The sequence below is a fragment of the Sceloporus occidentalis genome, unplaced genomic scaffold (genome assembly GCF_023333645.1).
Source record: "Sceloporus occidentalis isolate IW3139 unplaced genomic scaffold, rSceOcc1.0.p SCAF_50, whole genome shotgun sequence".
Taxonomy (NCBI): domain Eukaryota; kingdom Metazoa; phylum Chordata; class Lepidosauria; order Squamata; family Phrynosomatidae; genus Sceloporus; species Sceloporus occidentalis.
Window position 1 is genome coordinate 750,572 of NW_028317030.1, and position 56,965 is coordinate 807,536.

Here is a 56,965-nt window from a genome sequence, read left to right on the forward strand (position 1 = left end):
GCTTCTAGAAGGCCATGGAACTCTAATAGCCATACTTTAATGCTTACGAAGATTCTACCTGCTGCTTAAGAAATTAATGTACTAAATTAATATATCACTAAATGGTTAAGTTACTACCAAATATTTAGTGCAATACGGGATCCTATACTGGATCCTACAATCTCTTATACACCAAGTGAAAATTTAGAAATAGAGATAGTGATACATCAACAAGATCCTAAGAACGATAAATTGGTAAAGATGGCCTCAAGAAAGCAAGATCCGAAGTGAAACCGAACAAAGGAAGGAAAAAAAGATTACTACCTTATTCTCCCCTCAGGGTCTAAGAAAAACAGAGGAATCCTTATGCCTCTCAGATGTTACCATAGACGAATCCGGAAGACAATCTCTTAGCCCTAGTCACCAATTGACGCATCAGATCACTAAAGAATATCTGCAACAATGTATGGAAAAGCAGCTCAACCAATTTAAAGAAGAATTATTGAAAGTACATAATGATTGGATAATCGAATTAAAAAAATTGAATGAAAGATTTAAATTAAACGAACAAAAATATGTGCATCTAGAATTTGAGTTAAAATCCGTAAAAGAAGATCTTATTCAAAAAGAAAATACCATACGTGCTTTAGAAATTTTTTTTATAGATTCTGAAGATGGATCATGTAGGAAAAATCTAAAAGTCAGAGGTATGCCTGAAGAGATCAAACAAGACTCCATTAGAGGCTTTTTGAAAGATCTATTTAAGGATATGGGCATTTCTGATGCAGAAAGAGTAAATCGAACGAGTCCATAGGACTACTAAGCCTAAATCAATTACAGATGCTCAACCAAGAGATATAATCATTCGCTTTTCCACTTTTTATATGCGTCAAAAAGTAATGAGGGCATCAAGTACCTATACCTCCAAAGAAGCTAAATTTCAACACCTCCTCTTCTTTCAGGATTTATCACTAGACACTAGACAAAAGAGAAGGGTATTTAAAGATATTACAAAGTCCCTTCGAGATAGAAATATTAGCTATATTTGGGGCTTTCCAGTAAAATTGATAATAAAGATAGGAAATCGAGTAGTTATTCTGTCATCGGTGGAAGAGGCTAAGCAATGGCTAAATGATAACCCTCTTTAAATAAGAAAGAAGAATTGAGTAGAAAGAAAGGGAAAGAAGATAAAGACAGAAGAAAGAGAAAAAAGAAAACTTTGGTAGTCGGACATCAGTGATATTTATTGAGAATTTTTTTTTCTCTCTCTCTCGACGTGCACATATATTCCTCTGCTCATATATTTAACATTGAATTATAGTTAGACACTTTATTAATTCACTAAGAACTGTAATTCTTCTGGAGAACCTGAGATTCCATGTAAAGGAAGAAGGAAAGGGCAAAGATGCCGCTAGGAACAAGATTAAGGCAGATGCCGCTCAAGTGGAAGCTTTCAGGGCCACCCTGTCTAAACTTGGAGCTGTTTATATCAACGATGCCTTTGGAACTGCTCCCAGAGCCCACAGTTTCATGTTTGGTATAAACCTGCCAGAGAGGGCTGCTGTTTTCTTAATGAAGAAGGAGCTTGATTACTTTGCCAAGGCCTTGGAGTACCCAGAGAGACCTTTCCTGGCCATCCTTGGAGGGGCCAAGGTTAAGGACAAGATTCAGCTGATCAATAACATGCTGGATCACGTGAACGAAATGATTATTGGATGAAAAATGGCCTTCACCTTCTTGAAAGTTTTGAACTATATGGAGATCGGTACTTCTTTGTATGATGATGAAGGCGCTAAAATTGTGAAAGACTCGCGGCCAACATCCGTTCAGACCCCCTAATATCAGGATTCCCTTTGCCCAACGGTAGCACTAGCAAACTCGGATTATTCGCTGATGACATTCTGGCCTCCGTGACTTCCCCGGAACGTTCCCTCCCCTCCCTCTTTTCTCAATTGTCCCTCTACTCCAAGGTCTCCTATCACACAATCAATATCTCCAAAACGCAGGCAATGTGTCTCCATCTGGACCCCGGTCGCAAGGCCCATCTCTCTTTGACTTACAAATTCGAGTGGAGGTCCTCTTACCTCTCATACCTGGGCATTAAATTGCCCAAATCTTAACACGACCTCAACAACCTCAACATCGTAAAAGTATGGGACTCTTTAAGGCGTGACATCATCAGGTGGCGTAGCTTTGAGCTGTCTTGGCTGGGTAAGGTGAATGCCTTGAAAATGACAGCTCTCCCTAAATTACTATATGTGCTTGGGACAATTCCAGTTAAACCCCCCCCGAGGTCTCTTACACTCTATCCAAAAATTATTTGTTTCCTTTAAATGTGTCAAAAGCAGATCCAGAATAGCAAACCGAACCCGCTTCGTATCTCGCCTACAGGGCAGCCTGGGTGTCCCTCACATAGAATCCTACCACAAAGCTTGCATACTATCGCAGACACTCCCATTCCTCTCACACATCCACCCACCAACCTGGATATCCCAGGAAAATGGCATTATTTCCCCATTCACGATAGACCAACTTTTATGGTTGCGTCGGAACAAGCGCCCACGTCTCCCTTCTCTGCCCCCAACGACTAGACACACCATTGACACATGGGACAGGTCCCCTCCCTACACTGACTCACCCGCTTCATCCCCCTGCGGACTCTGGAATTATTCATTCCGGGTCTACAGATCTCCCACTGGGTTCACCCTGATTTTTGCACGATAGGCGACCTATACGTGAACGGGGTACTGTCCCCCTTCTCGCATCTTATTTCCACGCACGACATTCCACGACATGACTTTTTTAAATATCTCCAAATCCGCCACCTGCTCGGCTCGCTGCCCTCTCCTGTATGTCATTCTTCCCTGGTCCTCCACCAGCTATTCTCCCTGCGCGAATCGGCATCCAGGTTCCCAAAGGCAATTTCCATATGGTATTCCCTTTTAATCGCCCGCTTCTCCGCCCGTAAACTGCCTCATATGCTCGCCTGGGAGAGGGAGCTGCACACAGAGATTTCCTTGGAGTCATGGCTGGAGGCGGAGGAGGCAATGCGGGGGGTCACCCACTGCAACAATCACATAGAGCTCCAGAAGAAGCTCAGTTGCCGCTGGTATCTCACCCCGGTCCGTCTCTCACACACTTGGGACAATCAATCCAGGCTTTGCTGGGGGGGATGCGGTCAAATAGGCTCCATGCTTCAGATATGGTGGAGCTGTCCAGTGCTGGAGCCACTCTGGAGGGAAATGTTCGCTCTGCTGCGCCGCATTTTTCACTGCCCCTTTGACTTTCTTCCGGAATTAGCCCTGATCCATTTTTCCTGACCCCATTCCCCAGCCAACTCGCAAACCCCTCATACACATTCTCTTAGCCACTAAATTGTGCATAGCCAGACAATGGAAATCGGATTCCCCCCCCACCTCCACCGAAATTGTCTCTATTATTGAAAAGCACAGAATCTTAGAGAAAATGTCCTGCACTACACATTCATACTTGAAACCCTTGGCTTACCAGCCAGATCCTCTCTGAATACTGCTGATTCTATGTCCCGTGCCTCCCTCCTGTCTGTTCTTAGTACTGTGTTTATTGTGCACTTAGATGTATATATTGCCCTGTATGTTCGTTAGTGTACACATTTAGATTTATTTCCCTTGTGTATTAACGGTTTACAGCAGAACTGATGGGCTCCCAGTAATCTGGTCACAATAATAATAATCATAAATATAAAAATCTAGAATAAATTGGCATCTCTATTTTGCAATGTATAAATGTCTTCTAGCTGCATGGTAGGGCATGCTTTATTAAATGTCTGTGCGCAGCCAACTGTAACATTAAGTACTGATGCAGGAGAAACATTAGGTTTAAGTCTGAGTGTCTGAAAGCCCACCTACGTGTCAAATGTAGGCTTCTGATGCCACATATGCAAAGTCCAGAATTCTGACCAATAGATTCCAATAAGCGAGCTCTCATTTAGGTCTAACAGGCTCTACAATCATCCCTTTCCATCAGGAAAGCCAGTTGTAGCTTCATGTGCTTCATCTGAGTGTAAAAAACATTGATCACCCCCTCCCTACCCCAAACATACACTGGTGCCTTCAACAGCCACTCTAAAGGCATTCTACAGAAGGCACAGCTCACTGGTGTCATCGCAAGGCAGGACTGCACACAGATAGCATCAACACACAAGATTGGGGTAAGTAATAGCCCCTGGCATGTCTTGTCATTGATTTGTTTAATTAATTCATAAACCTGTTGATATAAGCAGCTGGTTTTTATTTAGCATGCAAGCAGAATGTTGTGTTATTAGGGAATCAAATCAAGTAATTTAAGTTTAGATATTCTAGACATTACAATTGGAAGAACCAGTAAATTATAGAAGTTACTTCTGGATCAAATGATTTTCATTAAAATAATAGAAATGTATTAAGTCACACAGGGATCTGCTACTGTGTGTTGGTGAATTATGTTGTCAATGGGTGCGAATGTTGTCTAGAACATAAAAATTCTATAGTATATTATAATAAAAGATGTTTTTAGGGATTTAAAAATGATACTTTGCCAACAATTAACAACTTTTCTAAGGATGCAGGATATGTTCATGTAGGAATTTAACCAAAATAGAGCATATCATGTACAGCCTTTAAAAAATTATTATTATTGCAATCATAATAAGACATCTGTTGAGTTCCAACATAGTACAGATCCATGAAATGTTTAGGATTTGTGTTATGTAGAGTAAAACATAACTCTTTATCTCTTACACACTGAGAGGTTTAAACTAAAACACATTTCTATAAAGGTAAAAGTAAGGATGAGTTATTCTTCTGCCTCCAAACATCAGATGATGAACTAGGAGCAGTAAATATAAGGACACTTAGAACATCAGCATAGAGTCTGGCACTGAAAGGTCTGCTAATAAAGCAAGGGAGAGCTATGATACAATTAAAGCATAGTTCGTATTTTACATAAAATATTTATAACACATAAATATATAAAGAATAAATACATAACAGATCACACCAATGTTTTGCTTTTTAAAAGTGTATATTTTGATTTGCACACTCAAGCTGGATTATCATTTACTGTTGATCATGAGCCCTGAGACCACAGGTACAGGACATATATTTTGCAACGTTAAAGGTTTAGAAGTTTTACTTTACAGAGAGGGTGGTACATAAATGTCTCCCATCAGAAGTGGTAGAGGCTAATACAATAAGGGAATGAAAAAAGTTTGCAGTCACCATATATTTCCTTTATTAAAGGGACACTTCAGTGCCCTATACAGCACCATCAAGTACTTTAAAATGCATTTATTAACCTGTAGGGGAAAAAATAAAAGGACTTCCCTTTGGCACTCTCCCCCCTCCCATGGTATAGTTTTAAAGATTTCATTAGGACGTACTGGTATGCCCTGACTTTGTTGCAGGGACATTTCCCTGCCACGACACAGGAAATCAGGCTGTCTATTCACAGCCTGGACTCCCTCCTGCCAGCAGACGACCAGCATTGCTGGCTTCCCGCTGAGTGATTGTTTGTAACAGCACCTTAATGCCATTACAGGTGTCAGGGTTTGTCTAGACCCTGCTGGGATCCCAGATCTCCCACTTCTGGCTAATTGCATGCACTGCAATCAGCAACCAAGTCAATGGAGCCTTGCTTGCTGATCAAAGAGGGAAGAGAGTGAGACAACACCACAGGGGAAAAAGTGAAGAAAAAAAAAAAAAGGAATTTGTTTTTTTATAAAACATAAACAAAATAAATATGTATACGGGCTATGTTTATAACCAGGGGATGTTGCTGAACATACATAGGGTCATTGTTCATCTTTGGCACCTACTCTGTAGAAAGAATTCTAAATCAATTATAAGTTTTTTTTTTTACACACTAGCACTCACAATTATAATGTTTAACATGTTTCTATGGTTTTTAATGAAAGCCTATTTTTATGAAAAAAGAGTGTATAATTTGTGCGGGTACATCAAACAATCAAGAGGAATCTTGATTGAACCCACATATGGAAAAAAATGTAAAGACTTTAGGGTTCTAAAAACCTTTGGTACTGAAGGGGTTAGCATTGCCATATAGAATCAGCTCAGTGTGGTGTTTGAGCAGGGAAAGTCATCCAAAATATCATGACTGACAACAATTCTTGAATGGTCTGGATCTGTAATGAAAATCTTAAGGATCAAGTATACTAAACATGGAATCCATCTATCCATCAGTACCCTGTAGGATTTGAAGTACTGATAAGCAGGCAGGATCGGTTTGAGGGTTTTGGTCACCTGTAGGTGTTTCTGTAGGAAGATGTCTTGAAATACTTAAAGTATACTTGAAACATGATGTCAGGGTCCACTCTCTGCTGCCTGAACCATGTCTGAATTATACTTTGGGCTAATACTCCTGCTACCACCAGGGGCCACCCTCTTCCCTCTGGAGTGATCTGAACCTGATTATCAGGTACAGCTGCGCCTCATGAACTGAGTGAAGCCCTTCCTTAATAAGACCTGCCCTGCCTATCAGTCAGGGCCTTGGTATTGACGTTGCAAGGACTGCTTTGCTCTGAGCCGCTACCCGAACCCGAACCCGAGCCTGTGCCTGAACCCGAGCCTGTACCCGTGCCTGAGCCGGTACTCGTGCATGATCCAGTACCCGAGCATAAGCCTGTACCCGTGCATGAACCTGTACACGTGCCTTGCCCGGTAGTACTCCATTCCCGTCCGCCCTGCCAGTGGGCCTCGCCTGTACCTGAACCCGCTTGTGGGTTTACCTGCCAGTGGGCCCGCACCCGAGCCTGTACCTGTGCCTGAACCTGCCTGTGGGCTTACCTGCCAGTGGGCCCGCACCCGAGCCTGCGTCTGTACCTGCACCCGAGCCTGCGTCTGTACCTGCACCCGAGCCTGCGCCTGTAGCTGCACCCGAGCCTGCGCCTGTAGCTGCACCCGAGCCTGCGCCTGTAGCTGCACCCGAGCCTGCTCCTGTAGCTGCACCCGAGCCTGTACCTGCTCCCGAGCCTGTAGCTGCACCCGAGTCTGTACCTGCCTCAGCTCCCGTCTCTTTGCCTCAGCTCCCGTCTCTTTGCCTCAGCTCCTGAGCCTGTACCTGCCTCAGCTCCTGTCTCTGCCTTTCCAGTCCTGCTACTCTCTGTACCTATCTCTCTGTCACCATGCATAAAGGGGTACAGACAGAGTTCCCCGTATCCCCTGCACATGGACTCCAACCCGACCTGCTAGCCCGGGTCCTGACACATGACATGGCAGTAAAAGCACCTATTATTGCTTATATGTTATGAAATCACAAAAACTTGGAGTCAGATTTTTTAAAAATGTTGCCCATGTTTTGTACAGAATGAGAATTTTTATTTATTTATTGTAATCACTATTCTGGTGGCTCGGGCACATACATCTCTGCCGGCTGTGGCTTGATTCTTCTACTAAATATGATGAGAGATGATCCGGACAGTCTTTGCTGACGGCTTTATGTTTTTTCCCTCCCATGATGAGCGATAAAGCGGACGCAAAATATATTATTAAAAACGGCATAACGTCCGCAGTTCTTCGTAACGAGGGGAAAGAGTGACAAAGGGCATTCTGTTCTCATCTAAGATGGCCGCACGCATCGCGAGGCCCCGGATAGCCTATACGAGTGACGGAACAACGCACGTACCCGGCATCCATATCGCAACCGTCTTTAAAAATCGGTATACGCAACGAGGAGCATCTGCTTTGATTTACTACATTCTCCTGAAGAAGCTGGGACAAACCGGCGAAACGCGTTGAGAGACTTTTTTGGAGGTTGTATCAACCTTCCTTACTTGTACTGGGCTCGTTTGCATGACCCTCTTGTTATGCCTCCATGTCCTGTCAGTGTTTTTAGTATTTTTGATGTATGCAGCTGGAAGATACTGCACTATTGCTGCTTTTACTTTTATAGATTTCAAGAAAATATATTAAAAAAAAAAACCTTTTTACAAAATTTGAAGAGCTTGATAAGATAAAAGAGCTAAAACGCATAAAAATCTGCTGCACAAAAATATTATATTATGAAAAAAACTGTTTCTAAAAACAGTACAGAATATTGTTGAAAATTTATTTTTACCCGGTAAAGAAATGGTGCTATTGGAGTTCCCCTTTAATAATAGTCACACTGTACATGAATCCTACCTACTTAATACATACGCCTCGGCAATCGTTATTTTGATACTATATGGTCATTTGCAAAAAAAAAGAAAAAACTAAAACCCTCAAGATTAAAAATTAGATTTTACTAGCTAACTTCTATCTAGAAACTTGTCCTTGCACCAGGTATGGGAATGTGTACGTTATTCTAGTGGCAACGTGCCTTTGTATTAGTTATTTTTTTTAAACAAATAACCCTTACACCAACATGCCTTCATCACACTATTAACCCTTTCCTTTCACAATTCTCTTCAGGGCACTACAGCAGGGCAACTAACTGACTGTAGTCTCACCCCACATTACAACACATTCCTCTGGTTGCCAGCCTGGACCTATATGACACAAAGAACCCACGAAGGCCATCCGGTAAATTAGTGAAGATGGATGAAGGAGACATGGCAAGCCAAATAGAGAAAGGGATTTTATTCATTCCCTGGTGAGATTCGATGCCCTTGCTGGAAGGGTTTATTGAGCCTGTATTATGCTACTGCTTATTGGAGTTTTAAACGGCTTCTAAAAACCCATTATTTGCATTCAGAATTTTTCCAATTTTAAAATCTCCAGCCCACCAAGTTCTCCACTCGATCTACAATGAAACCATCCTTACGCAACCAGTCCCTTCACGTCTGTCTCTTTTATCCCTCTATATCCTTCTTCTCCATCTGCACCCGTACATCTTATGTTTTCAGGTTATATTTATTTCCTCCTTCATTGTAATATCGCTAAAATATAATTATATTTATAAAAAAATTTAATAAAATAATTAAATTGCATCTGAGCTGTTGGGACATATATATGGGTCTTCCTGCTAGAAATGGTTGATTTTTTATTGCAGCGGACATAACTGTGCCTCATTGTAAGTGGAATTATGTTTACTATACAACAGGAAAAAGGTACATTCTGTGCTATTTATGGGGAAAAATAGGCTTTTCACTTAGATAACAAATGGCTATTGTATTCTCACTGACCTTTCATTTTGTTAAGCTGCTAAATCATATTTAGCTGGCCGGCGCACAGTCTATTATCAGCGTAGCTGCTTTTGTCCTGATATGTTTTATTTTCGATATATATGAAATTCGAAGGTAAAGAATATTAATAAAACAAATAACACATAATGTGAATAGAGCGCATGTCTGATAAATTGCAATATATTCATAGTAGTTTTTTTAAAAATTTTGATATTCTACGGCTGCGGTGGCTTTGGTTTTTAAATATAGGAATAAACATATTTTTATCAGATAAACATATTTTGGCGGTCCTGTAGAACTTAAATCTATTTTTTTTAAAAATATGGGCAGATTAGACGAGGTTTGTATCTGCTTATTATTATTAGAGCTGATTTATAGAGCGCCGAGAATTTCCACAGCACTTCTTACATTACGTACATCGAAAGTCTAGAACTGACAAAGACAAAACGATATATTAAGCAGAGGGCCCAGCTCACAAGCTGATAATCTAGAGGCTAAAAATAGCTATTTTTGGAGCATTCTAAAAAATATATTCCATTGTTTTTTATGTAGTTGTTCTTTGTTTAATAATAATAATAATATATTTTCCGTTGCTATGCTCCTGCATAGCAACCATCCACATGCTATCTCGCTGGATACTCTCCCAACAATTAAGATTCAAGATTTTCCCAACATAAACCTTTTTAGCTAAAAAAAAAAAAAAGATCTGGAATACTGTAGTTCTTGTACAAAATCAGGGATGTCCCACAAAAACGGGAGCTCTTGGGATCCATGCTATAAAAGCAACATGCGCAGCCAGCTTGATATTTCTATGTGAGTCCTGCACGCATGTGCGTTTACTATTAAGTAATACAACTGAACAAACTACAACACCCAGAATTCTATTCTCTCGCGAGAATCCGGTAGATCGCGCTGTCTTATTTTGTATCGCTCCCTGTTCTAGTGGCTGCAATGTATGACCACGCCTCTCTTCCGGGAATATTCAAATCACCCAATCGAGTGAGAGAGTTGGGAAATCCAGGGGCAATGGGGAAAATCAGGGTTTGAGAGACGCAGCAGCGGAGAATTTGAAAACAAAATGGCAACTACAGGAGGAGAAGAGGAGAATTCGAAGGGGTTAAAGCGGTGAGTCCCGGGGCGGGTATAGTGTTTTTTTGTATTAGTGGGGTGTGTTTACTGAGGTGTCGGGCACCCCATGGGAAATGTGTACTTGTCAGGGCCGGACTGGCCCACCGGGATACCGGGAAATTTTCCGGTGGGTCGGCAAACTAACATTGAAAACAGCCGCTGAGCGGCTGCGAGCGGGATTGGAAGCCTCCTCCGGCGCCAGGGACGGGCTGGGCAGGGGGACAATTGCCTCCCATGATATGCCTTTTAACCCCCTAAATGCTAGAGTGGCGTATAGGGGCTACAAGGCATTTCTGGAGGCAGAGTGGCATATAGGGGGTTAAAATACATATCATGGGGCAGAGTGGCATATAGGAGGGTATAAGGCATATCAGGGAGGCAGAGTGGCATATAGGGGGGCATAAGGCTTTTCTGGAGGCAGAGTGCCCGATGATATGCCTTTTAACCCCCTATATGCCACTATGCCTCCAGAAATGCCTTATACCCCCCTATATGCCACTCTGTCCCATGATATGCCTTTTAACCCCCTATATGGCAGAGTGGCATATAGGGGGTTAAAAGGCATATCAGGGGGCAAGCCTGGGGCAGATGTGCATAACTGGAAGCAGACCGAGAAAAAAGAGCAAGAAGGGGGAGAAACAGAGAGTGGCCAATTTTGAATAAATGTTGTTGTTGTGTGTTTTTCCCCAATAATTTCTGTAAACTGTTGGGCTTTTCTGAGGTATCTCATGCGTCTTACTGGTGCTGTCATACGGGAACACATTGTCAAAGCCACCCAGCAGGGCCGATGGACACGTCTTCTACTCATTCAACGGTAGTTTCTTGTTAAAAAGTAAATACAAAATATATGATGTTTTCAGTACTTTGAAACATGAGACCTTTTTCAAGCTGATTCTGTATCAAGAGATCCTCCAGGCACATTAATGCATATAACTGCAGGATCCCTTTAAATGTTAGTGGGGGGGGTATATTTCCATATACATTTTGCTCACTCCCCAGCTCAATCAATTTCCTGCCACTGGCTGTTTCCACCAGCCCAATGAGAATAGTCGGACCGCAGAGGAGGAGCAAAATAGCTCCATGCATTCTTCTCGAAATTCCCCCCCCCCAAAAAAGTTAATTGCACTCTCTAGTATGTAAAGCAAAACGCCTTAGCAGATCTGCCTTTTTTATTCTTTCCTTTCTTTTTAAAACACAAGAACCTTAGAGAAGCCTTTTCAGTTTCTATGGCAACAGCCCATCAGTGCCTGCTTTTGTTGAGACAATATTTTACTAGATTGAAGTATTATTTATCGGACGCGTTTGATCACTGAACAGCACTGCGAATGATTGAGTATTTAAATTATACATACTGTGTTCAATGTGACGCGTTCACACCCCGCCGAGACGGTTTCTATGAATTCCACGAGGAAGAAAATGCTTGATGCACGTCATGTATTATTCGTCTTCCTGGTGAATTCAGTGGTTCCAAAAATCAAACGATGCGGGGATAAGGATAGCGTGTTAATCGTACGGAGATAAGACACATAGCCTGAAACACACAAACACGCTACTCCTTCGGATCTGTGCATAACGAAAAGCACAATTGCCATCGCCTTTAAATGACACAAATGGGAATTTACAGCCCTTTTTATCTCAATACATTTTCTTAAACATCAAATATTCTTTAGTGTGGGAAAAAATACTTTATAATTCACCCCCCAAGCTATAACAGCGGTGGGGTGTCACTGGCTGTGCACAATGCTCTATTGTAAGCCCAAGACTCGTCGGGAATGTGTATGGGCCGCGTATGTTTTTTTGTGCCCGTCGTATCGCACGCCATATTAATGCCGCCTCAAAAACTCACGGCTCTCTTGTAAGACTTTCTTTAAACCTCTTTTCTTTAATCTTCTTATTTTTAGATTGCTAGCCTTAGTCGTATAAGCGTAAATGTAATGTTATAGTTTGTATTGTACGAATGGGTGCTTCAAATGCTGATTTTCTTTCAGATTTGAACTTTAAATTTAGAAAATTTGGGATAAAATTGTCCGTTTTCTAATTCTATCTGCTAAAAATGTGAAACGGGCGGTATATTGAATCTAATGAAGTATTTTACAAAAAGATGGCCCAAAATAATTGGGTGGGGTCCATTTATTTATTTATTTTTTTATTCAAACTTTTATTTTAAAGTGTATAAATAAATTGTAATTTTTAGTGTTTATTTTGTATTCCGTATTTGTTTATAAATATATATGAAATATAAAAGTATTTATAAATGTTCCTTAATTGCTTTGTTTGCTGGCGTTCTAAGCTTTCTTCCTTAGGTATGCCAGTTTTTCCTCCCCTGTAATCTTTGTACCAACCCAAGTTTTAATTTCTTCTTTATAGTGATGCCCTCTACAGTATTGTTATCTGCAATGAGACTTCCCTCCGAAGCCAACCGGTCATCTATAACCCCGACTTTTTTGTGGAGAATCCCGAGGTCTTTACTGAGCTAGTGGTCAGCAATATCACCCGGTTAATAGACCTTCCCGGGACGGAGTTTGCGCAGCTCATGGGAGACGTCGAGCCTAAACTTCCGGGAAGCGCTGGAACCGCCGCCACCTTCTTCAGGTCTCTTAATTTCCTCAAACGTAAAGGTTCGTAGAGAACATTGTTCTCATTCGGGAAATTTTAACTAAATGTTCTAGTTTGCCATTTGAGCACACTGATTTTTTTTTTTTTAAATAAAATACCTAAAGAAAAGGAATCTGAAAAAAGCTGCATTTCATTTATTACCATAAAAATATTGTTCCATGCTAAACATCGGTCTACTCTGTATGTCTTCAGAGATGAACCATGTTTTTCTGGTCTAGCTCCTGACAGGTTATTTAATTTCTCGGATGTATGCGGTAACATTCTGGATACACAACTACCTAACATTCCCTGAGAGCTCTGTGTAGATGGCAAATTGGGTGTAACATTAACTGATGCAGTCACCAATATTGCTGATTTTTTTTTTTTTTTTTTTCTACACTTTATTTTTTTTTTTTTTTTTTTTTTTTTTTTTTTTTATGGTTTTTTTTTTTTTGTTTAAAGTAATTTATTGGCATTTAAACACAAATAAAAAACAGAGCAATAGACGGCAAAACCAAAGTGTTAACAGCAGGAAACAGAGACGCATAAACAGTGCACCATTACCATGTTACAGAACTGCAGGCAAATGCAGATTAAAGCCACATCAACGCATCAATGGATACAGAACCTGACTCCCAGACCCCAGGGGGTACCGGGTGCATACAGTAAGCCAGCACAAGGTAAGGCAAGGCTAGCAACCTACTGACAAACACTTCACACAATAGAGGGAAGGAAAAGGGGACGGGAAGGACGAAGAGAAAAAGAAGAAAGAGACCAAAGAGACAGAACAGAGAGAAAGAAGAGAGGCAGGACCGACTAGGCCAGGTTACCATCGGAGTATTGCTTGAACCGGGCGGGAGCCCGGAAACGTAGAAAGCCAAGGCTGCCAAATGGACTCGAACTTGGTAACAGTATCACAGAGCTTGGCGGTGATCTTCTCCATACAGATGAGATGCCAAATATTAGCCTGGATTTCGCCAAAGGTCGGTGGGACACCCTTCCACCTCCTGGCAATAGCTTGTTTGATCGCAGCGCAGATCCTATGAATAAGTTGCTGGTTTGGAGCGGACAAGGCGTCTCCCGGAACATCCATCAAAAGAAGCGCCACCTCAGGTGTTAAGCGGACATCGGTAGCTAACACCCTCGACAGCTGGAGCGAAAAGGAAGACCATAAAGGTTGGACTACACCACAAGCCCACCACGCATGAAAATAAGTGCCTCGTTCGCCGCAGCCCCTAAAGCAGCAATCACCTGAACCTCTAACCATACGAGACAGTTGCACGGGAGAAGTGTACCATCTCGCAACGACTTTATAAGCCCGTTCCTTAACCAGCGTGTTGATCGTGAGTTTGTGCAAAGTCGTCGCCGCCGAGTCCCAGACATCGTCAGGGTAAGTAGAGAGCAGGTCAGCATGCCACTGGGAACGATATAAAGGAGGAGAGGCGGAGGTAACAGAGACAAAGCTGGAGTAGAGCGCTGAAATCGATCCTTTAAGTCGTTTCCGAGCCATAAAGCGCCGTTCAAACACTGTAGGAGCCGATATCTTGCCTTTAGCCAGCAGGGAGCGGATAAAATGACGAAGTTGTAGATAGCGAAACGTTTCCACAATAGGAATATGCTTGGAGTCCTGGAGCGTGGCAAAAGAAAGCATCCGGCCATCTCGCACAAGGTCCCCAAGAGTAATTAAGCCCGCTTCCGACCACCAGTGGAACGACAGCCGGTGCATTCCCTCCGGGAAGAGGGGGTTGGACAACAGCGGCGTGAGAGGGGACAGAGGCCCCGCTAGGCGAAGACGGAATCTCCAGGTCCGCCAGAGACGGAGCGCTGCCAGCACAACCACCGATGTGGGAGAGCCAAGTGCCAGCGGGTTATCCTGCCACAGTATCTGACCGAGGGGCTGATTTGGTAAGTACGACCGCTCAATATCTACCCACGGGAGGGTGTTTGCAGGTAATGACCAAGCCTCCAATTGCGACAGACGAGACGCCACATAGTAGAGGAAGAAGTCCGGGACAGCTAGACCTCCAAGGTGTTTAGGCTTGTACATAGTAGACCGGTTGACACGCGCCCTCCTATTGGCCCAAACAAATTGAAAAACAGCAGATTGAAAGGCCCCAATGTCATCCTTCAGAACTGGAATGGGAAGCGCCCGAAAAAGATATAAAAGCCGGGGTAACAAGTTCATCTTGATGGCGTAGATGCGCCCTAGCCACGATATGTTGTACCGGGACCACACACGTAACTCCGCGCAGCGTTCTCAAGAGAGGCGGGTAGTTGGCATGATACAGCGTGTCAAAATCCTTGGTCAGACGGATGCCCAGGTAAGTGATGGAGGACGGCTGCCATGCAAATTTAAAATTAGCAGCAATGAGCTGTTGAACAGAAGGCTCTAAATTGACATCCAGCGCCTCACATTTAGCGTCATTTATCTTGTACCCGGAGATGCGGGAAAAGTCCGTCAGAAGGCGAAAAAGGTTGGGGAGTGAAATCTGGGGATTCGTTAACGTGAGCAAAATGTCATCGGCAAACAAACTTAATTTATACTGCACTCCGTGGACTACAATCCCTTGAACATCTGGACTGGCCCTAATAGCTGCCGCGAGAGGTTCCAGGCACAGGGCAAACAGGAGCGGAGACAAAGGGCAACCCTGACGCGTGCCATTTTTGATATTCAGCACTGAAGACTCACAACCCATCAGGGCCACCGTCGCCGTAGGAGAGCTGTAGAGTGCCCGGACTCCAGCCAGAAAGCTGCCTTGAAAGCCAAATCGATGCATCACCTCCCACATATACGTCCAGTCAGTTCTGTCGAAGGCTTTCTCAGCGTCCAACGCCAACAGCATAGATCCCTGAGTGGAGGCCTTGGCAGCCCCAAGCAAATCAATTGTGCGCCGAATATTGTCAGGGGCCTCTCTGCCTGGAATGAAACCGACCTGGTCTGGGTGGATTAGGGAGGAGATAACCGAACTTAAACGGGAAGAAAGCAATTTAGCGTAGAGTTTAATGTCCGAATTAATGAGGGAGATGGGGCGATAGCTCCCACACGCAGAGGGGTCTTTACCATCCTTGTGTATGACCACAATTTTAGCTCGCAACATTTCAGTCGACGGGGGTTCACCTCTGAGGAAACGCTGAAAGAGTGCCAGCAGGCGAGGAGTAAGCAGGGACCGGAACGTTTTATAATATGAACCTGGGAGCCCATCGGGGCCCGGAGCCTTGGAGGACTTGAGAGTGGCGATCAGCGCTTGGACTTCTCTCTCCGATATAGGAGCGTTAAGTACCTCAAGTTGAGCAGGCGAGAGACGCGGGAGCGCCACCGAGTCCAAGAAGCCGTGCAGAGGACGGTGATCTCGGAGATTGTGAGGAGCCTTGTTGCCATCATATAAGTCCTGATAAAAGGAGGCAAATTGATCAGCGATGTCTTTCGGGTGCACCCAACATTTCTTATGGGAATCAATAATCCTGGAAACGTTCTGAAGTTTCCGCTGAGCTCTCAGGCGTCTAGCTAACATGGCGTCAGGTTTGTTCGCTTTGTCAAAAAATTTTTGTTTGGTAAGATTCAGGGAATATAGAACATCTTGGCTCAACAGAAGGTTCAGCTCCCCCCTTGTCCGTATGATATCATGCAGTATCGAGTTATCAAGCAGCTGTTTGTGCCGGGCTTCCAGGGCTTCCAACTGAGACGTAAGGGACTCAATCTCAGCTTGCCGCAGTTTTCGGCGCCGTGCTTTAAGTTTGAGGAAGGAGCCTCTGATATAAGCTTTATGCGTCTGCCAGACTAAAAGAGGATCAACACCCGGGTTCTCATTAAAGCCGAAAAACTCCGACAAGTCCTTTGTGATCTCCGAGACCACCGACGGATCCGTCAGCAAAAACTCGTCAAGCCGCCACTGTCTTGCGCCTCTATGACAATCCGTGAGCTGCAGAACACACTCAACCGCACCATGATCAGACCAAATGATAGGATGGATCCGCGCCTCATGAAGGGAACGAGCCATGTGTTGACCAACAAAAATATAATCTATCCTCGAATATGTCCGATGGGGGTGGGAAAAAAAAGAATAATCAAGAGCTTTAGGATGTAGCAATCTCCAAACGTCAACCAGCGCCACTGTCTTGGCAAAGTCCTTAAGGCGACCAGAGTTTGGCGGGGCATGGGAAAGAGGAGAGTCGCTCTTCCTGTCCAGATAGCCATCCCAGAGCGTGTTAAAGTCCCCACCAACGATGAGATTGTGTTTGCGGTACGGCAACAGGAGATCCGTGATGTGTGAATAGAAGTCAGCAGCCGCCGTAGAAGGAGCATAGACATTCAGAATGGCTGTAGGATTATTGTGAAGGAGCCCCAGGATCAGGATGTATCTGCCCCACTTGTCCCTGTGTACAGACTGCATTTGAAATCCCAGAGAGGAGCGAAAAAACACACTGACCCCATTTTTCTTTTGACTTGGATGCACGGCGTGAAAGTGGGATCCATAGGACTTGTCCCAGTAGGCAGGTAAGTGAGCACTACGCAGGTGAGTTTCCTGAAGGAGCAAGATGTCCCCGTGTAGTTTACGGTAGTAACGCATCGCAGCTCTACGCTTCTGGGGCGAATTCAAACCGTTGACGTTCTGAGATATAACCCGAAGAGTACTAGCCATGACAGCTGACATCGAGGCACCGCATGATGAGGCTATAGAGGAGTGGTGAGATCACAGCCAGTCGCGTCCTAGAAAAAAAGAAGAAGAAAAGAGAGAGAAAGCAGAGCGAAGAGAGGGTAGGGGGGGAAAGGGAAAAACAAGACATAGAGACATATACAGCGCACAACCAACATAATAATGGAACACAGAGACACTGGTCTCCTGAAAAGGTACCATAGGAAGCACATAAAACCAGTGGAGCGCTGCTCTGACTAAGCATATGGTGAAGTGTGAAAAACATAAGTGTACGTCAGGCAGAGCGTGGACCAACTCAGGTCAAGGGGGGTGTAAGGAAAGGAACCTCAAAATGGAACCTCCAGCCCGTCTGGGAGTAGAGTCACCTGACATGGGCAGTTAGTCAGTGCCTAAATCTATATGGCCCGTGGCCAGAGCGGAACAGGGGAAATAAGCCAGACGCTTCATAACCGTTGCCCAGTTTAATGACCAACCAGGCGGCATCATGTGTAAAAATAAAATCATAAATCAAAATAACAGAACGTGTGTGATGGTGTATCGATATAGCGAAAACACAATATAAACGACGCAGAAAAGAAAAATACGCGAAACGGAGCGGACAAAGAGCCGAACGAGTCTATACGGAGAACTGCTGAACCCCTGCGGTGGGGTCAGCACGGCACCCAGGCAAAGCCAGGCCCGGCGAACCAGGCACAGCAACACTATAAAACCTCAACATGGTGGAGCCGCTGCCGTGAAGAGGTGATCGCCTTGCAGTCCAGGTCGCCGACGGTTGCGGGGCCCCGCAGAAACAGACGAAGTCCCGGCAAACGAAACCCAAGCGGCATGGCAAAACAGCCGGAGTGCAAAAACGTAGAAAAATAATAAAAACACGAAAACCAAAGTTAGTCATCCGGTGACCTGTCCATGGGAGCGGTGACTTGTTCGCGCCTCCTCGGTGTCGATGGAACTTCGAACCATTCTCCCGCTGGAAGGGATCCCGGGTCCTGGCGGCTTCTCTTCCGGCTCACAGGCAAGGGCTGCAGATCCAGATAATGTAAAAGCTCACCAGCCTCCGACATGTCCTTAATAGTGTAGCTTTTGTCACCTGCTGCCGCTTGAAGGGCGAAGGGGAAGCGCCAACGGTAGGTGATACTCTGGGCCCGCAGGTGGTCCGTGAGGGGTTTCAGGGCCTTACGCCGCATCAATGTCCGCGGGGACAGATCTGCAAAGATTTGAACCTCCAGGTTGTCAATCGAGAGCTTGGTGCCTCTGGCCGCTTTCATGACCTCTTCCTTGACCGCATAATCCCGGAGCTTCACAATGATATCACGAGGCTTGTCGGAGGGCCTAGGCCTAGGCCTCAAAGCTCTATGCGCCCGATCTACGATGACCTCGTCGGTAGACTTGTTCGGTAGGAGTTGTTGGAGGATAATGCCTAACACAACCTCGGCATCTTGGTAGGCTTCAGGAACGCCGCGAATCCTAAAATTAGCTCTGCGCGACCTGTTCTCCAAGTCCTCATGAGCCTCCTGCAAGTCCTGAACCTCGTGGCGCAGCGCGTCTATGTCAGCCTCCATTGCCCTCTTGTCACGCTGCATGGCAGATTGGGCCCTCTCCAGGTGGTCCGTACGCGTGCCAATATCAGTGATGTCCTTCTTCAGATCTCGGATCTCGTCCCTGATGTGGGCCATCAAATCCCGCTTAACAGACAGGACGAGGTCTTTGAGCTCATCTATGTCACGCTTCGAGCAGGCCACAGCATCTCCATCCAGGTCCTGACTTTGGGCCGCCATTGGGGAAAGAGCGGGAGCTTCAAGGTAAGTCGCCTTTTTCTGAAAAATGTCCGGCACAACTTTCTTTTTAGCGGACCTGCGGACACCTCCCGGCATTCCCACACACAATCCTGCCAAAAAAGCTGGAAAATGTCAGGTGAAACTCTGCTTTTAAATGCTTAAAACAGGGCGGCTTGGAGGAGCAGAATCGCTGCACAGCCATTTCGGAGTCCAGCCAGCCACGCCCCCCTCTACACTTTATTTTTAAATGTTATGTTTGTATGTTGATATCCATCACCTACGGTTTTGTTCCCCGAGCATCAACAATTGTTTTACTATAAGATATGCACAATGACCAAACCTTTTCACGGGTTGGGGGCACCTGAAGTATGGGGGTGGACTATAAAAATTATTTTCTTTCAACTTTTCCTACAACTTTTGTTTCCTGTGTGCATTATGCTCAATTTTATAGCATTAAAACGGTTGTGACTATTACCTATCACCAACTGATTATACATGTTAGGCCAAATCTTTCTTATGAGTAGGGTTATAGGTAAAGAACAATATTGAAGGGAAACATCAGGCAGTCTTCAGAAACTTAAGTTGCCATGGTGATTTGTGACAATTTAATATTTTGCACCAGACTTAAACTGATAAGCCTCTGTGTCTTAAAGAGGATGTCATTCTTCCCAAAACCTACATCTTACAGTACAAACTATACAAAATATATATTATAAACACACACAGTTCACAAGGTGTGCATTTGTCTCTTTAATAAATAGTATCGGCACCCTGACTGGTCTGCGGCTACGCAGTCCCATACTCCACAAGCTGCGATGCTCTGCGTGTTCTGACACCTTTCTATTAGGGCTGCAACTAACGATTATTTTAATAATCGATTAGTTGGCCGATTATTTTGTCGATTAATCGATTAATCGGATAAAAAAAATAATTATTTTAAATTGAAGAAAAATTGCAATAAAAAACGTACAATTTACACTTTCATCTCTTTATCACAATGGCCTCTCTCTATTCACCTTCTTATTTTACTGACATAATAATAAAAGCTACAAGAACACAAACACTGTGTTTCTCAAACTAGGTTTTAATACAAAGTTATTAGTAAATATTAATTCATATGTTAACTATTTTTCATATTTAATAAAAACTGAGAAAAAAGCCTTGTTTAAATTTTTTTATTTACCAAACTGCCTCCAGTTATGCACATCTGGCCCCCAGCTTGCCACTCTGCCCCCATATATGCCTTATACCTCTTATATGCCAGATTCCACTGTGCCCCTGATATGCCTTATACTCCTTATATGCCAGTGATATGCAACTGAGCCCCCTGATATACCTTTTACCCCCAGATTTGTTTTATGCCCCCCTGATATGCCTAATATCGATGTCTTATACCCCCTAAATGCCCTAAAAATTCATAATACCCCCCATACACCACTATAACTCACCCATACACCACTCTGGCTCCTCCCCCTCCCATACACCACTCTGGCTCCTCCCCTCCCATACACCACTCTGGCTCCTCCCCCTCCCATACACCACTCTGCCTCCTCCCCCGCCCATACATCACTTTGGCTCCTCCCCTCCCATACATCACTTTGCCTCCTCCCCCTCCCATATACCACTCTGCCTCCTCCCCCCTCCCATACTCCACTCTGCCTCCTCCCATACACCACTCTGGCTCTTCCCCCTCCCATACTCCACTCTGGCTCCTCCCATACTCCACTTTGCCTCCTCCCATACATCACGTTGGCTCCTCCCCCTCCCATACATCACTTTGCCTCCTCCCCCCTCCCATACTCCACTCTGCCTCCTGTGAACCTCCGTTTCTGATAAGACACCAGGGAGCCGGGTAGAGAGGCAGAGTGGCGTATGAGAGGGGGAGGAGCCAGAGTGGTGTATTGGAGGGTGGCTCCCATACACCGCTCTGCCTCTCTACCCGGCTCCGTTACTGAAGGCACTTTCACTGCAGCTTCATAGAAGCCGCAGTGTAAGTGAAGGGCAGTAACGGAGTCTGTCTGTGCGATGCAGACCCTCACCGGCTATCAGAGAGGATGATTCTCTGTCAGCCGGTGGGGGTCTGCATCGCACAGACAGACTCCGTTACTCACCTTCACTTACACTGAGGCTTCTATGAAGCTGCAGGGAAAGTGCCGGTCAGTAACGGTGCCGGGCAGAGCAGTGTATGGGAGGGGGGAGGAGGCAGATGGGAGGGGGAGAGAGACGGAAGTGAGAGACCGGCCGACAGTGAGGGGAATCCAGGTCTCCTGCAGCGTTGCGGGGGATCTGGATTCCGGTGTTATAATCCGATCTCTGTTTGAGGTCGGATTATATAAGGAGAGGAGTTTTTCAGAGCATTTGCTCTGAAAAAAACCTCTTTTTATAATCGATAAAAATCGATCCGATTAATCGATGATGAAATTCGTTGACAACGATTTTCATTATCGATTATTATCGATTTTATCGATTAGTTGTTTCAGCCCTACTTTCTATCAATACCAGCATTAACCTTTTCAGTAGTTTGAGCTCAGGTCACACAGGCCAGCCTTCGCCCGGTTCACCGCTTTTCCTTCATTGAGCCACTTTTGATAGATACTGACCACTGCAGACCGGGAACTCCCCACAAGAGCTGCAGTTTTGGAGATGGTCTGACCCAGTCGTCTCGCCATAACAATTTGGCCCTTGTCAAAGTCCAATTTTTCTTCCTTCTAACACCTCAACTTTGGGGACGAAATGTTCACTTGCTGCCTAATATATCCCCCACTGACAGCTGCCATGATAACAAGATTATCAGTGTCATTCACTTCACCTGTCAGTGCTCAGAATGTTATGGCTGATCGGTGTATATTGTGTGTGTATATATAAGAATTGTAACTTTCTTTTCTCTAAAGCTGTGATTTCTCCCCATCACGTTATCTCTGTTCTGTTAAGTTGCTGATAGATGTTGATAGGATCTGACAGCCTTTGTGAAGCCAGCAAAGTGCTCCCTTTGAAAATAATCATGTGTGATGTAAAGTTGATCTCAGGCAAAATGATTTAATTGCTTTGTGAAAGTGACATATACGCTTCTAAAGAGTTCCAATCAGGATTCTATCATTATTCAGTTGTTTTGATCCATGAAGTCATCTGCTGAATATATCTATGTAGATAGCAGGTGTTTGGATATTTAACGCATCATAGCTTTCCTTTCAACTAATAAGTGGTTCCTAAAACTGTCCAACTGTAAAGAAACTGAATATGTATAATTTATGAGGCATACAAATTAAAAACATAAACTGATGATTATCGTGACCCAATATGAACATGTTCAACTTCTCAAAAGCTGCTGTATGATGACAAGGTGTCACCTCTGTCTTCATCCTTAAATATCAATGGCGAGAAACTGGTTCTTATTGAAATCAATGGGAATGAGCGTGCAGGGGTAGGGGTTGAGGGGCAAAACAAATAAATGGGGGGAGGGGTGGGCAAATTTTACGATGAATCAGTCTATGCATACACATGCAAAAATGTTAATTATTCACGATGAGGACTTGAGTGTCACTTTAATTGATCAGGATTAGCTCAGGGTTGTTGTTTTTTTTGGGGGGGGGTTCAAATGGAGAATATCCCCTAAATTTCACAAAACCACCTCAAAGTAAAAAATATACTATTTCTTCATTCCTTACACAACATTATTTTATACAGTGCTGAAATTAATGCACAAAGTAAAATGCTTCCGTGGGATGTGCCCTTTAAAAAGTAGTTTAAAATGCCTCTTCAAGCGTGAATGGAAGGCAGACTATATCATTAAATGGTGCGTTCTTGTTAGACATGGGCCGCAAATTAAGTAAACCCCCTTATATTTAAATTTTTTTTAATAATACTTCCTTTTTTCTGCTTGTTCTCATGCTTTCATTATTTATGGCTGATCCACCTAACAAAGCTGTTTCCCTGCATAAAAAGGTGTATTTGGAGCACCCCTCACAGAAGAAGGCATCGCTCAGATATATCAACTCATTGAGTATCTGCACAAACGTAAGTATGGGGTATGGATTAACACTTTCAGTGTCCACAAAGTAATTCACTGTCTTTCTCGAAATCAAGCAATGAAAGAAAAATCCCAACCAAAACAAAGCCTTCAAACAATATATCACTGTATAACAATACCTGCCAAGTGTCCCTGATTAGAAGGAAGTCTTTCTTCCCACGATGTCACCTGTTTTCTGGTATGAGTGTATTCTAGTGCTCTGCAGTGTTAAGTCACGGTAATGCATAAAAAAGATATTTTTTATGCCTCACTTATATAATTATACCGACGGTCCAAAGACTAGCTAAAACCCTGGCCTTAGCCACACTAACCTCACTCCAAAAACAAAAGTGACTCTTTGGCTGGTTCCAGTCTGGAGGTGTATGTGATACGTATGGTCTGTTTGGACCGAACAGAGAGGATGCAGAATGAAGGGTGGCCAGGAATTACTTCATTGCCTCTTGTCAACATGTAACGTTATTATATAATGTATGTCTGTGTACGGGGCATGCAACTGACTTTATTGCTATAACCATACATTGCGTATGTTTTGGCAGATCTGCGCACCGAAGGCTTATTTCGTATCCCTGGAAACAGCAATCGACAGCAAATACTGAAGGACGCTCTCAACAATGGGATTGATATTGATGTGGAATCTGGGGAGTTTCATCCTAATGATAAAGCTACGTTACTGAAAATGTTTTTGGGGCGAATTACCAGAACCTCTACTGACACACAAGCATTATCACGCTCATCTGAAAATAGCCGGTAAGATGGAATGTACCTTTTTATTTTATATAGAAACATTTTATCATGATTTAAGATGACTGCCCCGAGACTTCATTAATGTAACACAAACCATATATCTTTCCTGAGTGAGATGCTTTGTGTTAAAGCATCTCACTCAGGAAAGATATATGGTTTGTGATAGTATCTCTTGTTTAATTGACCTTATTGATCCTTTTTAAATAAGAAACAACATAAAGCACTTACCTGACACATAAAAGAATGCCCTGCACCAGCCCTTCTCCTACATGACTCGACATGTCTTGCCACTGATTGGCTGCAGGAAGCAGCCAATCAGGGACAGGAAAATGCTCCTACTGAAATCAATGGCAGTGCTTAGCTCACGTGTGCACAGGGATCTGAACGGCCCCCTGCATACGGCCTGCACCGAAGGTGTGTGTAACACATGCAAACATATCAGGTGGGTTAAAGGGGCAAAAGCATATGGGGGGATTCTGCAGAATCCCTCCACGCATTTGCAGAACATATATATTCCACATCACTTAAGATTTGTTTTGCTTTTTTTTTTTTTTTTTTTATATATGCTTTCATCCTTACAAATAATAAACATGTTACATGATGGGTTTGTATCCCTATAACCATTTCTTTCCCCTTTTAGACCTAATGCGTTTTGATGACAAGGGCAACAGGACCGGAGCGCCGGATAAAGAGAAACAAATCGAGGCTTTACAACTCCTTTTTTTGCTCCTTCCGTCACCAATCTTCTCAAGCTCCTTCTGGATCTTCTCTATCAGACGGCAAAAAACGACCGCAATAAGATGTCTGCGTACAATTTGGCTCTGATGTTTGCGCCTCATATCGTATGGCCTAAAAATGTAAGTTCTCATGTGTTCATCCCCGAGCTCGGTGCCAGAGGTGACAGGTCTCTTATTAAAGGTCCTTTGATTTCTACATGATTACTCATTTAAGATTTCAGATTTCTCAGGAAAAAAAACATTGCACATTATTTTACATACTTATTCCTGTGTCAATACATTATTTAGAAAAAAAGCTTATACTTATGGATGTACGGGTACATCTTCAAAGGGTGTGGAGAGATTACCTTTAGGACATACTTGTCTTATGTTTCACTGTATGACGGGTCAGGACAGCCTAGACTCACCCTGTCAGCAGAAGCCAGCACCCATCATGTGGGCAATTGGACATTCCCTTCCGGTTGGTCACTAGAGGACAGGATAGATCTTGATTGGTCCGCCTGCTGGCTGATGCAGGTCTAAGGAGCCTTGCTTGCTGATCAGTGTGATCAGTGCAGACAAGATCAAAGGGAAAAGAGCGAGAAGCAATGTTTCTCCATCTTCCTGCAAATTACGGTATATTGCTTATTTAATTCTGTATTCTATAGATTTGTGTTTACGCTGAAGTTTTTTGACGCCCCTGGTTTTGGCTGGATGAATGTTATAAATATATATATATATGTTTTGTTTTTTTTTGTAATACCCAATAGTGAAAGTTGGGATTTTGTAAAGTGAGCAGCTATTTAGCCATCTTCCAGGGATTCATCCATGGGAAAACAAGCCTTTTGAAAACCATGACATTGTAGTATTGATGCCATTTATAATTTTTCCTTTTTATTTTTTTTATATATTTTTCATTTTTGCTTTTATTGTTTCTCCTCTTTTCAGCTCACCGCAAATGACTTGCAAGAACATATAATAAAGCTAAACAATGGTGTGACCTTTATGATCAAACGTTCACAGAAACTTTTTAAGGTAAGCCTTAGTGTTCTCTTTTAAAAAGGTTTTGATAGTTGCTTTCACTAAAATGTATAATTCTAATGTGTGAAACAGTTTAGTGAAGGTCACACGTAACAATGCTTATAGCAACGTAACCCTGGGTACTCCTTTTAAAATTGTATTGTCTGGCAGTTCTGCTTGCCTTCCTTTCACTGTATCTTTACATTTCTCCCTGCTTTCTGAGTGTGATTGTTGGCAAGATTCATTCAAAACCTCTAGTGGATGAAAAGATCGGTGGCCGAGCCATAATTAATAATTTTCTGCCCGGAAGTACTTTTTCTCCTAACCCACCCTTACAAGGGCTCCCTGAACCAATCAGCAACATAACAATAGGAGCGAGATAACCAAACAGAGGGATAATACTTTACAGCTTGAGAAAAGGAATTTAAGGTCCCAATTTTTTCCCAATGGTATACACAGGGTGCGACAAATAATGGGCACCAGGTCACCATGGCGACTAGAAGTCACTTCCTGTCGCCCGGTAATGGTGGGCCACTGAGATGGGTTTAGGTGATGTAGCAACAGGCGATGGGGGTAGTGTGCTGTAGTGTTGGTCAGTGTGTGTGTATGTGTATAGTGTTCATGTGTGTAAGCATGTGTGTTGTGTATGTTACTGTATGAGGAGTGTGTGTGTGAATTAATGTATGGTGTTAGCATGCGTGTGCATGAGCCTATGTTAGTGTGTGTAACTGTAAGGTTAGTGTATGCTTGTTGCAATTTAATATTGGTTAATTAACTTTAATCTACTATATTAGTCTAATTGAGTTATTAATTTTGCATATTGATAAATTCATGTTCAGTGGATTAAGATAAATATATATTTCACAAACCTAATATATTGATTAGCGTTTTTATCAAAACATTTTTTCTATTTATTGCATATAGTTTGAGAGATCTCTTTTATCTTTATAATGGGACATTCTTTCTTAATTATGATCTTTATACAACTTTTAACACAGGTGAGATGAGTGACCAAATGTCATAACTCATTTAATATTGTTTTCAGGGACTTTAGCACTTAATTATGTTTTTCCTCAGCTTCCTGATTACAAGATACATAACTGGTAATAAATGTGCGCATGGATTACTGGCTGTCACAATTGCAGACAGCTTTTAAATTGCAGCGGAGATGGGGACGAATTCCTCCCCTTCTGCTAATAAAAGCTGTAGGTCATTTGTGAACTCAGTCATGGTAACATAATGGGTTTATTTTTTTTTTAGTTTTTTTCCCCTATTTTTTAGAGGGTTTATATGACAGTATATAATATATATCTGTTATCGGGTGTGTGATGTGTGTGTGGTTTTTTTTTTTTTTTTTTCCTGTTTGTGCAGGGAGAGAGAGAAACAATGTAGGCATGAATATAATTTTGACCGATATAGAATCCAAGCAAATAACAGCGACGTTAGGCAGAATAGCTCTGTTAATAGACTTGCCTAACAGACAGTGCTGTTACAAGAGTCACTACAAGATGGGTGCACGCACCGTGGTCCTTCAGAGACTAAAGACATAAAGTTCAACACAGATAGCAGGGAAACACGGGTCCTACAAACAATGGCTACTCTTTTTAACAATGATCCAAACTTTGTACCAAGGAAAAGCCATGTTTTCTACCTATACCTATTAAAGTCTTTTGTAAGTACTTTTAATATGGACTTTTTAATTTCTGTATAACTTGAAAAGCACCTCACTTGTTTAAATTGTGCAACTGCAGAGATGTTCAGGAATGCCCTCCCCCTCTTCTGCTTTTTGCAATTCTAGCCAATTTAGGCTGCTTGATGCAGCCAATCACTGTGTAGGAAAGTGCACCCTTCCAAATTTAATAAGCATGCCATGCAAGGTTCTTATTTGACCTGCTTGGAAATATTTGGCAAGCGCATATGCAGGCGGTGTACGAAGAGTAGTCACTTCTGTATGCTCAGATCTAAGCAGAAGAAGCGTAACTGTTGGCTTTAATACATATTCATTACAGTGGATATGAAGTTTGGAGTGTTACAAAGATGTTTTAAACGTATCCCTGGGCAGGATATTTTTGACGGTGTTTTAATTTACCATGTGTTGTGTTTTCAGGCACCAGCGTACATAAGAGAATATGCTAGACTTTACTTCACCAGGAGCAAAACACCGGCTTCTAAGGTAAAGCTTTTCACGATCCACATTTACGAATAGAACAAGATGAAAAAGTCAAGCAGCAATAATGGGTCATAGAAATGAAACAGTTAAAAAAAAATCTAAACGGCCTTTGACAATTATGAAACTGGCTGCCCAAAGGCGGACGTAGCTCCCTATGGGCCTCGGTAGAAGTGGATAGCTTGGGTTCTAGCTATAACATTGGAAGGAATCTGCTGTCAGCTGCACTGGGTATGATGGCAAGACCCTCCTTCCTCAATCATACACGTTATCCTGGGATTACGCTCGCTTTTCCTTACATATGTTTTTATGTACCCTCAGGGCGATCTGGATTTGCTGTCTGCTCAAACCCCCAGTGATGTTCATTTTCTGAAATACCCAAGACGCAGCAGGTTGGCATCATCTCCTTCATCCTTTTCCACTCAACAAGAAAAGACTCGGCAGCACACAGAAGAAGCCTTAAAGGATCTGTTCAGACATGTGCACAGCATGCCAGATTCTGCCAAAAAGAAGAGGTTAATTAGACAGGTATGGAACTGTTCACAAGCTGGCATTTTGGCTATTGTAATCTTGTTTATAATCAAATAAAATTCTGAATTTATTTGCTTACTAATGACAGCGATAGTCACATAACATTTGATACGCATCATCTAGAAAATGGTATAGCTTCAGAAGGTTTTAGTTTATATTTCTGGAGCAATAAAATCATCCTTGATGTCTACCATCGATTTCTTCGATTGGAAATGAATTGGGTTCAGCCTTAACATGAAAGCGGAAAAAAGGAAGATGAAAACCATTCTTATTCCACGGAGCCTACTAATTGTTATTTAGTTAATTAATGAAACATGCATAGAAGACGCAAGTAGGCTCCTAATCAGCGTTTCTGTATTAACCAGCTCTCGTTGCAGGGAGGGCAGTGGTCCCTGAGATATCAAGATTTTTAATAAAGTATCCTTGGACATGCTGATTTTAAAGATAGATCTTAATTATAATCACTACTAAAACAAACCTATTTATACATTCAATTGCGAACATTTTCCCTGGGAAAATAATAGTAATAATAAACCAGATACCATTTAAGTAGGCTATACGCTATGTAGTTTTTTTTTAATTTTATAATGCCATTTTAAGCACAATTGATTTAAGTATACATTTGCTTATATGGTTTGTTGCTTATGCATGACATATGTACACAAATGATGTAATAAGCTGGTTTGCCTGGTGCACATGGTGACCTCTGCTGGATAACTCCGTAACAACTCAAAAACTTTAATGGTTTCTTTTTTTTTTTCTTAAGTTTATTTTACATAAACTTCCCTTGTCTTTAATAATCCTTTTTCTGGGTTCATGTTTTTGCACACAGTGATGATGTCATTCTTATATTTCCATCATAGTTCCACAAACATCCGGGAACACCAATCATGGATCTAGGATCTGAAAAGAAGCACACTCGTTCCCGCTCCTTCAGTGGCATGATTAAGATGACTCCTCGTAGGATATGGGATGGACTTTCTGTACTATAAAATATTCAATTTAATGTTTGTACGTTTTCATCAACACCTTATAGTTTTTATTTTATTAAATGTATACACACTTGTTCATCACGGTCCTTAAACAGATCAGGAATTCTGTTTGTGATTTACTTAGTTACGACCATAATTAAGTTGTTCGTGGTGCAATATCCAGGAATCCTGGCCCGTTTGTCAGCCTTTAAAGCCCAAGGTTTGTCTCAAACCCAAACCTCAAACATAGTGTTCTGATGGGAGAATGCCTGTTTGTCAAGTTAGCGCTTGATACCTTGTCACTCCTTCCATTGGAATTCCACAAATCCCGAAGATTTACACACTCTTATTTTTGTATGTATTTAGCGGAGAGTACTGGGTGGCCAGGTTGCATCTGAAAAGAAGAGCAGGATCATAACGCCACCATCCTCAGCGGGATCGGAACATACCAAAGAGAACCTAAAATATGTAAGATCGGTTTCAATTTCTAATTAATGTCACAACTTCTATTATGATGACTTTTTAAGACGCCTTATCCTACTGAAGGCCCATTGGGTTGACATTGCCATTTTAAGAGAAAATTGTTTAAACATAATTTTGAAAGGACTTTTAAATAGATTTATACCTGCTAGTATTATATTAAAGATTACATCCTGACAATGTGCAGAATATTGTTCCCATTTACTCCTTTGACCAAAACTCCTAACCAGAGCCTGAGTTCTAGCTGGAATTTGTACGCACATTTTAAATGTAGGATAACATTTTAATGTCTTAACCTTTGATGTGATTTCTTTTTAAAATGAAATGCTTTATTAATTGTGATTGCTATCGTTGGTTCGATTTATTGTAGATATCGCTCGATTCTCCTGCAGTCTCTTTTACCCGGGCGAAATGAAAGCTATCGGACGACCTCCACGCCAAGAAAGAGGTTCGTTGAGACTGGTATTCATTATGAAACTGATTGAATTACCTTGTGAATGGGACAACTGGCATTTTTCAACTACTTCATCCTCTACAATAAAATGTAGAACCTCTGGCTTAAGACCGGTCTGCTTTCTTGGTTTTGTGAATTTAGTTTTGCTTTCGAATGGAAGGTAGCTGTGAACACAACTATCGAGCAAGACACAAGAGCAAATTGTACATTATTATCATGGTCCAAGTTTGTTCCCTTCAGCACAACACATGCAAGTGCTAAGAAGAAATTACATTTTTCTTATTCTTAGAGAATGGCCCACAAAGCTTGTGAAGTGATTAACTCATGGTGGTTCTGTCCTGTGCTCCAGGTGATAATGATCAGTGAGGCATAGGTCATCCTTTGGGAGTAATTTGAGAAACACTACCATAAGTAAGATTCGTTGTAGCTCTGCATATTTATTTAGCTCTTGTTTATCACTCTACAATTTGGTTACTAGAGCAGTCATCACATACCCTTAAGAACTCGAAGAATTAATGTGACAATATTACCATTGTGATGCTTATTTTTGCTTTTTATCAACAGGTATCAACCAAATCTAAAAGGGCTCATCTGTTGTCTTCACAAGAGACTTCGATTTAAAAGGATTTGGAGTTTTTGCTTTTTTTATTTTATTTTTACATGTGTATATATTTCCTATCCTTATGTCACCCCAGTTTGTGAGCGAATGTTACAAAAGAAGCTGTGATCTAATGAACCCAGTGTGTGTGCATCACCGGGATAACAAGTGGAATCCCACGATGCCATGGGCTGAATGCGTGTATGTATTGTATTATAACCTTGAGAAATCCTATTTTTTCGGATACTAAATGACTAAATCATTTAACATATGGAGCTGATGCATGGTAATTCCATGTACAGTATTTCTTTGCATTGCTCCCCCTCCCCATCGGTTCTTATGTTGACTGTTATGCAGGAAAACATTTTTTTTCACAGCAGACAATAAGTTTTCATGTATTTTAACTGTTAGGTACTTTTTGTGGACTAGATATCCTGTTTACGTTTTAACGTCTGTATATTGTAACGGGTCATGTAAGGTTGTTTTAAGATGGCTTACAGAATAAGTGTGTTTCAGGATAGGTTTGGTAATGTTGAAATGTTTACAAAGTTTCTGCCTTTTTTCATGCAGAGTAAGGCAGTTTGGTTAATAGGTTATGTTAATGAAACCCATTGTGGTTGCTTAAAATTATGGTTAAGTCATGAAAAGATTTTTATTTTTTTTGCACACTAATTTTATGTTCCCTATCCGCCCCCCCCCCCCCCCCCATCGGTACTGACAGCAGGCAGGCATTAACGGGTAAAGTGTATCGGCATCAGTAGGTTCCTAGAACATCGCATCTACGGTTCCTCTAGTGTAAGGAAAGCCGTCCTTTCCCTTCGCTTTTAAGATCTATCCTACAGTGATAATTAACTTGTTGCTATAGATTCATGAGAGATTGGGGTAGTGGCATACGTTCCCTAAATTCCGGTTGCCGGAAGATCTCCATGTCCTAGTGGGTAGATCTGTAGCTTACGTAAAACTCCCACAATCCTCTGCCAGCCAAATGCTGTTTGTTGGTCTTATACCCATAATCTTGCTCTATGTGATCTATTCAGTTACTGTATTCCTGCCTTAATGGAAGTCCTGCATAAAAATCAATTCCAACACGTGGAGGTAAAATGGGATCGATCTGGTACATTCCGCTGCTTCTTATACGCAACTTTTACCGCTTTGCCCTGGCGTAGGTTGTTTTACAATCTCTTCATACGAAAGTAGACTTTTAATACGGGCACCTGTTTCTATACATAAACCATCAAAATCTTTGATGAAAGAAGCAAAAGACACTGTAATATTTTACTGAATGAAAGCTATATTTGAAAACCTTTACCGTTTTTCTAGCAGGCTGTGGGAGCCGTGTTGCCATTTGTTTTGGGACATCAGCAGTTTTGCTGTATAACTAGCAGAACGCGAACAAACCAAATGAAATAAAAACTAAAATGGGTTCCCACGGCTGGCTAGAAAATATCTTCACGCGCACACATTAAAGGGATCTTGTACCTCAATATTCTAAATAGTTTTAATATTTGTTTTAATTTTTAATACGGCATGTTTTCTGCACCCTGGGGTCTAGACACTAAAAAGAGTTTAAAAGACGGGTGAACATTTCATGTTCCTTATATCACTATGCATTATCATGGATTTGTGGCAATCAATAAGCCAATACACAGTGTAGATCAGGCATGTCCAAAGTCCGGCCCGCGGGCCAATTGCGGCCCGCGTTCCAGACTGATACGGCCCCCCAAGTGAGTCCCGGGACTTGGCGTCATCAGCCGGCGCAGGGAGAAGGAAAGCCCAAATCTTGCGATCTCGGACGTCGCTAGGTTCGGGCTTTCCTTCTCCCTGCGCCGGCACACACAGCCAGAAGGGCATCTGATGAAGAAATTTATGCAGTGGCGGAACTACCGGGATTGCGACTGCGACCAGGCCCTGGAGTTCTGCCAGTCAGCTCGGCACCTCTTGGGTCCCCCGGACTGACAGAGATCCAGGACTCCTCTGCTCGCTGCCTGCCTCAGCGCTGCCCAGAGTGCAGTGTTGGGAGCGTGAGGCGTTTGTCTCGGGTGCCGGCGCTTCACGCTGAGTGCCGGCATATGACGTCATAGGCCGGCACCCAAGACAAACGCCTCACGCTCCCAATACAGGAGTTGACGGTAAGTGACCTACAAAGGGGGGTAGGGAGGGAGTGGGTAGATCGTGAGAAGGGGGGGTCGGGAGGGAGAGGGTAGATCGTGAGAAGGGGGGTTAGGGAGGGAGAGGGGAGATCGTGAGAAAGGGGGGTTAGGGAGGGAGAGGGGAGATAGTGAGAAAGGGATAGATGGGGTGGGGGGGGCCCTTAACAGATTCTCGCACCGGGGCCCTGAGGTTTCTAGTTACGCCCCTGATTGTAGGGGAGGGTGTCACACATTGCGCATTTAATTTTAATTGTTCAAAAAATGTCAGGCAAAATGGTCGGCCCTCGCACATGTTCACTTCATCAAATCTGGCACTCTTCGAAAAATGTTTGGACATGCCTGTCCTAGTTTAGGTTTAGGTCCTGGAAGTAGGTTCATTAAAAAGATGGGAGTGTTGGTTAAGGAGGACCAGGAAAAAGCAGAAACTTTAAATAACTATTTTTCCTCAGTATATATTAAGGAGGAACCTATGGCAATGGATATATTGAAGGGCTGTTTAGGGATAATATTCAAGAATTCATTGGGAAGAACAGTATTAGCAAAAATCAGCATGGTTTTATGAAACATAGGTCCTGTCAAACTAATTTAATTGCATTCTACAAAGAAGTAAGTCAAAGTATAGATCAGAGGGTTGCAGTGGATGTAATCTACTTGGATTTTGCCAAGGCGTTTGACACGGTTCCACACAATAGGTTAGTATTCAAACTGCAGGAAATTGGTCTAGATGCAAATTCTTGTGCTCGGGTAGAACCTTGGCTTAGAGATAGAGAACAGAGAGTTGTTATAAATGGTACATTTTCAAGTTGGTCGAAAGTGGTGTCCCTCAGGGTTCTGTTCTGGGACCAATTTTATTCAGCATATTTATAAATGACCTGGCAATAGGCGTTGAAAGTCATGTTTCTGTGTTGGCGGATAACACTAAACTAGGTAAAGTAATGCAGTGCGATCGGGATATTACAGTGCTGCAGAGGGATCTAGATAGACTGGGGACTGGGCACACAGATGGCAGATGAAATTCAATGTAGATAAATGTAAAGTTATGCACTTCGGGGTAGGGAATGCACAAGCAACCTATACCCTAAATGGTAGTGAGTTAGGGGTCACGACAAATGAGAAGGATTTGGGAACTGTTATAGACAACAAACTAGGCAACAATGTGCAATGTCAGTCAGCAGTTGCTAAGGCCAGTAAGGTATTGTCATGTATTAAAAGGGGCATTAATTTGCGGGATTAAAAATATAATTTTGCCTCTGTATTAATGAATGGTAAGGCCGCACCTTGAATATGCTGTGCAATTTTGGGCACCTATTCTAAAGAAGGATATCATAGCACTAGAAAGGGTGCAGAGGCGGGCTACAAAATTAATAAAAGGAATAGAGCACTATAGTTATGGAGAAAGGTTAACAAATTTAAATCTGTTTAGTTTAGAAAAAGGGGATATGATAGCATTATATAAATATATTCGGGGCCAATACAAACCATTGTGTGGAAATCTGTTCATAAACAGGACTATGCACAGGACACTTGGTCATGCATTTAGACTGGAAGAAAGCAGATTTAGTCTAAAGCAGAGGAAAGGGTTTTTTACAGTAAGGACAATAAGGATGTGGAATTCTCTGCCTGCAGATGTAATTTAATCTGAGTCTGTAAAGACGTTTAAACAGCAACTGTATGGATGCTTGGGGGATATAATCTTTAATTATGGGGAAACAGCTTATTGATCCAAGGAGAAATCTGACTGCCATTTTGGGGTCAGGAAGGAATTTTTTCCCTGGTTATTGCAAAACTGGAAAGAGCCAAACTGGGGTTTTTTGCCTTCTTTTGGATCAACAGCAACAAATTAACTAATATAGGAAAGGCTGAACTTGATGGACGCATGTCTTTTTTCAGCCTATATAACTATGTAACTATGTATGTCACTTTCAAACAAGACCCCAATATGTGTTCAGCAACATCTCCTGAATACAATGATACCCCCATGCATGGGTTTGTCAGGTTGTTTTGGAGGTAAAATGCCACGTTTAGGAAGTGCGCATTTTTTAACATGGAACGTTTACTTCTGGTCCTACTGCCCCATGTTCTAATAGGGCCATCTTTGAAGCCGGCTAATTCAATTGACCCCATCAAACCATATATTTTAAAAACCAGACACCCCAAGGTATTTCAAATGCTAGTATTCTAACCCTTTCCATGCATGAGATTCTTCCACCAGCCTTTGCCAAAGTTTGTGGTAGTATTTTTTTTGTATTTTTTTCACACAAATTGTACTTCAGGTATAAATTTATAGCCAGGGCCGGCGTCATGCGCCATGGCAGCAGGGGCGCCTGCCCAGGACTTAAATTAATACATCGTTTTTTTTGTTTGGCTTTTTTTAAATCTTATTTAACATCCTTCATGTTAAATAAAGTAAAAAAAAAACAATGCTTTAATTTAAGTCCCCAGCAGGGTTGGCGAGCGGTTGCTCATGAAGTTTTCAGGAACCGCTTGGCACCCCTCACTCTCACTCTGAAATCATATTCCGGCCCTCAACATGAAATGCCGGCAGAGCGGGAAGACAGAAGTAAGGATAATAAGAAGTATGGAGAGGGAGTAGATAGAAGGGGCATGGGGGGTAGTGAGAAGGAGCAGAGGGGGGATAGTGAGAAGAGGCAGGGGGGATAGTGAGAAGCGGCAGAGGGGGGGTAATGGGAAGGGGCAGAGGGGGGTAGTGAGAACGGGCAGGGGGGGGTATTGAGAAGGGGGCGTCAGATCAGTAGTCCGCACAGGGCGCCAAAACATTAAAGGCTGGCTCTGTTTATAGCTCCAGGTTTCCGTCACTATCAAACAACAACCCAATATGTGTTCAGGAACATCTCCTGAGTACAGTGATACCACCCATGTTTGTCTGGTGTTTGGGGGCTAAAAGGCCACATTTGTAAAGTGCGCTTTTGTTCCCCATTTTGATCAGTCCTATCTTTGAAACCGACCACTCCAATTTACTCCATAGAACCATTCATTTTTTTTTAATTAGACACCTCTTGCATATTTAAAATTCTTTTACTTTAACTCTTTCCATATCAAGATGTTTAGGATTTTAGTGGATTGTAGATATTTACCGTATTTGCTCGATTTATAAGACGAGGTTTTTTCCAGAGCAAATGCTCTGAAAAATCCCCCTCGTCTTATAATCGAGGTCGTCTTCTAATCAGACCTCATTCTGCTGGGCCAGGCTGCTTACCGGGCTTGGGTCACGAGCAGCGTCCAGGAGAACAGGAAGCTAGCACAGTCCTCACATAACTCTACCTCCCCCCTCCTTCATCTGGGGCGGGGCCAGAGAAGTTGCTCGCACAGCCGGACTCCTGCAGAGTGGGAGATCTGCAGTTCAGGTAAGGGGGTGGGGGAGGGTTTTTGCACAAGTATGGAATGAATGAGTATTTAAATGTTTGTGAATGAGTGTGTGTGTGTGTGATAGCATGGATGTGTAAGGGGGGTCGGGGTGGTAGCATGGCATAGGGAGGCTGTAATCGCACTACTATCATCCACAGGTTCCAGCATGTACTGGCTGCCTTGGCTTGATAGGAGTGTGATTGTTGTTAGCATTATATATATAAATATATAATATATATATATATATATATATATATGTATAGGTATAAGGCATATCGTGGAGCAGAGGGGCATATAGGGGTATAAGGCATATCATGGGACAGAGGGGCATATAGGGGGTTAAAAGGCATATCATGGGGCACAGTGGCATATAGGAGGGTATAAGATATTTCTGGAGGCAGAGTGGCATATAGAGGGTTAAAAGGCACATCATGGGGCAGAGTGGCAAATACGGGGGTATAAGGCATTTCTGGGGGCAGATGTGCATAACTGGGGGGGGGTTGGCAAATATAAAATATATATTTTTCTCAATCATAGCTTTTATTAAATATGAAAATTAGTTTACATTAATTAATATTTACTACTAAAACGTTTTTCTTATAGGGTAGTCTTATATTCAGGCTTTGTTTTCTTTCCTAAATTAAAATTTTGGTTTTGGGGGGTCGTCTTATAATCGAGCAAATACGGTATTTATTAAGTCTCATTTATGTCTATTATCTGGAAGATTATATAGATCCACATAAAATCAGATGTCCACGAATGACGCTTTTAAATGTGCACCAAGTATTTATGTATGTTGTATCACAAGGTTTATTTTCATCCAAAAGTTAAGTAATTATTATATATTTCATCCTTCAATACTAGGATCATATCTATACTGGAGAATGAATGGTGACAGTTAGAGTAATATGTATAATCTCGATCTTCTGGATGTAATGTCCGCCACAAAACATACAGTCTATATTTCCGAAAAAATTATTTGAAGGCTCTTGCCAGACCATGTTCTAAAGTCATTTTATCCATGTCCCGGTCAGCTATAATAAAAATACCCTGGATATATACTTGAATTTTCTTCATAGACCCATTAAAAAAAAAGTTTTTTTATTTGGGGCATATTTGTTTTTGGACTTTTTTTTTTACATTTTGATGGAACTGGATGGTTCCTCTGATGCATAATAATTTTAACATGTTACTAATTTTTTTTAATTTTTTTCATATTTTTTTTATTACTTATTAAATGTTTTACTAATCACATTGTGATTAGAAAGCTGGGCTCCATTGACTTGTATGGTTGAATGCAGTAACTGTATTTAATCTGAAAGTGGAGCCAGAGTTCTCAAGAGAGTCTGGAGACCCTCTAGTAAACTTTCCAACTCTGTTATAAGGACGCGCCGCCATCTTGCAAGTGGTAAAATCACTCTCCGGAAGCACCAATGTGACGGGACCTACCCATACCCCAACTGGGTACACCCTCCAGAGGCTGTTTCCTTTTCCCTATAGCTACCAGGAATACAAGACTTCAATCGTGAGGTGGAGCTAGCGCCGAAGACAGCAGGAAACACCGCTCCTCATGAACCTTAGTGGCACTGGAGCGTAGCAATATAGTTCTTTACTGTCCTTACAAGGACAGCGCCGAGGCATCAATTTCGTGCATCAATCCCGGTATACCAATGGGAGAGCTCATGGTCCGAGGATGTTGCGTTCCAAAAAGCGACTTGATCCGACGTCGGGACCCGGTGATCCCTCTTTTCTCAATACGTCTGATCGGTTCAACAAAGAACTCTATGCAACAGACAAAAAGATGAGGCGAAAGAGGGCTGTGATGAGTGACTCCTGAGCAAACTGGAAATACATTGTACATATATAGTATATACATATACAATGAGTGTGTGTCTCATTTCATTCATTCATACATACATAATATATATATTGGATTTTTCCAACCAAAGCAAACTCAATAACTTATAACAGTTTATTCAAGTGAAAATGTTTTATAGACTCCTGGACTTGAAAAGTGCATATCGTATGCATCTTGGAACACTGTGTCTTTTAAGTCTGTTGCAACAACTATTGTCTCCAGTTTATGTTTTATATACTGTTCCATCAGTAGGTGGTGATGTTTCTGGATGGATCTTCTCGCTTGCCTTAATAACGTTTTCTGAAGGCCTCAGCCATGTTTAAGAGGATAAGACTGACAATTCATTTCTGTAGAGCTTTAAAGTATTTCTAACAATGCTAGTCTGCATTTTATCAGAATTTTGTCCATACGTTAAGCCTTCACAGGACTGGACGTTTGCGCTAGTCTATGAATGGCGCAGAAGAACAAGAGATTTGGTTTTACTTTTCATGGTCATTAAGAAGGAATATATATATCCTTCCTTCTAGGCTAATTTTCTTGCCCTGTACAATGAAATGTTACCACGCATAGCTTTTCTTTTCCCTGTAAACCTATAACATAAGTACATACCCTTGTCCTCATACACACATGGGCAATGCACTCATTTAGTTTCCGGAATAAAATGCGTATGTTTTTGGACTATTGAATTACATTTATATAACACACGCAGGTTCTGCAGCTCTGTTATTGAATTAAGCGTCTTAAGAGGAAAACTATTTACACTATTCTGTAGAAGACACACACACACAACCTTAAACAGAAAGATAACACTGCCCTTGGCCTTAACCTACTTTATTCAAACTACAACTTACAAATTATAACTAACGATACTATTACTAATAATAATCCTATGAGTCCAATTTAAGAACCAACACGTCTTGGTTATCTCTCAATCCATTAGGCTTCGTGTATTAGGACAGCATGCCGATTCCCTGGCTCATTGCCTCCTGGAACATGCACATTCTTTCTATTGCCTTATGTAAGTGTAGCCGTCCTATTTTTACACTATCCTGACAAAAGCTAGAAAAGAAGAAATAAAATTAGTTTGTCAGTGGGCATAGTTTTGTTATCAGCTCATTGTCACTCTGAAATCTAACTTACTGCGAGTTGAGTTTACAAAGTGTGAAGATGCTGACAAATGATACAATGATTCGCTTGGTGGAGCCAACTCTACAATATGAAGTTGTAAAGTTCTCTGGACTGTATTCACTCAATCATTCAGTGGGACAAAAAAAAACAGGAGGTCTATGTGGGTTTCTCCTCTGAGAAGGACAGAGTGTGTGCGCCATAACACGCACTTACTATATCAAAATGGCACATCTTGCTTTGACTTTGTCACGTCAGTATTTTGTGTCACTGAGGCTTTTCTTACGTTTACCATTAGCCAAAAAACATTACATAGGGGTTTCATATGCAATACGTTAATATAAGAGAGAGAGGTGACACATACCCATCGTCTGAATGGCTGTCTGCATATTCTTTGAGGGAAAGCAGAGCGGCATCACGGCATACTTCCCTCAGATCACTTCCTGAGAATCCATTGGTGTAGTCGGCAATTTCACGCAGGTCTACATCTTCATTCACCTAAAGAAAACATATTAGGACACATAAGGACAATTAATTGGTGATTTTCCCCAGTGTCATTTAAATAACTATCAAGAGACCAAAGCCGGGTGATATAGATTCATAAGGAGTAAACAAGGGCGTGTTTTTCTAAACATTTAGGGAAAGGAAAAGAGTCAAACAAGACTGAGAAGAATCGAGTCCAACTGAAAATGCATTGTGCAAAAAGATCGCAATTGCCTAGGAATCTTGTAAAAGATTGATATTATACCAGTAGCCAGAGAATGGTGGCTTTATGATTTTTGACATTTAACAGTATGTTGTGGAAAGGGGTGACTATCTGAGGCAGTTCCAGCTGAGCAGGACGGTTCTTAGGCCATTGGTGGAATAGTCAACCATTACATAAAAATCACATATATCAAAGTATAAGTTGCTTACATTTTCATTTTCCAAGATGAGACTGAGAATTGATTGACGCTGTGCCGTAGACTAGAAAAAAAAAAAGATGAAAACAGCATTGTAGAAAAACTATTACTAATTAGTCTTGTTAATCCCAACAAGAATGCATTTTGAAGTATAGGAATATGAAAATATATGAAGAATTCATTGTTATGGAGAGGCTAAAACAAACTTTAAATAACCTTGTTTCTTCAGTAGCATTTAGTATTAGTAGCATTTGACCCATACATCACTATCTAAGAGAACCGCAAGTTCTAATTATCTTTATTATTTATCGTAACAATAGTGACTTGGTTTAAAACCGGCTGGAAAAGTTGTGTATTTATACAATAGCTACTAAAAGTTTAATGCAGGTCATAAAATGGGTTTGTATTAAAATATAAACAACTCCTCTTTTTACTAAAGTTCTATTTGTCATGCAACATTTTTTGCAGGTTGATGTATTGAGATTATTTAGAAGATGGATATACACCAGTTTAACACGAGGATTTCCTTTAAAAAGACATTTTAGTTACATACTGGTTTTTTAATCAGGAATCTGGCTGGCATCCTCCGCAGTATTGCTGGATCGATGTCTTGAGGTCGGTTAGTGGCCCCCATGATAATAACCTATGAAAATACAACAAAAGTGAAACATAAGAAATACTATATGGTATATATCTTCTCCAAATCCTAGAGCCTCAAAAATCCTTTAGGAACTACACTTATGCACACAATCTGTATTTTTAAAGTGTTGGATACACATCTGTTATGGGAATATGTAAATTTATACAGTTATGCAAATACCCAAATTTAAATATAGATAAGTATACTGGTCAATCACATAAATATCAGTGAATATCTTGAATAAACAGACAAGGCAAAATCTCAATGAAAGTATAAACAAACCTTTACTAAAAATAAACAACAAACATAAGTCAAATGCTTTAGACATACATTGCTGAAGAAACCATATATATATATAAACCAAAACTAAACAGTATAATAGCTTTACACACAAAAAATAACAATACAAATATACTTAGCTCTATTAGTAGACTCAGCAGCTTACACAGGATAAATGGCTCAGCATAAAAGTTGAAACAATGAGGAGAGTTCCTTGCCGCATATTCAATTGAAGTACATAGGGCTCCTCAAATAAGACACCTGGCTTCTTCCGACCCAGTCATGAAACTACCTCTAAACTAACTGGTAGAACCTTAAATAGCCTTAAATCCAGTATCCACCCACAGGAGTAACCCAGCCAATACCGAAGGGTCATTTCTAGGAGGCGGTCACTACAGGTGGTTATTTGTGTAAGGAAGTGACCCAAAGATCCTCACTTCCTCCTAAAAGCACATGTCTCATTGAGTATGCGGCAGCGATCTTTACTCACTCGACGTCACAGTTCTCACTAGGCAACTTCCTTTCTCAAAAGCACATGTCTCATTGAGTATGCGGCAGCCATCTTTACTCACTTGACGTCACGAGCTCACTAGGCCCCCTGTAGGTTATATGTTATTTCGCATTCATGGGGACAGTCCATAATCAATACAACATCTTATATGTGTGTTCTCTAGCTTAAAATCCTAAACAATGTACTCTAGTTTGGAAGATTTGCTTATAAAAAATATTAAGGTAATGCCAACGAGATATTACCTGACAATTGTGGCCTGTCTCCAGCCCGTCCCAACGGCTTAGGAACAGGGCTTTCATCATGGCCGTCACTTCATGGTCACTCATGGTCACTCATGGAACGACTTCGAAGGAAAGAGCCTGTGTGGAGAGAAAGAAAAAGTCAAGCATGATGAATGTATAAAAAGACTCATTAATGCCCATTGATTGGGCACCAGTTGTCTAATATCACATTGAAGTCTAATACATACACCATTTGGCATGGCTAGAGATTGGTGACTTCCAAGTGCAACTTACCTATTTCATCGATGAAAATGATAGTTGGCTGGAGCTTCACAGCAGCTGCTAGTTTCTCAGACTCTCCATACCACTTGTTGGTCAGGGTGGATGGCTGGAGATTAATAAACCGGCAATCCGGCTTCTTTGGCTGTGGCTTTGGCAATGAGAGTCTTTCCACAACCTGGAGGTCCATAAAGAAGGACACCTGTATAAAAAACAGTACATTTATTTATACAATAGGCGTACCTTTAGTAATTAAACAATATTAAAATAATATATTTAAAGGCTCCAGTAATTTAATCTGCTTAAAAATATAAAGGGTACCAAGTGAACATAGCCTCCGATCAAGCACATTTCTGCATATTGCAGTCTGGAGTAAGAGCTTCTAATAGTTAATTATATAAGTTTGAAAGAAATCATTACAAAGAAATAATCCCCCCCCCCCCCAAAAAAAAGCCATCCTTCTGGTGTTTTGTTTAGCAAGAATGTATAACCTTTTAAATATTTGAAAGTATTTCTTGGAGGTGCATACTATAATACAAATAAATGATACCGCAGCAATCTTATGCCAAGCTAAAACGTCAAAATGTATTGTAACATAATATAAGAGGGACATAAAAAGAAGAACTGGCACCACTCCAAGTCACTCTGCAGATTACCCTTGACAAAGGCTACCAAGCCGAAACATTGTTGATCTCAGTAACACTGTCTACTTCTCTGCAACATTTACCTGCGTGACTCGTACGTTCTGTACCAAGTCCTTTTCATATTATGTTAAAGTAGATTTCTACTTTTTTACTTCAGGTATCAGATTTTATAGTTTACTCTTATATTTTGCACCGCCTACAAATACATTTTCTGCTACCTGTTACGCACAGGTTGGGAGGTTTTGCACCTCATTTACTTATTTCTGTGCTTTTTTGTGCCTTTTGTTTGCCACCTCTCATAACTACACAGTTACTAACCTATCTAGATATAATTATACAGCCTAACTGCAAAGAAACCTGCCCAGATAGAGATACCATTATGTTAACTCCCTTGCAGTGAGCACAAACAGCACAATCAGCTACAGGTAAAAAGAAGTACAGATAAAATGTACTTTCAATTTACTGGTGAACAGAGCAGGTGTCTCTATAACTCTACCGAGTCTAAGGATATCCTGACGGTAACTGCCTGAGGGCCAGAATTGGACAGCCTTGTGGCTCACCAAATTGCTTCCATATAGATAATCTTTGTACATATAAACTAAGTCATGAATGGAGCACCTTAAGCCTTAATAAGTGAAACAGATTCAACCCAAAAAGTCCCGCATACAGGGTTTGAGCAATATCTTTAGGAGGCTGCATCCGCCTGGATTTTGGAAACAGGTGTCTCTTTCTTATAGGGAGGATGACGCTGGTTATTAGGGCCTCGATGACATTGTCAAGACCTGCGATGTCACTCCAGGTCACCTACAGGGAATAAACACAATTGTAAAACTGCTTCTACAATGCAACCCTAGAAATATTAGACAAAGCAAAAAGGAATAGCACTATAAAGTAATGGGGGTTTAAAAGGATATATACAGGTTTCTTCACTGTCCTGGTCCTTCCTTCCCCAGTTTACTTCTTTCCATGTAACCTTTTCCCTTACCTCCATGTTGAGTGGGCCCACTAACTGTGCGGCGATGCACATTTCGGATTGCGTCAGACTGACAGTTTTTCCTCCAATCTGTCTCATCGGTTGTTTAGCCTACAAGATACCAAAAGAATAAAAATAAGTACCGTATTTTAAAATGATTAACTAAGGATCCCACCAAGAATACCACATCTCAGGCAATGCTATTAAAACCCTTTCCCGTGTGAGGTCCACCTGGTGAGATTCATGGATGATCACTGCACATAGCTTTGGAGAACTGAGGTAAATACTGATATCTGTAGATCCCGTTTACAATCACAGGATTTTATCTTTTAGGGAACATTGTTACCCCTTCTTTCTATAGACTTTACTAGTATTCTCTGTTGTCAAAGTTATTAAGAAAAAAGTTCCATACCTCTATCTGAGGTTCATCTTCTGGTTCCGGTTTTCTGGTTGAATCGAAGGCATGCATCATCCATTTGGCGGTGTAATAACTGGCTGCGCCCAATACCGTCAGTTTGACAATATTGCCGATAACATAATTCCCAACCAGATAACAAGAAAAGACAACCATAGAAAACATGTTCTAAAGACAAATAAAAATACATTAATACATAAGAACCTTTTTTGACAACTGCTACTTTAGATTTTCAAATAAATGAAACATCACATTTGCTTACTTTACATATTTCCATATATAGTAATATTGTTGTGGCTGGTCGTACAATGGTCATGTCACATAATTATTAGGACTTCAAATTTACCTGCTTTGTGTGTTCACAGCTTACTGATTTTTAAACCACAATAGAGAAGCAAACTAGTGGGTTCAAGAAAAAACTAAATCTTCCAAAACCTTTTTTATTTTATTTTAAAACTATACTTTTATACTTCTATTTACTTTTTAAGTCTAGTTTGTAAACGTAATACCCTCACATTTTCTATCACATTATAGCCTTGTAGCTTCTTTGCTATTATGACATCACAATTGCCCACTTTGCATATTTCCATATATGGTAATATGGGTCTTGGTAACTGTAAGCTGGATGTTGGAATCAAATTGTTTATGAAATAAATTAAACCACATTTGGCCAGAAATAATAGCACTCTGATCAGAGATATTTAAAACGTTTTGGTTATGGATGGATGTAACTCCGGTCCTGAGTGCTTTGCTGGAGAAAGTTCAGCCACCTCTTGTATTGCAAACCAGAAAAAATGGAGCGCATATACATAGGGGAAGAAACAAAAACAACGCCAATAGTGTAATATGTCAAAAAGAATGAAATTAAATGTAGTGTAAGTTCCACTCACAAAAGGACTGGATAAGTGGGCTCATCAAATGTCAAACTTCTAAAAATGTGATCTGTAAAACCAAGCATAAACCAGGATGGTGCAGTATCTTCAGTAACCTGATCTTAAAAGATCAAAATGCACTTACAGTTAAGATGTAGCACAACTCAAAGAGTATTGTGCAAACGCATGTAGAAATAAAACATCCGGTGTATGGTTAAAAAATCTCTCCAATTTATTTTCTCTCTCTCAACACGTTTCGCCGATGGATCGTCGGCTTCATCAGGAGAAAAGGAAATCAAACGGCAGCATAAATCATAAAAAGTTCCGTATAGCGTCCATTTAAATAGATATGGGATTTCCGGGTAGTTCATCACGTCCTCAGTCGCGTCCTTGGTCGCGTCATTCCGTTCTCGGTCGCTTCATTACGTTCCTCAATGTAACTGCATGGGGCTGCGTGCCGGCGTCATCACGTCTCTCTGTCCGGGTAAATGGAATGGTATACCGGCGTCACTGCGTCTCTGGCTGGAGACGCGTGTCGGCGTCATCGATGGGAGTGGTGTATTCACTTCATTTTCTGCCGTACAGATCCTTAAGTACGGCATATGAATCTTCTCTTTATCGGACGGAGCGGCGCGTCTGTCCCATGAGGCTTAGAGGTTCTACTACTAACTGTCAAATTGTATAATGTCCCGGAAATCACACACATTAAATAAAATCAAATCCAACTAAATGTAATGTATGTTTGATCATTTGGTATAAATGTATATAAATATTAATGTGTCTTAAAAAAATTAAATATAAGGCTATAAACAGAATCCTTGACATTCTAAAAAAGAGGAAATCAATATCTACACATATTTTGTGTCTATAATACTCAGCCAGAGATTATATAATACTTCTAATATAGGAATAAAAATGAATAAATAGAAGAAAAATTATTAATATTGCACAAATGTCAATAAATACAGATATAAATATTGCACAGATGTTGTCAATAAATACAAAATTCATTTTTCATTATTATACATACTATAAAGTGCTTCATGCATTATTTCATTATTGCACATACTTTAAGGTGCTTCATAGAGTATTTTATATACATTAAAGTGCTTTATAGCATGCAAACAGTAGAAGATAAAGTGCATCATAAAGTGCAAATTGTATTTAAGGTGCAGTGACAATATATCACCGTAAACTGTATATGGTCTATAAAGTGCAGGTAAGTGATTTTTTTTTTTTGATTTTTTTTTAATCGTTCATGAAAGCTAAAATATCTAAATCAGTGTTTAGACCCCCTTGTTTGTGTGTTTGAAATTTAAATATCCACTCCGTTTCTTTTTTTGCTAATACTTGCTTTATGTCTCCACCTCTCCAGTGTGGAGAGATCAGATCAATTCCTATCACTTTAAAATCTCCCAAGGAAAATGTATTGCATGTATTGCAATGTTTCGGGACACTGTGTTTTTGGCTCTTATTCCGTATCCCACCGAGGTGTTCAAGGCCTCTCACTTTTAACTCCCTTATGGTTCTTCCAATATACTGGACACCACAACTGCATTCCAGAAGATAAATAACATTAGTTGACCTACAATGGATAAAATGTCTGATGTTGTATTCCTTTTTAGTGTTCGAACATTTAAACTTAGTGATTTTTTTCTCTTGTTTATGGCATGTTCTGCAGAGTTTGCATTTCCCACACCTATAAAACCCTGGATTTTTTTTAAATAAGGTATTATCGTTTTTAGTTGTATCTATTTCAGGTAAAATGCTTGGGGCCAAGATAGATTTTAAACTTTCTACCTTTTTATAGATAATGTTTGGTCTTATTGGAAGATAATCTTTTAAGACATTGTCTTGTTGTAAAATCGGCCAACATTTATTGACTGCCCTTTTAATCTCAAATGCCTTATTGCTATACTTTGTTAAAAAAGCAAAGTCGAATGTTTTTTGGGGTTTATAGTTTTTTTCTCCCAGAAAGGATTCTCTTTTCTTATCCTTTGTTGATCTCAGGTTGCTTTGTAACAACTCCTCTGGGTAATTTCTCTCTCTAAATTTGTTAATAAGGACTTGACTTTGGGTGAGGAAATCATTATCTTCTGTGCAATTTCTGCGTATGCGCGCAAATTGTCCTTTAGGGACATTTTGTAACCATTGTGGATGGTGACAGCTACCATAGTCAATGTAGCTGTTACCATCAGTTGGCTTAAAAAATGTTTTAGATTTTATCTTATCTTCCTGGATGTATAGTGTGAGGTCCAGAAAATTTATCTCATTAGAATCAATGCATGACGTAAATTTTAAATTATATTTGTTATCATTAATGTAATTAAAAAATAGATTGAGTTCATCCACCGAACCTTTCCATATGATTAATATATCGTCAATGTAGCGCCGCCAGAGGACCAGATTCGCACCAAACGGGTTATGGGACCAGATGTGATTAGCTTCCCAGTCAGCCACATATAAATTGGCATAGCTTGGTGCGAATCTGGTCCCCATGGCGGTGCCATGGGGACCAGATTGCAGCCATCTATCCATAGAGGAGATGATAACATCCTGTTTTGTTTTGCCATATTTGCTTAGTGCAGAGTAATTTCTATGTCATTGTTTTACCATCTATATTCTACCACGTTCCATGGGGAAGGACACCTCAGTTCAATTTTGAGCAAAACAATACTATCTAAATCCCTTTATCTTTTTAATATATAACTATACATTTGTCTTATGGTCTATGTTAGATTATTTGCATTTATAATTTAGGGTATACACACTTTTCCTAAGAAGCTACAGTCCTGTAGCTTCTTCTCTCTCTGAGGTCCTCGTCTATGAACAATCACTGTGTGAACAAGGGCACGGTCACTGCAGGCACTGGGGTTTTATAGCCTAGCTATTATGAAATCATAGTTGCCCGCTTTGCATGTTTTCCATATATGGTGATGTGGGCGTGGCTTACAGTAAAGTCCGTGCATGTTAACTATTATGACATAACATGCCTGATTTACATATTTCCCAAATATGGCAATGTAGGTGTGGCCTGCATGTTTACAGCTTACTGATCATGAAAACATCAATTCAAAGATGCAAATAATGATGTTTCAAGTTAAATAAATGAGCTAAAAATAGATGTTGGACTAAAAGCAGACTGCAAATTATGTTTGTTTTTAACATCTTTAATGAGAAAATGAAACACTTTTCTGAGTAGTTTAATGAGTTATTTTTTGCTAAACTACCTTGAAAGGAATGAAAGAGGCTGCAGCACCTGAATCCGGTTTTGAGATGGAAGAACCGTCAGCCCACTGTGACTTTTAATAGTATCGCTGTAGAGTCGCTCCCACAGTTACTGCAGAATGGATCCATATGATGATATAATTGTCGGCACGCTTGAGTTGAGCTCTCCTCAGCATTCCTGTCCTCTAGGTTTACAGACCCCCGTTTGCCTTTAGAAGGGGTAAATAAAAAATATATATATATAAAAGAAAAGGAAAGAGAATCATTTTTGAGTGATAAGGAATGTAAACTAACCAAGTATAACGATAGGGCATTTGACATTAAAAAGGCTATCACTAAATGCTGGCCTATCCTAAAACAAGACAGTGTTCTGAGAGAACACCTCCCAATAAGACCAAATGTCATCTATAAGAAATCAGAAAACTTAAAAATGATTTTGGCCCCAAGTATTTTACCGGAGGTAGTGAAGATAATGGATAATGATAATTCTCCTTTTAAGAAAAATCCAGGGTTTTTTAGATGTGGTAAGTGCAAATTGTGCACATCGTGTCATCGGCAAGACAAAAAACTACAAAATTTAAATGTACGAACACCAAGAAAGAATATACGATTAGACACTTTATCCACTGCAAATCTAAAAATGTGATCTATCTCCTTGGGTGTAGCTGTGGGGTTCAATATATTGGTCGCACCCACTAGGGAGTTAAAGATTCGAGGCTTGGAACATCTTGGCGGAGTAAGAGTCAAAAACATAGTGTCCCAAGACATTGTAATAAATGTGACAAGTTCTTGCTATCGGATTTCAAGGTCATAGGAATTGACCTGATTTCCCCCCATTGGAGAGGTGGTGATTTGAAACAGGAATTAGCTAAAGAAGAAACTGAGTGGATATTCAAGTTCCAGACACACAAGACAGGAGGACTGAATACTGATCTCGATGTCCTCACATTTATGAGTAAATTTTTTCGTCCTTCTAATAAAAAAAAAAAAAGAAATGTAATGGGTAATGTATAATGATTTATAAATATATTCATATAATATAATGATTTATGAATATGAATTGTACTGTACTCGTGAATAAGTCTCTATACATACGCACTTCGTCAAGACATTTTATCTGTTTTTACATCTAGCTAAAAAATACACCACCAAAAGATAAGCAATAACAATAAGAGACTTCTAATTGTGATTGTTGAATAAGCTTTATTTTTATCTGGGTTTTTTATTGTATAACGAACCGGTTTGGAAGCAAGAGACTGACAACAAGAAGGAGATGAACTCCATTTCTCGCAATTATGCCAGGGGAGAAATCCAAGACGATCTACATATGACTCTCTATCCTTCATCCCATATGCTGTGCGAGTAGACGTTTTTCCGTCCACCACGCTGTGCGCAATGAGAAGATGCGGCACGCCGTGGGCGATGAGGGGTTGTGATTTTTATTTTTTTATGTATTTGTATTTTTTTTTTTATTTGTATTTTTTTTTTTATACAAGAAAGGTGAAATGAATTTATATTTGATGCTTTTATTGGTTAACATATATTGTACAAGTATATCTCCTTTTCTGTTAGATTATATGAGAGAAGAATTGAATCAAATTTTGTTTTACTACACTGCTGTACTAAGAATATATTGTATTTTCTGTGATTAAGATTTAGGATTGTATATAGGGAGATGAAACCAACTAATGTATGCTTCAATACACTGTTTATGATATACTTTATTCTCTTATGTTTAGGGATTTAAAACTGTACATATGAGAGATGAACTTCATTTTTTTTTTCTCTCCCTCTCTCGCCCTGTCATGGTAGGAAGGATCCAGCCTAATCCGCCTGAGTTGCTCTTTGGGAGCTTCAGTTAGTGCAGAGCGAGTGCTTTGTCACAACTTTTCACAAGAGAGCGATACTGGCAATTTTTTTTATCCAGTATGGACTCTCTTTCTTGTTTTTCTTGGAAATGGGGATTAGCAGAATGAATATGATATCCTTACAAAGATATAAAGTATGGGAGAATTGTCTGGTGATGCTACAACAGGATGAGATGCCCTGAACTAGAACCAAGCTTTTGCAGGGCACTAGATTCCCCCCTCCCTGGAACTCTGAAATGCTGGAATTCACAAAGCTAGGGAGATTTAGAGACTATACTTCCTTCTCCTTTTCCATAAGCCTGTTTTTCTATTTCTTTTTTTTCTTTCTTCCTCTTCTTTTTTTTTTCTTTTTGCTGTTGTTGTTTGTGTTGCTGTAGTGTAAAGTATGCTATTGTATTGTCTAGGGCTGCAACAACTAATCGATAAAATCGATAATAATCGATAATAAAAATCGTTGCCAACGAATTTCATTATCGATTAGTTGAATCAATTTTTATCGATTATAAAATGAGGGTTTTTTCAGAGCAAACGCTCTGAAAAATACCCCTCATTATATAATCCATTTAGTCTGACTCACAGCAGCAGCTCCTACTTACCAGTCCCTCCCTGTAATCACTGTGACAACTGGCCCCGTCCCTTCCTTCTCCCAGAAGGCCAGAACCACATGGCTGTGACACTCATCTAACTGTAAGTATAAAATTAATATTTGGGCTGCTGAAAGTTAGGGGAGGTGGGGGTTAATTTAGGGGCAATTATGGTTAATGGGGTGTTTAGGGTTAATTTAGGGGCAGTTATGGTTAATAGGGTGTTTAGGGTTAATTTAGGGGCAGCTATGGTTAATGGGGTGTTTAGGGGGCAGCTATGGTTAATGGGGTGTTTAGGGTTATTTTAGGGGCAGCTATGGTTAATGGGGTGTTTAGGGTTAATTTAGGGGCAGTTATGGTTAATAGGGTGTTTAGGGTTAATTTAGGGGCAGCTATGGTTAATGGGTTGTTTGGGGTTAATTTGAGGCAGTTGTGGTTAATGGGGTGTTTAGGGTTAATTTAGGGGCAGTTATGGTTAATAGGGTGTTTAGGGTTAATATAGGAGCAGCTGTGGTTAATGGGTTGTTTGGGGTTAATTTGAGGCAGTTGTGGTTAATGGGGTGTTTAGGGTTAATTTAGGGGCTGTTGTGGTTGATGGGGTCTTTAGGGTTAATTTAATGATGAGGACTGAGGGTTAATTTAATTAATTTAATAAAGTTAACTTAAGGTGCAGTTAGAGGTAAAGGGGGGCAGACTAAGGGGAATCTAAATCCTGGGGGCCGTGAAGATTAACCCAGTACTTATTTATAAAAGTATGGTGTCAGTGTGATGCGAACGGGTCTGTGACTCTATGAGGGCACTATGAGATATCGGGGGGAGGTATAAGGCATATCTGGGGAGGACGGAGTGACATATCTGGGTGTATAAGGTATATAAGGCATATGTGGGGAGGGCTGTGTGGCATGTCTGGGGAGGACGGAGTGGTGTATCAGGGGGTATAAGGCGTATCAGGCACAGTGGCATATGTGGGGGTAGAGTGGAGTGACACATGTGGGAGGCAGCGTGGCATATGTGGGAGGCAGCGTGGAGTGGTATATGTGGGAGGCAGCGTGGCATATGTGGGAGGCAGCATGGCATGTCGGGGAGGCAGCGTGGCAAGCCTGGGCTCAAATGTGCATAAATTGGGGGGGCTGGTTGGGAAATAAAGACAAGAAATGCATTTTATCAAAGTTTTTTTTTATTCTGCTGTTTGTATTTAACATCATTTGTTTATTAAATAATTTAAAATAAATGAAAACTGTACATTCATTTTTTTATCCGATTAATCGAAAAAATAATCGGCCAACTAATCGATTATGAAAATAATCGTTAGTTGCAGCCCTAGTATTGTCATAAGATATAAAAAATAAAAAAAAAAACAACACTTCTCAGGAGATTGCCATGGCTACTGTAACTGCTCTGCGGCGCACCGTGCCTCCTGCAGTACCAGGTGTTACTTTTCTGTCTGGTGGACAAAGTGAAGAGGAAGCCTTTATTAACCTTAATGCAATTAACAACTGTCCTCTGGCTCGGCCTTGGGCCCTTACTTTCTCCTATGGATGTGCGCTGCAGGCCTCTGCACTCAACGCAGGGGAGGGCTAGTCAAGTGAAGTGGCCCGTTGTGCCACGAATCAGCCCACCATATATGCCCATCTTTTCCTGAACGCATATTCATTATAAAAATACAAATATAATTCAAATGTGGTTCAACATAAGTAAATTTAATAGCAACAAAGGATGGTAAAAAAAAAAGCAAAACCTAATGTCCCCCTGATGCTCAGCCAGTTAAATGCCCCCCATGATACTGGCTGAGGATTATGGGAAGTATAGTACACAGCAGCAGGGAAATTGTAAAGGCTAATATTAGTACCCTACCAGGATGATACCCTAAAGTGGGCTGATTGGTGACAGAGCTGACACTGAAGAGCTGAATGGGGACAGCAATGACACGGGGGCTGAAGGGGGACAGAGGTGACACTGGGAGAAGCTGATTGGAGACAGAGGTGGCAATGTAGAGCTGAATGGGGACAGCAATGACACAGGGGCTGAAGGGGGACAGAGGTGACACTGGGAGGGTCTGATTGGGGACAGAGATTACACTGGGAGGGGCTGATTGGGGACAGAGACGACATTGGGGAGCTGAATGGGGACAGCAATGACATGGGGGGCTGATTGGGGACAGAAGTGACACTGGGGACACACTTACACACACACCTATTTTTTTGTTTTTAACGAATACAAAAAAAATATTATATAGCTTGTACAAAAATAAAATTGGTTTACTAACCTTCTACTTCTGGGGGGTTTCGTCTAGACCTCCATCCCCTGGTAGCAACATCCTGTATACAGGATGTCAGTGACATGACATCCGGTGCTCCAGCAGACTGAGTGCGAGAGGGCGGAGCTTTCACCCCTCATGCTGCTCCCATCACTATGCGGCCATCAGATTGCTGGAAAACTGATCTAAACGGCCGCTGGGTGCTGATGCCTCCAGCCGGAGCTACTTTAATACTTTTTTTTTAAAAAAAATTTAATATGGCAAGCCTGAGGCTATTAAATGAAAAAAAAAGTATTAAAGTAGCTCCGGCCGGCGGCATCAGCACGCATCGGCCGTTTAGATCAGTTTTCCAGCAGTCTGATGGCCGCATAGTGATGGGAGCAGCGTGAGGGGTGAAAGCTCCGCCCCCTCGCACTCACATTTCACCCCTCACGCTGCTCCCATCACTATGCGGGCATCAGACTGCTGGAAAACTGATCTAAACGGCCGCTGGGTGCTGATGCCACCGGCCGGAGCAACTTTAATCCTTTTTTATTTATTTAATATGCCGGATCGGCTTGCCATATTAAAAATAAATAAAGTATTAAAGTAGCGCCGGCCGGCAGCATCAGCACCCAGCGGCCGTTTAGATTAGATTTCCAACAATCTGATGGCCGCATAGTGATGGAAGCAGCGTGAGGGGTGAAAGGTAAGTGCGAGGGGGCGGAGCTTTCACCCCTCACGCTGCTCCCATCACTTGGCGGCCATCGCATACGGCCGCTGGGTGCTGATGCCGCTGGCCGGCGCTGCTTTAATACTATTTTTTTTTCATTTAATAGCCGATCCGGCTTGCCATATTAAATTTAAAAAAAAAGTATTAAAGTAGCGCCGGCCAGCGCCATCAGTGCCCAGCGGCTGTTTAGATTAGATTTCGGGCGGCCTGGGGGGCAATTGCCCCCCGGCCCAGCCGACCCCTGACTCAACGCCTGGCGAGGCAAGAAGGAGAACGAGAATGCAGCTACAGAAGAGTTCCTGAAACGGGCAGAGATTAATGGGCTTGCAGCCTGCGGCAAATATGAACATGATGCTTCTGGAGCTAGGGCCGCCAGCCAGTCCCTGATTGTGGCCAATCATGCATACTGATCCACCGCATTCCTCCTACAAGCAGCATCTTCGTGAACACCCTAGCAGCAAAATGTCAACTAGCAGACCCAACATCTCCTAACTTTTATAATGTGAGCACCTTGCAGCCTGGTCCTGAAAGGAGGAAGGACCGGTTTTAGCACAAGTGTAGTGGGATTACGTGCTTGGCTGTGTACTAATCTTCCTAACAGAATGTTTATTTTTAAATGGTTCACTTTTATTGCCCAGGCATCTGTTCTAGATATAATGCCCCCAAAAATTATCAGAATAAACAGGTACCCCCTAAGTTGGACCATTATAACGAAAATAAAAATATACCAAATAGAGGATCCCTATATCAGTCTAATGCACCGAGGAGAGCTGACTCGGAATGGAGAACAGTCCCAATTAGTAATACATTTATATCATCTCATTCACATGCTGTTAATAACCCTAATAATATACCAACTTCTAATAGATTTCAAACATTTGCAGAACATACACAACCGGAGTCTTTTTTAGATCAAAGCCCAGATTGAGAAACAGATGGACATCCAATATTTTGTCCCCACACAATCGCAGACGAAATTTAGACGAAGGGGAAATAGAGGGGGAGCACACCGTATCAAGGGAAAAACGAAGGTTCCCGAGATAGGTGTATTCAACCTTAGCAATAAAATCTTGACAGATGATGATAAAAAGGTTTTAAGCAAAGGTTTAAAATATGCTCCAACATCTAAACTTAATTCTTTTAATACATATATTGACGCCAATAGGTTTATTAGAGGTTTATGCCTTAAAAAGTTTTTCCTAAAAAATACAATATGAACAAAAGCCTTTACCACTCTCTCACAGTTTATTCATACCTCTTTGAAACAGTCCACATTTTTTTCCTAAATCATGTAAATCTAGTGCTATGGATATGTTTATAACTATGGTCACTGATGATATAGAGAAATTAGAGAATAATTTTAAATATACATATAATTTAAGTAAAAAAGAAAAAGAAGCTCTTGAAGATTTGGAGAAGGATAAAGATCTAGTTATCAACCCTGCAGACAAGGGGAGGTATTGTTATCCTTTCTAAAGAACAATACCTAAATGAAGCACATAAACAGTTAAATGATATAGAGGTATATACTAAATTGAATAAAGATCCCCTCAATGAATATAAAAATGTTTTGGTCGAATATCTAGATAAAAGTCTTCTGATGGGCATCCTAACAAAAAAGGAATACAGCTACCTAGGGCTGAAACAACGAATCGATAAAATTCGTGTTGGGTGCCGGGGGCAAAGTGCCGGGGGCAAAGTGCCGGGGGCAACGTGCCGGGGCAAGGGGCAAAGTGAGTACTTTAGGTATTAAAACTAGTTTTCTAAATATTGTGTGTGGGTTCTTGTAGTTTGAAAATATTGTTTTTTTTATTACATCATAACAAAATAAGAATGTTAATGTACATTTTAAGTTGTTTTTTAACATCCAGTTCATTAAATTTTAAATAAACGAAAAATTTGCATATTGTTTTTTTTTTATCCGATTAATCGATTAATCGAAAAAATAATCGGCCAACTAATCGATTATTAAAATAATCGTTAGTTGCAGCCCTACAGCTACCTTTTAATCTCAAACCCAAGGAACCCGTTATTATATTTACTACCCAAGATCCATAAAGATAGATATAATCCACCGGGAAGACCAATAGTCTCGGGAGTTGGATCTTTGACTTCTAGGCTGTCAGAATATATTGATCATCTATTACAGCCAACAGTCAGACGACAGAGGTCATATTTAAAGGACTCAGGAGACGTTTTGAGAGCTTGGAAATCAGACTATATTTTGGTGACATGCGATGTCAGTAGCTTGTACACCATAATAGAATATCAGAAGGAATGTGAAGCTGTTAAATCTATGTTAGAAAAAGAAATGTAATATCTAATCAACAGATCCATTATTGAGGGGATTAATCTTATTTTGAAACACAACTATTTTTGGTTTCAGGATGAATTTTTTTTTGCAAAAGAGAGGAACCGCTATGGGTACCAGATTCGCCCCCAGTTATGCTAATTTATATATGGCAGCTTGGGAAGAAAGTAACATCTACTCTGCATTGGAGTGGGGAACGAGTCTGGTATCCTATTGGCATTATATTGATGATTTATTATTTGTGTGGACTGGTTTAGAAGAGTGTCAGGAACCACTTTTTTGCTGCCTGAACCATGGCTTTTTCATATCTGTGCCATTTACATCTGCTACCACTAGTGGCCACCCTCCGCCCTCTGGAGCACTCAGAACTCAGGTGTGCCTTGTTACCTGGGTTGAGCCCTAGTGAATACATCCAGCTGGGCCTTGTTACCTGGATTCCCCTGCCTTTATGAACCTGCCCTGCCCTTCAGTCAGGGCCTTTGTATTGAAGTCTATGGACCTTCCTGCTGTGGCTCTGCACCTGTGCTGTTCCTGGTTCCCTGCTTTTGTGTCCTTCCAAGTGGACTCCCTGCTATTGTGTCCTTCCAAGTGGACTCCCTGCTACTGTGTCCTTCCAAGTGGACTCCCTGCTACTGTGTCCTTCCAAGTGGACTCCCTGCTACTGTGTCCTTCCAAGTGGACTCCCTGCTATTGTGTCCTTCCAAGTGGACTCCCTGCTACTGTGTCCTTCCAAGTGGACTCCCTGCTACTGTGTCCTTCCAAGTGGACTCCCTGCTACTGTGTCCTTCCAA

The 56,965-nt window shown here is 41.2% G+C and overlaps 1 protein-coding gene and 1 pseudogene across 1 annotated transcript; one reads left to right on the forward strand and one right to left on the reverse strand.

The window, feature by feature from the left end:
• The first annotated feature begins 12,072 nt into the window (after positions 1 to 12,072).
• LOC149288590 (rho GTPase-activating protein 19-like) lies at positions 12,073 to 31,002 on the forward strand (annotated as a pseudogene).
• Positions 31,003 to 38,113: 7,111 nt separating this feature from the next.
• LOC149288591 (outer mitochondrial transmembrane helix translocase-like) lies at positions 38,114 to 42,112 on the reverse strand. Its single transcript, XM_089491338.1, has 5 exons — positions 42,053 to 42,112; positions 40,934 to 41,023; positions 40,394 to 40,444; positions 39,843 to 39,976; positions 38,114 to 38,255 (listed from the first exon to the last, which is right to left on the reverse strand). Exons 1-5 carry the CDS (start codon positions 42,110 to 42,112, stop codon positions 38,114 to 38,116), a joined length of 477 nt encoding a protein of 158 aa, XP_089347464.1.
• Positions 42,113 to 56,965: the final 14,853 nt, after the last annotated feature.

Coding starts and splice junctions, on each gene's coding strand:
- LOC149288591 (XM_089491338.1), bottom strand. CDS start 42,112: ATGATGAAAGCCCTGTTCCTAAGCCGTTGGGACGGGCTGGAGACAGGC. Junction 39,977..40,393: donor TCATCTTGGAAAATGAAAAT/GTAAGCAACTTA, acceptor TGTTTTCTTTAG/GTGAATGAAGATGTAGACCT. Junction 38,256..39,842: donor GACAGCCATTCAGACGATGG/GTATGTGTCACC, acceptor TGAACCGATCAG/ACGTATTGAGAAAAGAGGGA.